Source organism: Erinaceus europaeus, chromosome 3 (genome assembly GCF_950295315.1).
Source record: "Erinaceus europaeus chromosome 3, mEriEur2.1, whole genome shotgun sequence".
Classification (NCBI taxonomy): domain Eukaryota; kingdom Metazoa; phylum Chordata; class Mammalia; order Eulipotyphla; family Erinaceidae; genus Erinaceus; species Erinaceus europaeus.
Window position 1 is genome coordinate 54,850,438 of NC_080164.1, and position 60,948 is coordinate 54,911,385.

General features: G+C 40.0%; 1 long non-coding RNA gene and 1 other non-coding gene across 2 annotated transcripts; one reads left to right on the forward strand and one right to left on the reverse strand.

Annotated features, from left to right (window-relative positions):
* Window positions 1–11,163: 11,163 nt before the first annotated feature.
* Window positions 11,164–60,209, forward strand: LOC132537665 (uncharacterized). The gene is made up of 3 exons (XR_009549129.1): window positions 11,164–11,691; window positions 17,675–17,725; window positions 59,511–60,209. It is a non-coding gene; the product is annotated as an uncharacterized LOC132537665 (long non-coding RNA).
* On the reverse strand, window positions 22,137–22,243 carry LOC132537820 (U6 spliceosomal RNA). Its single transcript, XR_009549246.1, has one exon. It is a non-coding gene; the product is annotated as a U6 spliceosomal RNA (small nuclear RNA).
* Window positions 60,210–60,948: the final 739 nt, after the last annotated feature.

Consider the following 60,948-nt stretch of genomic DNA (forward strand, 5'->3'; position numbering starts at 1 on the left):
CTTGTGAAACTTTCCCTCTGCAGGTGGGGACCAGGGATTGAACCTGGGTCCTTGTGCATTATAGTGTGTGCACTCAACCAGGTGTGCCATCACCTGGCCCCAGATAAGCCATTTGTAAAGTGCTTTAAAATTGTCACATTTATCAAGAGTGATCTAGTCCCTTCCCTAATTTCCCCCCTTACTTTCTCATCACTTGGCATTCAACTGCTGATGGTCCAGACTATTCTTGTCCAACTGAACACTTATATTATCTTGTGTTATATCCAAATTAACATGCCATTCAAGACCCTACAAAACTTAGGCACAGCCTACTTTTTAATTTTATCTCTGGAAGTTTCCTTTATACATTTGGCAGCTGAACTTTTCATCATTTCCAGTTGGGCTTCTTCTGCAGGCATGCCCTCTCCTTCTCCTTCCCTGTGCCTTTGTTCAGATGGTTTTCTCATCATCAGAAAGGTTCCTCTTCTCACTTTTTCATTCATTAAGACCATTTCAAATTGTTGTTTCTCCAAGAAGATTCCCTTGATCTTTCCAACCACAAACATCCCCTTTCTCCTCTGCAGAAAACATAGTACTTTGTTGACTTTACTGGTCTTTCCATTCTACACATTATTGTATTGATACACACTTAATTTTTTATTATATCTTTATTTATTTATTGGATAGAGACAGAAATCAAGAGGGGAGAGGAAGAGAGGCAGAGAGACACCTGTAGCATTACTTCACCACTTGCCAAGTTTTTGCCCTGAAGATGGGGACTGGGGGCTCAAACCTGGGTCACTGTGCATTGTAACATATGCACTCAACCAGGTGTGCCACCACCCAGCCCCTGATACACGCTTAAAAAATTATTTATTTATTCCCTTCTGTTGCCCTTTTTTATTGTTGTAGTTATTATTGTTGTTGATGATGATATTGTTGTTGGATAGGACAGAGAGAAATGGAGAGAGGAGGGGAAGACAGAAAAGAGGAGAAAAAGATAGACATCTGAAGACCTGCTTCACCACTTTGCAAGCGACCTCCTGCTGGTGGGGAGCCGGGGGTTGGAACCGGGATCCTTGAGTCAGTCAGTCGTTGCACTTCGCCACGTGCGCGTAACCAGCTGCACTACCGCCCGAATCCCCATACACACTTTTGTACCTCTCTCAACACCCTAGTGGCATCTTGCTCATACTAAGTCCTCAAACTTTTCAGAATACATTTACCTAAATCATTAAGATTTAATTTTGCTCTCACTAAAAAGTAAATTAAAATTCTTGTAATCTCCAATTCTACTGGACTAATATACTGAGTTAAATAAAATAACAGAATGGTCTTTGCTAAAGAAAAATACCATTTTCTTTTCTATTATTTGAACAGTTTCAATGGAGTGACTCAAATCACAATTATCTCCAAAAAGGTTTGCTTCTGAAATGTGTTTGCATACAGTATTTTTGTAATTCTTGGTCAACATGAAAATTTCCATGGAAACAGATCACATACACTGGAGAAGAAAGGAACTGAACTGTGTGTGAGCTGCATTTTGTCATCTCCATGGAGCTATCTGCGTTAAGTATTTGAGTGCACAAGGAGATTATAATTTAAAATCACCAAAGTCAAGACACATTATTTGATATCTATTTAAAATAAAAATACTGCTATTAGCTATTAAAAGTTTAGTAATAGGTAGAGAGAATATAACAAGAAGCTGGACTCTTTCTTAAGTCAGACATTATCAACAAATAAAATATCCTTTTGCTTTTTTACTAATACAGAAATGAAAAAGAAAGTAAATGCTTATAAAAAATGCTTATCATGAAACACATAGTGTTGCTGGTTTTGTTTTGTGGATAAGACAATTTCTTCTGTATATCATTCAGCTTTACAAAAAAGCTTCTAGTCTAGATTTGTTGTTTAGCAATGAGCTATCTAACAGTTCTTATTCCAAATATGACTAATCAAATAGGAACCGTTTACTTAAACTACACGTGTAGAAACTAAAAAATGAAAAAAAAACTTTTTTGCTCACAAAATAATAATATAAGCCTTTGGGATCTATGAAATGTTTTCTTTCCTAAACACAGTAAAAAAACTTACCCAGGAAATTAAAATCACTTTAAATAATGTATCTTGAAGATTTTCTTCTTCAAGTCAGTTTTTAAAAATATTGTTATTATTTTTTAAAATTATCTTTCTTTATTGGGTAGACACAGCCAGAAATCGAGGGGAAAGGGGATACAGAGAGCGAGACACCTGAAGCACTGCTTCACCACTTGCGGAGCTTTCCCCCAGTAGGTGGAGACTGGGAGCTGGAACCTGGATCTCTGCACATTGTAATGTGAATGCTCAGCCAGGTGCACCACCACCCGGCCCCTTGAAGTCAGTTTTTAGAATATTAACCTATGTTTGTGAATTAAATTCTTTTTTTAGCATTAACCTGGATGTTTTATTAGTGATTTAATATTAATTTACAAGATTACAAGATAATAAGGGTATAATTTCACACCGTTCTTACCATCAGAGTTCTATGTCAAAATTCTTAGCCATCTAGTAGTCAAACAACTCAAAACATTCAAGAGGCATCAGAAACACCTCAAGATTTTCTTTAAACTCTCATCTACTGTGCAGTGATTACTGACTTCTGTTTTCACACTTCGACAAATATAATCAGGGAAAATAGATAATAATTATGAAAGTTATAACTTCTATTTATTAGAAGTGGAAAATGTGCAGGGCAGGGTAACAGATCACCTGGTAAAGTGAGTACACAACTCTGCACAAGGACCCCCTCCCCACTTGCAAAGGAAAAACTTCTCTCTGTCTCTCTCTCTGTCTCTGTTTCTCAAAGAAACAAAAAGGAAAACATAATGGCCTCCAGGACCAGTGGAGTATATGCCAGCACCAGTCCTAGCGATAACCCTGGTGGAAATAAAGAAATGTGGGCAGTGTGCACATTGGCTATTTATCATATGAAGAAGTTACATCATATTTATTTTGCTCCAATAATACAACTGTTGGTTTTTAGAAGTTAATGGTGATTCAAATGTATCATGACACATTTAGTTTATTTTTTACACCAACACTTTACTATTATTATTATTGGGCAGAATATTGCTCAGCTCTGGCTTATTATGGTAGTGGCAGGGACTGAACCTACACCAACTCTTTTTTGTGTTTGTTTGTTTTATTAACTTTTTTGAAATTCTTTGTATTTATTATTGGAGAGAGACAGAGAAATTGAGAGGGGTGGGGGAGATAGAGGAGAGAGACAGACACTTGCAGCCCTGCGTTACCATTGGTGAACCTTTTCCCCTGGGGACCAGGGGCTTGAACCTAGGTCTTTGCACACTGTAATGCACAACCAGGTGTGCAACCGCCTGTCCTCAAAACCTCTTTTATATAAACATTTTCATTTCTTTTATTATTTTTCAGTTTGTAGGATAGAGAGAAATTGAGAGGGAAGGGGGAGATAGAGGAGGAGAGAGACAGATAGACATCTGTTTCACCACTAATGAAGTTCTCCCCCTGCAGGTGAGAACTGGGGGCTTGAAGCTGCGTCCTTGTGCATAGCAACATGTGTACCCAACTGGGTGTACCACTGCCAGGCCCCAAGCCCTAAAATTTAAATTAATTAATGTAAATTTAAATTACATTAAAAATCTTGCAAAATGGACCATATCTCTCACTCTACCAAACTGTTAAAAAGCTAGAAGGTAAATGTAAAAAATGTAATAGGTGGTCGAGGAGATGGTGCAGTGGAAAGAGCATTGGAGTCTCAACCATGAGGTCCCGAGTTCAATCCCCACTAGTACATGTACCAGAATGATATCTGGTTCTTTCTCTTTCTCTCTTCCTATCTTTCTCATGAATAAATAAATAAATTATTTTTAAAAAATGTAACAGAAGGCTGCCAGTACAGTATCTTTTCTATGTGTCCAGTACTGGTTACTTTCTGATAGCCATGTTCCAAAGGAAATTTGACTGAACTCTCTTCTTAGTTAAACAAAGCAAAACTAAGTGATAATAACCCCTCAGACAGGTGGATTTGCATGTTCTGTCACGTTCCTCAGTTATGGGGAGGCAGGCTCTTAAAACTATGCCTCTCTGTTTCCTCATAGGCTTTATAGAAAGGCCTATGCCTTTATCTAATTCTTAGCTAAAACTAAAGGAATAAGAGTTACAGTTATGAATGTTGTCTCACTTCATAGGAACCATTCAATAGCTTTCTTTTTTTGGGGGGAGAAAAAATAATTTATTATAATTTAAAAGCACTTTACAATAGATACTTATCAAGCCACATAATAAAACATAATCAGTAGAAGTCTTTTTAGAAGCTAATGCCAAATATTAACAACAACAACAACAACAAAAATCCTCATACCATTTAATGATTGTGTCTTTTACTCAGTTAACCATTGCCACTCTGAGTGGTACCAGAAATTCTAAGTCCATGACATTTTTTTTTTTTGTAAGTTCGTTCCTTTAAGTTGTCTTTACCATACACATAATGCGGACTAGTGTGAAGAGTTCTCTTCTTTTCTTTTTTTTTTTAAATTATATTTATTTTCTAGGGAAGCTCAGAGTTTCAGAGATGACCCTTTCTTCCATAGGGTATGTGTGTTTAATAGACAGAGGTCCCAGAAAAAGGCAAACCTATAAAGTCCAAAATGTGATGACTATGGCAAAAAACAGACAAACAAAAACTCAGGTCTTGAGAGTGACACTTGACTAAATTTAATCAGAACCTACAGACTATAAATAATCTATTTTTCTCCTTATTTTCACTACCTCTAGTCACCATTACCTTACTCTGTGTCCTGAGAAACGGACATATATGGATTGCTTCACTTCACTCTTTTATCTTCTGGCTTCTAGTTGGGTTTGGAAAATGTGAAGGAAGATATATTACTGGTAGAAAATTAGTAATAGAGAGAGGAGGGGAATATATTTCCCTAACTCCCTCCCTGCCATTTAGCAACTTAGTTTGTTCTGTCAGGAATGGTTACTACACCCTTGAAATAGAACTATGTTGTGAGGTTTCCCTGATAAGAGTTTATTTCAAGGGTGTCGTAACCATTCCTTCTAAGCTTAAAGGTGATTAACAACTCAAGAATGTCTACATCATTCTTACTTTTTCCTAAACATTGCCTATTAGTAACCTCTTTACTAAATTTACGTTAATTACCCAGTTTGAAGATGCCATCTGTTCCCTGGATCCTGACTTATACAGACGGTATTGATTTTCAACAAGAAATCCCAGAAATATAATTCGACATCACAATTTGACTGTACAATAACATTCATATTTCCAGGCATTTCTTTATTTACAGCATATTTTGTGACTAAAACTTCCCCAACCCCTAAGCTAATCCTAGAGGTGAACTGCTATCTCTGCCTTAGAGAAGGTAGAAGCCTAATCATTCTAGATGAACTGCAAAGTAATGTTTTGGGATTTAAAAGCCTAAAAGCCTAGCTCTTGAAAAAGAGTGGCTAATCAGTTTCACAGGGCAGAGGGGCAAGGGACACAGACCTCTGGTAGTGGGAATGGTGGTAATATACACACCTATTAACTTAGTCTCATAAATAACTATTTAATTAATATGAGAGGGGAAAATGGATTGAATGTCTCAAACTAAAAAAAAAAAATTCTTTCTATTCTACTACTTCTATGCCTTGTAATCATAACCACAGATTCTCCTGGAATTTTTTATTTTAACTGATAACTCCTCCTTAAATATATACTTTTATTTTTATTAGTGATTTAATAATGATTAACAAGACTATAAGATAACAAGGATACAATTCCACACAGTTCCCAACATCAGAGTTCTGTGTCCCATGTATTCTATTGGAACCTTCCTTTATCCCTCTCCGGGAGCATAGACCAAAATTCCTTATGGGGTGCAGAAGGTGGAAGGTCTGTCTCCTATAATTGCTTCTCCGCTGGAGGACATGGATGTTGGCAGGTCAATCCATACCCCCATCCTGTTTCTATTTTTTCCCAGTGGGGTAGGGCCCTGGAGAGGTGTGGTTTCAGGACACATTAGTAAGGTCATCTGTCCAAGGAGGTCAGGATGGCATCAGGCAAACGCTAGAAGAAGAAGGATGGCATCATGGGAGCATCTGCAACTTGGTGGCTGAAAGGTGGTACAAATTATTCAATAAACAGGCATCCAAAGATGATAATGGGGCAAATGAAACTAGGGGTCTTCATGTGGGAGGAAGCTGGAAAGTCTTTTTTAGGTATATTCCATGTGGCCCCTGACTTTAGTAATTTTTGCCTGAGCCTGATAGCTAGCATGTGGGTAGACTAAAAGGAGTCTGAGAAGGTGGTGTCAGAGTTGAGAATAGGACTAGAAAGCTGGATTAGGACAGAGAGTAGCTGCCAAATATGAGAATAATATACAAATACCATTAACTATTAACCCTATCAATCTCACCTAGGGCCCATGTCTATTCATATTTAGCACAGGAGCCTCTGTAACCTCTATCAGTCTAGGCTCACATTCCATGGTCACGGCTAGGCTGCACTCATCTCAGGACCAGTCTTCCTTGAGTAGCATAGTAGATTGACTCAGCCTTCCTACAGAGATGGGCCAGTCCCTACAATTGGCCGCTCTACAGTGAGGGCAAGATCCTAGAGAGGCCCCCACTAGAGGGCTTATGATGACATTCCTGATGGAAGTAACCAGTGATGGTGGAGAGGAGAATATATTAGAGGTCTAGGCCCATAATATCTATGTGGGAATCCAAGGATTTAGGGCCCCAGCCGATAGGGTGGCTTGGAATTGACCAAAAAAGTTAAACTGTGTTGTTAAAATTCGTAGGCTCTTGCTGGGCGGCTAGCTTCACGGGCGGGTAACAGAGACGGCTGGGCAGGGAAGCTGTATTTCTTTATTCAGGAACAGCGATTCATAAACTAAGACAAACTAATCACCAAACAGAACTCTGCTGTCTCTTTTCGGCGGCGCAAGCACTCTCTCTTACTCTCCGGAACTCTGCAACTCTTCAACTCTGGAACTCTGGAACTCTGGCCGGGTTCCTTGGGGCGGGGCCAAGCAGGCCCGCGAAATTAACAGGACTGATCTAATTCTCTTGGCGGGGGAGAACTAGAACCCAATGTAAAGCATACAACAAAACTGTACCAGTCTCTTGCCCTTATCCAGTTTTTGTAGTCCTTACTTTGTCTGACAAGCTTAGATTTTAAGTGATTGAGGGACATGAAGTAGGGGGTAGGAGAAGAGGGTTTCTAGGCCCAGGTAGTAAATATTTGATTAGGTACTTAATGGTGTCTTCTTTAGGTCTTTCTACTTGCTTGCTGAACTTATTGAGTCTAAATCTACTTATAGCAGATGTACTTTCACTTTGGGTTACATACTTTGACCCTATTTTGTGGGTACATGTGCACATGCACCCTGTCCCTTAGGCCCTGTTCTATATCTAGAATCTATAACTTTGTTAGGGAATGCACCATTTGAAAATGGGACTAAGCTAGGAAAGATCTCACCAGATTACTGGAGTTGGAGGGATGACATTTCAGGTTCAGCATCTCCGGATATGGTCCAAAGCAAAACATGGTGTGAAGGCACTGGCTAGATTGGTTTAGTTGCTCCCCCTTAAATATTGCATCTACGGGATCATTTATTCCCTTATTCCCATCTTCCTACATGGGCTACTGGCAAAAGGATTCTGGAATACTTAATAGACAAAGATATATTATGATCAATGTAAACAGAAGGGTGGTAAATGATAAAGTCTTTATAAAATAGAGAAATAAAAGCATGAATCCTTGAAAGTATTTCAAGTAAAATATTAAGGATAAAACATTCTAAATAACCAGTATAAGCACTGCTCAGTTTGTTAATGATTTACATTTTGATTTATAAATCAGCATTTATCAATTCCCTAAAGCATAATCACTCTAGATGAACTTCAAAATAATGCTTTGAGATTTAAAAGCCAGAAAACCTAGCTCTTGAAAAAGGGAGTGACAATTCTTGAACTCTAGCATAAAGACTCTGCCAAGAAATTATCTTAAATGTCCAAAAATATGATAAAAGTTAAAATTGTGGTACTAATAACATCTGCTTTATAGGCACCTACCAGATAGTTCACATATATCACTTTACTTAACTCTAGAACTCCTGAAAATGTGCTACTCTAATATGACTGAGATTGAATAAGGTTAACTTGCTCTAGTGACACTACTTGCACATGGGGTATTTGAATTCAGCCTTGTGAAACAGTTCACATTTGGGGGCCGGAAGATGGCTCATACAGCTCTACAGAGTACAGAGTAGTGCTGTGATGGCTCTTCCTGTCTTGCTCTTTTTCTTCCTATATTGGCCTCACTATGAAGTTAAAAAGAAAGATCAGGGGAGTTGGACAGTAGCGCAGTGGGTTAAGCGCAGGTAGCACAAAGCGCAAGGACCGGTGTAAGAACTCCGGCTCAAGCCCCAAGCTCCCCACCTGCAGGGGAGTCGCTTCGCAGGTGGTGAAGCAGTTCTGCAGGTGTCTGTCTTTCTCCCTCTCTGTCTTCCCCTCCCTCTCTCCATTTCTCTGTCCTATCCAACAACAACAATAATAGTAACAACAATAAAACAACAAGGTCAACAAAAGGGAATAAATAAAAAATATTAAAAAATAAATCTTAAAAAAAAAAAAAGAAAGAAAGATCAGGTGGTCAGGCAGAAGCACAAGGACTGTGCAAAGATCCCAGTTCTATTCCCCAGCTCCCCACCTGTGGGAGGAGCAGTGGATTCATAGTGCAGGCACCAAACTCCATTCATAACCCTGGAGGCATGAGAATGTAGCAACAACAAATGCTGGAGAGGTGTGGGGACAAAGGAACCCTCCTACACTGTTGGTGGGAATGTCAATTAGTCCAACCCCTGTGGAAAGCAGAGTGGAGAACTCTCTGAAGGCTAGAAGTGGACCTTCCTATGACCCTGCAATTCCTCTCCTGGGAATATATCCTAAGGAACCCAACACACCCATCCAAAAAGATTTGTGTACACAAATGTTCTTAGCACAATTTGTAATAGCCAAAGCCTAGAAGCAACCCAGGTGTCCAACAACAGATGAGTGGCTGAGCAAGTTGTGGTATATATATATATACACACAGTGGAATACTACTCAGCTATTTAAAACAATGACTATATGGGAAACTGGGGAAGGTTAAGCATGTACAAACTATTGTATTTACTGTTGAATGTAAAACATTAATTCCCCAATTAAAAAAAATGGAAAAAAAAAAACCAGTGACTTCACCATTTTCAGCCCATCTTGGATGGAGCTTGAAGAAATCATGTTAAGTGAAATAAGTCAGAAACAGAAGGATGAAAATGGGATGATCTCACCCTCAGGCAGAAGTTGAAAAACAAGATCAGAAGAGAAAACACAAGTAGAACCTGAGCTGGAATTGGCATGTTGCACCAAAGTAAGAGACTCTAGGGTGGGTAGGGGGGGAAAGAATACAGGTCCAAAAAGGATGACAGAGGACCTTGTGGGGGTTGTGTTGTTATATGGAAAACTGAGAAATGTTATGCATGTACAGACTATTACTGCTGAATGTAAAACATTTATTCCCAAATAAATAAATAAGTAATAACAGCAGGGGACCTGGCTGAGCGTACACAGTTCCACACACAAGGACCCCTGTTCAAGTCCCCAGTTCCCACCTGCATGGTGGAAGCTTCACAAGCGGTAGAGCACGGCTATAGGTGTCTCTCTCTTTATCCCCTCTTCCATCTCAATTTCTGCCTCTACCCAAAATAAACGAATAAAATAAAAACAAATAAAAAAAACTGTGGCATATATCTCTCAGCCATTAAATGGAATATTTCTCAGCTGATAAAAATGAGGTCATCGCCTTTGTGACATCTTGAATGGAACTAAAGGACATCATGTGAAGTGAGTGAGATAAGCCAAAAAGAGGACAAATAACAAATGATCTCACTTACAAGCAGGACTTGATATAGGGACAGAGAGGGAGAACAAGAAATGAAACACAGACTGGGCATGGAGTCAAAGCAAAGGGCTTGGGAGAGATAGGGAGAGGGAGGGGTGGAAGAGAACTGTAGGCTCCTTGTACACAATGAAACTATACTCATATCAATGACTGTGCCGTAATACATTAATCCTCTCAATTATAAAAAAATGACTTTTATAGCAAGGCTAGTAATCTCCACAGAATTAGGCAAAGAGAACAGAACGAATCTTACAATATTCTTTAATGATTGTTTTTAATACTCTAAAATTAGACATCGTGAACCCACTTTTACAAGTAATTCACAAAGACAAAATTCCTCGCATAATTATCTACCCCACCATCAGGGTTTTTCCTCTCACCTTACACCTCCACAATGACACCAATTCAACTCTTTTTCCAGATATAGGAGAAGCGACAGAAAGAAGAGATCATAGCCCAGCACCACTGCTCCTGAAGCTGCCCCTTTGCGGGTGCTCCCACGTGGCGGTGCGCCCAGGGTCCTGGTGCAAAGCACAGCTGCCTCTTCTGGTGGGCTGTCTCCTGCCCTCCACTATTAACATTTCCACCCAAATGTCCTCCTGGAATCCCCACCCAACGACCAGTTTATTTTGGATGATAATCATTCAAAAATGTGCTATCAACCTCCACCCCACCACAACTTTAGGCTCCCCCCAAACTTGAAGGGTGCTCTTCTCCCAGGCCTCTCCCCCGCCTCAGTTCAAGGCTTTTCTGTCCTGAGAGTTAAGCCGCGGGCAAACGGTCTCTCCCTTCCCCTTTCCCTCCCTCCCACCTCCATAGACCTTCCTCCCACCTTCGCTAACCCGATCTTTCCAAAACCTGGGCCTCGCCCATCCCAACTCCTCAACAGTCCCACGCTTGTAGAAGGGGCAGCGCCAGAGGAAATATTGTTCTGACAGCTGCAGCTGGTTAATTGTGGGTGCTCAGATTAACCAGTTGCCTCGACGAAGCCACACATCAATCACTGTTTACCCCGCCCACTTCCGGGACCTACGCTGGCGCGGAGGCCCGAGGGCCGTGAGCCAATCAGAAAGCCCCTTGCTTCTACGCCCCGGGTTCTGCCGCGCACCCGCTCGGTTTCTGGGCAGCCATCATAACACTGCAGCAGGCTGGTGCTTCTCGCCCCGTGTTCTTGCTAGTCGTCACCCATGGAAACGGCCAGGCCCCAAGTGGAAGCGGGTGGGGCCGGGGACCTTCGTTTTCAAGAAGAAAGTTCTTCACCCTCCCACCTTCCCGACACGCATTTCAGGAGAGAAATGTCCTTAGACTGAGCTTAGGTTGATAAGAGATGTGTTGATGGGGAAAAGGGACACCTTTTTCTCTTAAAAGGTGATAGTTGACCTCGTGAGGTAGTGCGGTGCGCGCGGTTACCCAGAATTCCGAGGGCCTCGGCGGCGCGTTTCCGGGCGCCCTGCTCCTCGCCCAGCTGCGGGACCTCCCTCCCGCCCGACTTGGCTCGGCAGTCGCCTGCTTCGCGCTCTTCCCACCCTCCTCCAATTTATAGTACAATTTATGGTTACGAGAGCACTGCGTTTTACTCTGTTTCTCAGGATTTCTGCTGAGACTTGGCATCTGCAGATAACACCATTCGACTTTGTTTTTTAATGTAAAGGGAGAGGGACAGAGCGGCTCCACCTGAAGCTTCCCCTCATGTGCGGTCGCGCGTGTGGTGGCAGAGGCTGGAACCCGGATCCTCCAGCAAGGTGAAATGTCTGCCCTACGCTTGGTGACCCAAGAATACTGCTTTTTGGTGGTTTTTCTTCCTAAGCTTTGCCCCCTTTAAAATTGTCCAAAAACTTAATGTCAAACTCCTTCACAGTATTTAATGGGTGTGTGGGCGAGGAGGAGGGGAACAGCATAATACTTATGCAAAAACACTTTGACGTGGTCCGGGAGGTGGCGCAGTGGATAAGGCATTGGACTCTGAAGCATGAGGTCTCCAGTTCATTCCCCTGCAGCACATGTACCAGTGATGTCTGGTTCTTTCTCTCTGTCTCCTATCATTTCTCATGAATCAACAAATAAAAATTAAAAAAAAAAAAAAAAGACTGATGACCGAGGCACCACAGGTCCCTGGTTCAGCCCAGCACCACCATAAACCATAGCTAAGCAGTGCTCTGGGAGATAGTACATACATGCTATCTGGACTGGAAGTCTTTTCATATATCCACATAAACTTGTTTTTTTTTAATTATTTCTTATTTATATGATAAAAAATATCGTCATGACAGAGGACCTAGTGGGGTTGCATTGTTATATAGAAAACTGAGAAATGTTTTGCATGTACAAACTTATATTTACTGTTGACTGTAAAACATTAATTACCCAATAAAGAAGTTAAAATATATATATATATATATATCTACAAGACCGTAGGATAAAAGGGGTACAATTCCACATAATTCCCATTACCAGTTTTTTTTAAATCTTTTTTTTTGTTATTTAAGAAAGGATTAATTAACAAAACCATAGGGTAGGAGGGGTACAACTCCACACAATTCCCACCACCCAATCTCCATATCCCACCCCCTCCCCCGATAGTTTTCCCATTCTCTATCCCTCTGGGAGCATGGACCCAGGGTCATTGTGGGTTGCAGAAGGTGGAAGGTCTGGCATCTGTAATTGCTTCCCGGCTGAACATGGGCGTTGACTGGTCGGTCCATACTCCCAGTCTGCCTCTCTCTTTCCCTAGTAGGGTGGGTCTCTGGGGAAGCTGAGCTCCAGGACACATTGGTGGTGTCTTCAATCCAGGGAAGCCTGGCCAGCATCCTGATGGCATCTGGAACCTGGTGACTGAAAAGAAAGTTAACATACGAAGCCAAACAAATTGTTGAGCGATCATGGACCCAAAGCTTGGAATAGTGGAGAGGAAGTGTTAGGGAGGTACTCACTGCAAACTCTAGTGTACTTCTGCTTTCAGGTATATATTTTGCAGTAGTTTATGGATATGTGTGAACATAAGCTCTCTCTCACAGAAACTGGTGTATATCTAGGTTATGGGACTTTGTTAGAAAGTGAACCACCTGAGATGAAATTAGAGTATACTGTGAAAGGAAAGGTCTCACCCGAGTAATGAAGCTGAAGGGTTGTCATTCCACACTTGAAGTCTCTGGACACAGTCTGAAGTGAAGCATGGTTGCGTTGGCTAGGTTGTGATCGGCAGATGCAATATTATTTGATATGGATTGGGAGAGGCATACGGGAAAGTGGGCCCTATCCAAGGGTTCCAGGACTGGGGGAAGTAGAGGCTCTATAGTGGAGATGTGAGGTTCAGTTTTTTTTTTTTTAATAGAGAAATATGAGCCTGTTATGTTTGGCTAGTAATGCCTCTTTTCTTTCTCTATGGCATTTAGTGGATATAGTATTTTCAGCCCCTAAACTGTTGACTTTTTAAGGGGAGGGGAGCTTACAGTTTTCATTTGTACAAACAAAACTAAATGAATATTCCATATATATCTATTCATACCCATGGTTACTATAATTTCAAAGAAGTATAAAAACTATCAAAGAAATGCATAGTTGCCAAGTTTATGTAATATTACAATATTTTTTCTCTCAATTTGTTTTTTGATTAGTTATTTTTAATTTGAAGCTTCCTCTCTGCAGGTGAGGTCCAGATGCGTGGTAATGTGTGGTCAACTAGGTACATCACCACCTGTTGCCTAATTTATTTACTATCTATAAATGAGAGGGCAGGGCGGAAGGGTAGCTATCATAATGGTTATGCATAGAGACTCTCATGCCTGAGGCTTTAAAGTCACAGGTTCAATCCCCTGCACATCATAATCCAGAAGTGAGCAAAGCTCTGGTTAAAAAATAAATAATGTGAATGGAAGGGTAGGATAGGGGAGACAGCAAAAGACTTTCATGTCTCAGGCTTGGAGGTCACAGGTTCAATCACCATTATCACCATATGCCAGAGCTGAGAAGAGCTCTAGTAAAAAAAAAAAAAACATCTTGTGATCTAATTCTATTGTGGCTCTATTTTTGTGACTTGCTAGTGCCAGTTCATAATTCCTGCCTAGTTTAACACATATATATGCATTGCTTAAATTACCAGTGCTGTGTATATTAGTGATATTAACCTTTTGACTATAGTTACAAGTATTTTCCCACTTTTAATTCATCATTTAGTGTGGCCTGTGATATTAATTTCCTTTTCTCTCTTTTTAAAAAATTTTATTCATTTTATTGTTGGATAGAGACAGAAATTGCGAGGTAAGGGGGAGTGGGAGAGAGGGAGGGGAAGGAGAAGAGGGAAGAAGAGAGAAGAGGGAGAGAGACACCTGCAGAGCTGCTCTACCACTTGTGAAGCTTCTCCCCGTGTAGACCAGAGGCTTGAATCCAGGTCCTTGCATGCTATAACATGCACAGTATACTCTGTGTGCTACCACCTGGCCTTTCTTTTCTTTCCTTCTTCCTTCGTTCGTTCCTTCCTTCCTCTTTTCCTTCCTCCCTTCCTCTCTTTCTGTTTTAGAGGTTGAGAAACAGAGGGAGAGACACAGAGAAAAGGAGAGATACTAGAGGATCCCTCAACTGCTTGCAACCCCCCCACCCCACACACACACCCCAGCTCCCATGTGATGACTAGGGCTCAAACCCAGATCTTCATACATGGAAAATGTGCATTTACCAGGTGAGCTATTGCTTGACCCTATGGTCATTTCTTCTTTCTTTCTTTCTTTCTTTCTTTCTTTTTTTTTTTTTTTTTTAAGTTTTTATAAAATGGAAACACTGACAAGACCATAGGATAAGAGGGGTGCAAATCCACACAATTCCCACCACTGAAACTCCATATCCCATTCCCTCCCTTGATAGCTTTCCTGTTCTTTATCCCTCTGGGAGCGTGGACCCAGGATCATCATGGGGTGCAGAAGGTGGAAGGTCTGGCTTCTGCAATTGCTTCCCAGCTGAACATGGGTGTCAGCAGGTTGATCCATACTCCCAGCCTGACTCTCTCTTTCCCTAGTTCTGCAGGGATCTGGGGAGGTGGGGCTCCAGGAGACATGGTGATATTGTCTGTCCTGGGAAGTTGGCATTATGGTAGCATCTGGAACCTGGTGGCTGAAAAAGAGTTAAGATAGAAAGCAGAGCAAATTGTTGACCAGTCATGAGCCTAAAGGCAAGAGTACTGCGGAAGGAGATTGGGGTCTCCATTTTGGAAAAAGCTAGTAGGTCTGTTTTAGGTATATCCCCAGGAGCCCATGACCCAACTAGTTTTTGCCTGTGCCTGACATCTAATATGCAGGTGACCTAAGTTATTGTCTGGAGGGATAGTGTCACAGTTGGAAAAAGGACCAGAAAGGTAGATTAGGGAAGAGAGTAGCTCCCAGATATGGGAAAAGTATAAATATTGTTAGCTGTAAAACCCATAGATCTGATCTGGGGCCCATAGCTATCACAGGAGTCTATGTAACCTCTGCATCCCTGTAGGTCTGAGCTCACAATTTCTTAAAAGATGTTTTTCTGGGAGTCGGGCTGTAGCGCAGCGGGTTAAGTGCTGGTGGCGCAAAGCACAAGGACCGGCATAGGGATCCCGGTTCGAACCCCGGCTCCCCACCTGCAGGGGAGTCGCTTCACAAGCGGTGAAGCAGGTCTGCAGGTGTCTATCTTTCTCTCCTCCTCTCTGTCTTCCCCTCCTCTCTCCATTTCTCTCTGTCCTATCCAACAACAACAACAACAATAATAACTACAACAATAAAACAACAAGGGCAACAAAAGGGAATAAATAAAATTAAATAAAAAAAAAGATGTTTTTCTTTTTCTTTCTGTTTTGATTTCCACCCAATAAAACTTTTACTGGAGGAGAGAAAGGAGAGTCTAACAAAAAGGAAGGCCATGATGCCAGATGGACTAAAGTAGCATAGAATACAATTCATCTTGAAGTCATTTATATATTACCAGTTCCAACTATAAGATAAAAATGACACTTCATAAATCTCGAGAAATTTATAGTAAAATTCACCTGAGAAAAAGTAAATAGTGATAGCTTTCAAAGATACTCATTTAGAAAGTTGAGAGGGACCATGTTAAGTGAGGTAAGTCAGAAACAAAAGGATGAACATGGGATGATCTTACTCACAGACAGAAGTTGAAAAACAAGATCAGAAGGGAAAACTCTAAACAGAACTTAGACTGGAGTTGGTGTATTGCACCAAAGTAAACGGCTCTTTTTTCAGCCACCAGGTTCCAGATGCTACCATGATGCCAACCTGACTTCCCTGGGCAGACCACCCCACCAATGTGTCCTGGAGCCCCGCCTCCCCAGATTCCTGCCCCACTAGGGAAAGGGATAGGTTGGGAGTATGGAGCAACCTGCTAAAGCCCATGTTCAGTGGGGAAGCAATTACAGAAGCCAGAACTTCTACTTTCTGTACCCCATAATGACCCTGAGTCCATACTCCCAGAGGGATAAAGAATAGGAAAGCTATCAGGGGAGGGAATGGGATATGAGTTCTGGTGGTGTGGAACTGTACCCCTCTTAGCCTATGGTCTTGTGATTATTTCCATTTTATAAATAAGAATTAAAAAAAGAAAGTGGAGAGGACAGCAGAGTGTGAGTATGAACTACCTTCACAGATACATAGCTAAATAGACAGTAATGAGTATCTAACATGTAAATATATGCCATTAGCTTATATATGTACTACTTTTTATTTATTAAAAGTTTGATGTAAAATTAATCAGAATTATAACCCATAAATAAGTGCATATAAGTAGAAGTTTAATGTGATGAGGTTGTGAAATCTTTATTTTTATATAGGCATGCCCATTAGACATTTCTGTTGTATTTCCATTATTGCTGTTGTACTCACCTGTATCTATTTTCTTCTAGAATTATAGATACCTTATTAAAATATTTCAATATACAGTCTAGCAGAAATTCATTTATAAGGAGGAAACAAAGAGTCTAGCGTTTTTGTATTTCTTGCAAGTTCATGCTTCAATTATTTGTATTCCACAAGTGAGCAAAATCATCCCATAGTTGTCTTTCATCTCTTTACTTAGTTCATTCACTAAGCTAGATTCTTTAAAAAATACTAATTATTTAATAATGGTCTATAAGATGATTAGATTACAGGATTTACTTCTACACTATGCCCACCATCAAAGTGTCCTCCTCCCCAGATCACCTCCATAATTCTCAGTCTTAAGAGACAATTTGGCTATTCCCTTTTATACTATATATATGTATACATATATTTTTATTTTTTATTATTTTTTTTACAAATTTATGTGTTTCAGTTATCTGTATTCCACAAGTGTAGCCTCAGAAGAGAGTGATATGACAATTGCCTAAGGTTTTTATGCTTTCCAGGTCCTGGTGTATCCCTACTAAAATCCTATTGTCCTTCTTGCTTTTGGGGGATTTCCATAAAGTATTATATTTTCTTTCAAATAAACTCTTTCAATTTAAGCTTACCTGAGTAACATCTCTTCCTTTTGAAACCAAATAATGCCATCTAAAGTCATATGACCTTCTATCTACCCAAGTTTTCTAGTAGCTTTTTCTCTACATAGAGAGTATACTTTTTGTTCATTTCATCTGTAAATATAGTTTAGGGGTTTTTTTTTCTGCTTTACAATGAAAATATTTACTGTTGTCCTTTTACATCTTTGCCTTTTCAGAGAGACCAAAGCACTGTTTTGCCACTTATGATCTTTCACCCTTTTATTTTTCTGCAGTGCAAGTGATCAAACTCAGGACCTCATGAATGCTAGGCATATACTCTACTGGTGAGTCGCCTCCTTAACCCTTCACGTGATATATGAATTTCTTTATTGGGAAATTAATGTTTTACATTCAACAGTAAATACAATAGTTTGTACATGCATAACATTTCCCAGTTTTCCATATAACAATACAATCTGCTTTATATTTTAAGGTACAGAAATTTTCCTTGCATCTGTGGAGACTGCCAAGCATCAGTGGCTTGTAAATGTGATATTGGTTTCTCAAATGTGTTTCAAAATAATGTTACCAACTAGATATATATTTTTTAGTTCTGTGCTTTCAATTCTGGTAGTGATTCATGTGAGCATGATAGTGATTCATCTGATGGAAATGAGCCACAGTAGTTGCAAAGAAGTACAGAGTTTCCTATAACCTAATTTTAAAAGTCTCATATGTAAATAGGAATATGAATTTCCAGCAATATTTAACTTATATTTAAATACAAAAAATGAGGAAAGATATTAACAATAAAATTAATTTTCAAACATAAAACAATAGAAGGCATTGCTTGAATTTATATTTAAATACAATAAACAAAAATAGAAATTAAGATACATTTTATATCTCATACCTTATATAGACACATAGTCCTTTACTCAAACTTTCTGAGCTTGATGTGTTACAGAACTCAGAATTATTTGGATTTTAGATAAAAATATAATGCATATATCATGTATTCTGTAACACCTCAGTAGGGTCTAAAGTAGCATTTTAAAGTCAGACAGTAATATTTATGCAACAAAATACAACCCTGGGAGTAGGGAGGGTAGCACAGTGGGTTAAGCACATGTGGTACAAAGCGCAAGGATAGGCGTAAGAATCCTGGTTCGAGCCCCCGGCTCTCCACCTGCAGGGGAGTTGCTTCACAGCAGGTGAAGCAGGTCTGAAGGTGTCTATCTTTCTCTCACCCTCTCTGTCTTCCCCTCCTCTCTCCTTTTCTCTCTGTCCTATCCAACGACAACATCAATAACAACAACAACAATAATAACTACAACAACAATAAAAAACAACAAGGGCAACAAAAGAGAAAATAAATATAAAATATTTTTTAAAATACAATCCAGAGGGTTGGGCGGTGGCGCAGTGGGTTAAGCATATGTGGCGCAAAGTGCAAGGGCGGGCCTAAGGATCCCGGTTCGAGCCCCCAGCTCCCCACCTGCAGGGGAGTCGCTACACAGGCGGTGAAGCAGGTCTGCAGGTGTCTTTCTCTCCCCCTCTCTGTCTTCCTCTCCTCTCTCCATTTCTCTCTGGCCTATCCAACAACGAACAACGTCAACAATGGCAATAATAATAACCATAACGAGGCTACAACAACAAGGGCAACAAAAGGGGAAAAAAATGGCCTCCAGTAGGGGTGGATTCATGGTGCAGGCACCAAGCCCAGCAATAACCCTGGAGGAAAAAAAAAAATCCTAACCAGTATAAATAAATGCTATGTAACCAATAGAATAACTTTGACATCTAATCAGGTTAGATTGTGCTATCAAATGAGTTTGCTGCAAGTTTATGTTAAACTTTAGGTTTCTACAAACTTTTTGAATTTGAGAGTTAGAGATAATAGTTTATAGACCTAGGCAAGCATGTTCAGGTTTCAACATCTGACCAGCTATGGAAGTCAATTAAAGAGTTCTTTCAGGTCCCAGCTGTGTTAGGTAGTCTTGTGGTTTGGGGTGTTTAGTCTGAAAACCTAAGAGTACACTTTTAGAAGAACAAAGTACAGAGTTGGAGGTAATTATTGAAAAAGTATTGGTTAAAGTATCTGAACTTGAATTCTTGACCTTTGTCGCTAGCCATTACTGTAGTGTTTGGTATTTTGGTTAAAAAATTACAAAAGGGAAGAGGAGATAGCTCAACAGGTAAAGTACATGTCTTACCCTATGTGAAACTCTGGGTTGTTCATTCTCTAGCATCTCATTTAAAATAGGAGAAAAAAATCCAGTAAACACATTTTTTTGTAAATTTTTATTTATTTTCCCTTCTGTTGCCTTTGTTGTCTTTTTATTGTTGTTGTTATTGATATTGTCGTTGTTGGATAGGACAGAGAGAAATGGAGAGAGGAAGGGAAGACAGGGGGAAAGAAAGATAGACACCTGCAGACCTGCTTCACCACCTGTGAAGCAACTCCCCTGCAGGTGGGGAGCCGGGGATGGAACCGGGATCCTTACACTGGCCCTTGTGCTTTGCGCCACATGTGCTTAACCCGCTGCGCTACTGCCCGACTCCCCACACTTTCTATAAAACATAAAAATTGCCACATTTTACCTGAAACTTATCAATAAAGAGATTTTGCCTTGATGTTTTGTAAATATGCCATGTAAATCATTACCTCAGTGAAAATTAAGTTAAAAATGAATAAATGCCCTATGACTATTTGCAATGTTTTGATTGAATCTCTTATAGTGTCAGAATTAACAACCCATTTAGTCATCATATAAATGTTTACTTTGTGGCAAACTGTGCTTGATGATGAGGAGATAGTTTAGTGAGAGAAACACACATAAATAGGACAATACTATATAATAACTGATCTGATCAGATATGCACTGTGCCATGGAACACCATGTTCTGGAGTGAGGGAAGGACCTGAAGATTATAAGAAATAAGCTGGTCAAAGGAGAAGTAAAGGAAAGTGTTCTAACATTGTTTTTCAATGTATCAAACAGCACTATTGGTGTTACCTGTAAACTTGCCAGGAATGCGTATTCTCAGGCTCTACCCCAGATCTACTGAATCATAAACTCTGGGTGAAGCCTAGCACTCTTGTCTTAGTAAGGCACAACCATCCAGGTGATTCTGGTGCATATTGAAGTTTGGGAATTGCTGTTTTAAACATCAGACCTGGAAAAAATCAGGTAAGCATTAAGAAATGAGATCAAAGGCCTGGGAAGCGGTATAGTGGATGGGGTAATGAACTCTGAAACATGAGTTCTTGAGTTTAGTCCCTAGCATCACATGTCAGAATGATGATCTGATTCTCTTCCAGCCCCATAAATAAATATTTTTATTTATTATTATTTAATTTTTGATAGAGACAGAAGTTGAGGAGAGAGAGACCTGCAGTACTATTTCACCTCTTATGAAGCTTCCCAGCTGCAGTGGAGACCAGCAGTCTGAACCCATGTAGTTGTGCACTGTAATCTGTGCACTCAACCAGGTGCACCACCACCCGGCCCCAACAAATATTTTTTCTTTTCTTTTTTTAATATTTATTTATTTATTTTCCTTTTTTTGCCCTTGTTTTTTATTGTTGTAGTTATTGTTGTTATTGCTGTCGTCATTGTTAGATAGGACAGAAAGAAATGGAGAGAGGAGGGGAAGACAGAGAGGGAGAAAGAAAGATAGACACCTGCAGACCTGTTTCACCGCCTGTGAAGTGAGTCCTTCGAAGGTGGGGAGATGGGGACTGGAACCGGATCCTTATGCCAGCCCTTGGGCTTTGCGCCATGTACACTTAAACTGCTGCGCTACCACCCAACTCCCAAAATCTTTTTACAAAGGAAAGAAACGAGATAAAAAAAGTTTTTGAAGAGGGTTAAGATATAGGCAATTCATATACTTATAGATTACAATAGAGGTCTTTTTATTTCATTCTGAATAACATGGAGACCCATACAAGAGTTTTCAGCAGACAAGTAACATAGTATAATTTATGTTTTAAAGGCATCATTTCATTGTATAACAAACTGACTGAATGCAGGAGGCATAAGGTGATGGTAGTTTGAACTAAGGTAGCAGAGAGAGAGTTAATGAGAAGTAGTATACTTGTGAATATATTTCGTAGGTATTGCTAACTGAATTTTCCAGGGAAATGGAAGTACAGTGTGAGAAGAGTAAAAAAGTATTCTGAGATTTAGACTGAAAATTGGAAGGATAAATTTACTATTTTTATGAAATAAAAGAAAATGGAGAAAAATCAGTATTGGGTAGAAAATCAACAATCCAGTTTTGTACTTCTTGAGAAAACCGTGGACATCCAGATGGTGATGTCAAATGATTTGTTAGGTATGTGTACATTTCTGAGATTTGAGTAGGCATCTGATGAGATATATCAGTTGGGAGGCAATAGTATATAGACTTTTAAAAAATATTTATTCCCTTTTGTTGCACTAGTTTTGCTGTTGTAGTTATTATTGTTATTATTGATGTTGTTTTCCGATAGGACAGAAATAAATGGAGAGAGGAGGGGAAGACAGAGAGGGAGAAAGACAGTCACCTGCAGACCTGCTTCACCGCTTGTGATGCGACTCCCCTGCAGGTGGGGAGCTGGGGGCTTGAACCGGGATCCCTATGCCGGTTCTTGCGCTTTGCACCACATGCGCTTAACCCGCTGCACTACCGCCCAACTCCCTAGACTTTTTTCTAAAAGATTTTATTTATTTATTAATGAGAAAGATAGAAGAGAGAAAGAACCAGAAAAATATGGAACACTTCACAAATTTGCGTTTCATCCTTGCGCAGGGGCCATGCTAATATTCTCTGTATCGTTCCAATTTTAGTATATGTGGCGTTGAAGCGAGCACAGTATATAGACTTTTTAAACCTTCTGTGTTGTGCTTATTTGGAGTGTATGCATTTTATACATACAAGGCAGTAATTACAAATTAAATTGCATGGAGTTAGTTTAGGATACAAATGCCATCCACAGCTATCAGGCAGCTGTGTCCTCCATTCAGTGCAATATTAATAATATAGTCATGGACCAGGTGAGCATTCCAATGAGTTAGTGTGTGTAGATAGAGAAGAGGTCTGTGAAAGGAAACCTGAGCCCTCCAAGTTTTAGAGATTGGGAAGATAAAAGGAGAACCCGGGAGTCCGGCTGTAGTGCAGTGGGTTAAGTGCAGGTGGCGCCAAGCACAAGAACCACTTAAGGATCCGAATTCGAGCCACCGACTCCCCACCTGTAAGGGAGTCGCTTCACAGGCGGTGAACAGGTCTGCAGGTGTCGATCTTTCTCTCCCCTCTGTCTTCCCCTCCTCTTTCCATTTCCCTCTGTCGTATCTAACAATCACATCAATAACAGCAACAATAATAACTACAACAGCAATAAAAAACAAGGGCAACAAAAGGGAAAATAAATATTTTTAAAAAATAAGAAAAATTTTAAAAAGGGTAACCCAACAAGGATTACAGAGAAGGAATGGCCACTGAGGTAAGGGGAGAATCAAGGAGGAGAGTTATTTGGAGACTAAGTGAAGAAAGTAGTTCTGGAAGAAGTTGGTCAGTCAATTATAGGGGCCAGGTGGTGGCACACCTGGCTAAGCACACACATTATAGTGCACAAGGACCTGGGTTCAAGCCTCTGGTCCCCACCTGTAGGAAGGAAGCTTCACAAGTGCTGAAGCAGTGCTGCAGGTGTCTCTCTGTCTCTTAACCCTCTCTATCTCTCCCACCTCTCAATTTCTGTCTCTCTATCCAATAAGAAATTAAAAAAAAAATCAATTACTACTATTAGGTGGTAGATTGAGAGTTGGAATCTGATTGCATGGAAGTCACTGGTGATTTTGATAAATGAAGTTTTTTTGTTTTGTCTCATTTAAAAAAAATTATTTATACAAAGGAAACACTGAGAAACACCATAGGTTAAGAGGGGTACAACTCCATACAATTCCCACCACCAGAACTGTGTATCCCATCCCCACCCCTGATAGCTTTCCTTGAGAGTCTAGTGCCTTAGCCACTGCGCCACCTCCTGGACCACCCTTGATAGCTTTCCTATTCTTTATCCCTCTGGGAGTATGGACCCAAGGTCATTATGGGATGCAGAAGTTAGTTCTATTTCAAAGGGCCCATGACTATACTAGTTTTTTTTTTTTTTTCCTGAGCCTGACATCTGATATGCAGGTGGACCCAAGTTATTGTCTAGGGAGATGATGTCATGGTTGGAAGAAGGGCTAGAAAGCTAGATCAGGGAATAGAGTAGCTCCCAAGTATGGGAAAGGTGTATAATTATTGTAGACTATAAACCCCATCGATTTGATCTGGGGCCCATATTCAGCTTAGGAGCCTTTGTAACCCCTGAATCCCTGTAATTCTGAGCTCATGTTCGGTGGTCATGAGTAGGAACATTCCAAACCGCCCCAATTTCAGGATCCATCTTCCTCAGGTGGAACACAGAATATGTTGTCCAGCCTCCCTTCAGAGGATGGAACATTCTCTACCATTGTTGATCCATGTTGAGGGTAAGGTCCTATGGGGACCCAAAAAGGGGTCTATTGTGTTGTTCCTGATAGAGATGACCAATAACAATGGAGAGAGGGATCCATTCGAGGTCTAGGCCTGTTATGTCTGTTTGGGAATCTCGGGACTCCCCAAATAGGCCCCTAGCTGATGGGGTGGCCTGGTAGTGACTAAAGAGTTATCTTTAAAGTATGCCAGTCTCTTGCCCTTATTCAGCCTTTGCAGTCCTTGCTTTTAATAAGGTTAGCTTTGGAGTGAGTGAGGGAAGTGTAATAGGAAGTGATGAGGGTATCTAAGTCTAAGTGGACACTATTTCATCAGGAACTTTATGATGTCTTTTTAGGTCTTTCTACTTGCTTGCTGCATATATTGACTCACTGTAGACTATTTACTTTCAGATATATATTTTGCCCTAATTTATGGATGCATGTGAATGTGTGCCCTATCTCATGGGACCTAGTCTATATCTAGGTTTTGGGACTTTGTTAGGAAGTGAACCACCTGAAATAGAGAATCCTATGCGAGTAATGAGGCTGAAGGGTTGACATTCCACGCCTGATGTCTCTGGACAGTCTGAACTGAAGCATGCTGAGGTGGTACTCATTGTGTTGATTAGGTTGGGCTCAGTAGATGCAATATCATTTGGTATGAATTGAGAGAAGCATGCAGGAAAGTGCGCCCAACCCTAGAGGTTCCAGGACTGGGGGAAATATAGGCTCTATAGAAGAAGTGGGAGGTTCCTGCTGTCTTAGGGTTTAAGAAGGCAATAGATAGCTATTGCTGTAATCAAATTATTTGGCAATTGGGTTAACTTTGAATATCCCTTTGTTAGGATTTGTTGTATCATACATAACATCACCATAATTTATGTCCTTTGACATTATTAGTATATAGCTGTGTCGATAAATGAAGTTTTGGGATGGGACACAGTGGGAGAAGATCTGTTAGGAGTGGGATCAAGAAAGATAAGAGGTAGTGGAAACTAAGTATAGACAATTATTTAAAAGAACCTTGATCAGCATAGAGGATGTACAAAGAGAAAAGTCTGTAGCTTTACCCCTAAAAATGATGGAGCAGTCAATGAAGAACTCTTGGTGACTATTCTTTCAAGGATAGTTTGCAATACTTAATATGATAGCTTTGTTAATGTATCTTTATTTATTGTTACATGTCAGAAAACAGTGGTTAACTTAACTAAAGTCTTAATTTTATGTGCTAGGAGACAGTGCCATTGAAAATGAATAATTCACTACTTTAAAGATATTGGATGCCAGTTTTTATTGTTTAATATTTTCTTTATTTACATCTGTGTATATGTAGTATGTATAAAAATCTTAATGTAGTTTTACCTTAAAATACTCCTTAATTTCAAAAAGGAGCACAGAAATGAAATCAGTTTTATTAATCCATTTCCAAATTAGATAATATTTTCACAGGAATTCATTTTTATTTTATTTTTATTATTTTAAAATATATATTTTGAGATGGGGAGATAGCATAATAGTTATGCAAAAGTATTCTCCTGCCTGAGACTATGAGTTCCCAGGTTCAGTCCTATGCACCATAAGCCAGAGCTGAGCAGTGCTCTGGTTAAAATATATTTATTTTATTTTATTTTTTATTAGTGATCTAATATTTATTTATAAAATTATGAGACAACAGGGTATAACTTCATACCATTCCCACCGCCAGAGTTCTCTGTCCCCATCCCTTCAATGGAAGCAACAATAGTTCTCCCAAGGTCACATATATGACCTTGACTATTATATAATAATAATATTGACTATTATTTCTTTTTATTTTATTTATTTTATTATTTATTTATTTTTATTTAAGAAAGGAGACATTAACAAAACCGTAGCATAGGAGGGGTACAACTCCACACAATTCCCACCCCCTGATCTCCATATCCCATCCCCTCTCCTGATAGCTTTCCCATTCTCTATCCCTTTGGGAGTATGGATCCAGGGTCGTTGTGGGTTGCAGAAGGTGGAAGGTCTGGCTTCTGTAATTGCTTCCCCACAGAACATGGGCGTTGACTGATCGATCCATACTCCCAGTCTGCCTCTCTCTTTCCCTAGTAGGGTGGGGCTCTGGGGAAGTGGAGCTCCAGGACACACTGGTGGAGTCATCAGTCCAGGGAAGTCTGGTTGGCATCATGCTGGCATCTGGAATTTGGTGGCTGAAAAGAGAGTTAACATACAAAGCCAAACAAATTATTAAACAATCATGGACCTAAAGGCTAGAATAGTGCAGATGAAGTGTTGGGGGGTACTCACTGCAGACTCTTGTGTACTTCTGCTTTCAGGTATATATTTTTCCCTGGTTTGTGGACACGTGTGAACATATGCTCTATCTCAGGGGACCTGGACTATATCTAGGTTTGAGGACTTTATTGGGGAGTGGACCACCTGGAATGGAATTAGAGAATACTATGAAAGGAAAGGTCTCACCTGAGTGATGAAGCTGATAAACAGATAGAAATTGAGAGGGGAAAGAGAGACACTTACAGCACTGTTTCACTACTCCTGAATCTTCTCTTCCTGCAGGTAGGAACCTGGGGCTTGAACCTGGGTCCTTGTGCATGGTAACATGTGTACTCAACCAAGTGAGTCACTGCCTGGCCCTGCAATATATATATATATATATATTTTTTTTTTTTTTTTTCTCTCCAGGTTTATTGCTGGGGCTTGGTGCCTGCAATATGAATCCACTGCGCCTTTGGCAATTCTTTATTTTTTATTTTTCTATGACAGAGAGAAATTGAGAGGGGAGGGGAAGATAAAGAGGAGAGAGAAAGAGAGACACCTGCTGACCTGTTTCACCACTCGTGAAGCTTTCCCCCTGCAGGTGGGGAGCCCAGGGCTTATCCTTATGCTTTGTACTATGTGTGCTTACCCTGGGTGTGCCACCACCTGGCTCCTGCAACAAGTATTTTTTAAAAGAGCTACATATTTTGTTGCTTATTTTATTTGTTTTTTGTGATCTTCAGGGCTTCAATCCAGATTAACTTTTGCAGATAGAGCAAGAGAGATGCAGAGAGGGAAAGAAACCATAGCATTGAAGTTTCCTTCAATGCAATGGGAGCCAGGCTTCAGATATACAGTTCTGTGCTATACTACTGAGCTATCTCCCTGGCTCTTGATTTTTATCTCATTTAAGTTAAAAATCATGAGTGTTTTCAGCAAGTGAAATATTTTTCTCTAATAAACTCATACATTTACTTTCTATGTATTTTCTTTAAACAATTTTTTTTTAACCTTTATTGGGTGTCTGGCGGTAGCGCAGTGGATTAAGCACATGTGGCACGAAGAACAAGGACTGGCGTAATGATCCTGGTTCCAGCCCCCAGCTCCTCACCTGTAGGGAAGTTGTTTCACAGGCGGTGAAGTAGGTCTACAGGTGTCTATCTTTCTGTCTTCCTCTCCTCTCTCCATTTTTCTCTGTCCTACCCAACAATGATGACATCAACAACCACAACAATAATAACTAGGGGGAAAAAAGGGAATAAATAAATAAATTTTTAAAAATTATCTTTATTCATTATTGGATAGACAGCCAGAAATTCAGGGGGGAGGGGGAGATAAAGAAGAAGAGACAGAGAGACACCTGCAGCCCTGCTTCACCACCTGTGAAGCTTTCACCCTGCAGGTGGGGACCAGGGGCTTGAACCTGGGCCCTTGCACATTGTAACATGTGTGCTCAACCAGGTGTGCCACCACCTGGCCCCTTCTATGTATTTTCTTTTATTTTTCTTTTTTTTATTTTTTTAAATTTTTTATTTAAGAAAGGATTAGTGAACAAAAGCATAAGGTAGGAGGGGTACAACTCCACACAATTCCCACCACTCAATCCCCATAGCCCACCCCCTCCCATGGTAGCTTTCCCATTCTCTATCCCTCTGGGAGCATGGACCCAGGGTCGTTGAGGGTTGCAGAAGGTAGAAGGTCTAAAAAAAAAAAGGTCTAAAAAAAAAAAAAAGATTTTGTGGAAAACTGGGAAGTATCATGCATGTACAAACTATTGTTTTTTGCTGTTGAGTGTAAAACATTAATACCCCAATAAAAATAAATTAAAAATTATTTTGGGGACAGGGAGATAGCATAATGGTTATGCAAAAGTAGTTACCTATATGAATTTCTGAGGTCCCAAGTTAAATCTCTAGCACCACCATAAGCCATAGCTGAGCAGTGCTCTGGTCTCTGTATTTTTCTTTCATTAAAATAAAATATATTTCAGAGTTGGGCAGTAGCGCAGTGGGATAAGCACAGGTGGCACAAAGCGCAAGAACCATCGTAAGGATACCAGTTTGAGCCCCCGGTTCCCCACCTGCAGGGGAGTCACTTCACAGTCAGTGAAGCAGGTCTGCAGGTGTCCCTCTTTCTCTCCCCCTTTGTCTTCCCCTCCTTTCTCCATTTCTCTCTGTCCTATCCAACAACGATGACATCAATAATAACAATAACTACAACAATAAAACAAGGGCAACAAAAGGGAATAAATATTTTAAAAATAAAATAAAATATATTTCTTAATATTTTTTATTAATTCATTTATTGTTGGATAGAGACAGAGAGAAACTGGGAGGGAAGGGGAAAATAGAAAGGGAGAGAGACAGAGAGATACCTGCTGCCCTGCTTCACTACTTGTGAAACTTTCCTCCTGCAGGTGGGGACCAGGAGCTTGAACCTGAGTCCTTGTGTACTCTATTGTTTGTGCTTAACTAGGTGTGCCACCACCTGGCCTGCAAATAAAATATTTTAAAAGGATTATTTATATTTATTTCATAATAGATAATTTCACATTGAAAGAGAAAAAGCGCGAGGACCAGGGTAAGGATCCCAGTTCAAGCCCTTGGCTCCCTACCTGCACAAGCGGTGAAGCAGGTCTGCAGGTGTCTATCTTTCTCTCTTCCTCTCTGTCTTCTCATCCTCCCTCCATTTCTCTCTTTCCTATAAAACAACAATGACATCAATAACAAAAACAACAATAACCACCACAACAATAAAAAAAACAAGGGCAACAAAAGGAGGAAAAAATAACCTCCAGGAGCAGTGGATTCGTAGTGCAGGCACCGAGCCCCAGCAATAACCCTAAAGGCAAAAAATAAAAAATAAAAATAAATAAAAATATTATACATATAATAAATCTTATAAGTTCTGCAAAACTGTAATATAGTATACTTATATTAGTGGATTCTCCTTTATTTAAGTAATATTGAAAATATTTACAAAAAAGGAAAATATAAAAAAAGGAAAATATTTACATAGTTATAAACTTCAATATTGGAAGAAAACTCATGTTGATCCCTAAATTATTATCTCCTTTAATCCTCACAATAGTTGAAAGAGGTATTATTATCCTCATTTTACTGCTACAGGAACTGCGGATCTAGGAAGCTGAATAAATTGCTTCAGGATAAATAGTAGTTAGTAGGGAAGTAGTTAGTAGCGGAAGCGCAGCGGGTTAAGCGTAGGTGGTGCAAGGCGCAAGGATCAGAGGAAGAATCCCCGTTTGAGCCCCTGACACCCCACCTGCAGGGGAGTCGCTTTTCAGGCGGAGAAGCAGGTCTACAGGTGTCTTTCTCTCCCTCTCTCCATTTCTCTCTGTCCTATCCAACAACGACAACAATAATAACTACAACAATAAAAAAGGGCAACAAAAGGGAGTAAATAAATAAATAAACAATAATAGTTAGTGGAACAAGGATTCAAATCCAAATCTCTGGATTCCTTTCTGTTTCTCATGCTTACCAAGTTGCAGGCATTAGAAATAGAAAGATGAGTAAGGCATAATCTCTGCCTTCTAGAAGCTTAGAAATCAGTCAGAAATGGAAACATATAATTGAAATACGTTCTAGATAATTTAGTTAATTTCCTATGAGGATCTGCATAAGTGGACATATTTATATCTCAGCTCAGTATTAAATTTTATTATCCAGGTTCCATTGTAATAATCATGATGTTTAAGTTCTTTATAAATATTAACTCATTTGATTCTCACTTAATAACTCTAGGAGGTAGTTACCATGACTCCCTATTTTACAAATGAAAAAGTGGAGTACCGGTAGTTAAATAATGTACTGAAAAGATAGCTATGCTAGGATTCAAATCCATGCAGTCTGGTTAGAGTTTATATTTCAGTCTTTAGATTATGTTGCCTGTAATCCTTTCTAGGCTCAGAAAATGCAGTGTTATAGTCCACAAAATGTGATTCTAAGTCATTGATCCATTAAATGACAACTTGCTGCTTAACAACAATTTATCTATCAAGTGGACTGGAAATACTTGTTCATTTGTTAATCTCTTTCTAGGCATTTCTACCTAAGAAGGCAAATTATCAGAGGTTTCTTGGTGTTCTTGGAATTGGATCAAAGAGAATTGGATGGCTAATCTTAAGGACCTGGTGATTCTGTTTCCATTATAGTGTTCTATCTGTAGCAGTCATTTTCCTGGACAATAATGAAGGCACACTGTTTTTCAGATTCGTTTTTCTAAGCTTTCCATGCTGACTCATTAAGATGAAAATATTTTTTCTTTAGATATTGTATTATGTAGGACTCCTGTTGTGAGAGCCCCTACTTAAACTTAAACACAAAACAGAATTTTTTCACCCATGTCCCTGAAAAGTTAAGAGGTACATGTGGCTTCTTTAATCTTGGTTTAAAGAAATATCTTGCAGATTTCTCTTTTCTTATTTACCTCTCTCAGTGAATCTTTATCATTATGTGTTGGTCTCATTGATTCCTAAAAAAAAAAAGTACTAGTTGGGCTATACTGGGCTACCTATCCTGTTTTGGTTCAATAAATATGATTGAATGAACGACATACTATTGTTTAGTTTTATTTAGGTCATTTATGTATTTTTGTCCCTTTGGACTGAGTTTGCTTGTTAACTCTAACAGAAACACATATAGGGAGAAAAAAGTACATTCTTCAAAGGAAATAGAAAAAGTGTACCAGTAAAAGCAACAGGGTCAGTCAGCCATAGTGTACTCTGAAGTCAAAGAAAAAAACCAATAGAACCAATTCTATCATTGTTTAAAATCTTGATGTTCATCATGGATTTTTGCATTTTTTTAAATTTATGTATTTATTCATGAGAAACATAGGAGGAGAGAAAGAACCAGCCATCACTCTGGTACATGTGCTGTCAGGGATCGAACTCAGGACCTCATGCTTGAGAGTTTAGTGCCTTAGCCACTGCTCCACCTCCCGGACCACAGATTTTTGCATTAATTTTTATTTAAAATATGATCTTAAATACAATTTACCTTGATTATTGAATTATTTTTATGATTTATTTATTGATTAATAAAAGAGAGAGAGAGAGGGAACAACGTTACTCTGGTATATGTAGGATCAAGAATCAAATTTAGGGGACTCAGTGGTGTTGCACTTGGTTGAATGCACATGTTAGAGTGCACAAGAACCTGGCTTCAAGCCCCTGGTCCCCACCTGCAGGGAGAAAGCTCCATGAGCAGTAAAGCAGTGCTACAAGTATCTCTCTCTCCCTCTCTAACTTTGCCTTCCCCCTCAATTTCTATCTCTATCAAAAAAACAAATAAATAAACTATTAAAAAATAGACTCAAGTTCAGGATTTCATGCTTTCAGGTCCATCATTTTATTTACAACACCCATCTACCAGGTTACTAGTTGTTGAATTTTTTAGTGTCCTTTAACTTTTGCACTAGGGGCATATGTCTATGTTTCACTTACCTGACTTCCTCATCTTAATCCTAGTCCTGCCATGAGGAATTAATTCACTTGGTATCTTCAGAGATTAGCATGTTGTCTGGATCAAAGTAAGTGCTCAGTTTGAAAAATAAATAGATATATGAATAAGTTGGATAAGACATTCAGTCACTAAGACAATAAAGCTTTCAGTTCTGTGTTCTTCATTATATATTAGAACACGACAAATTACTCATAAGAAACTGAATGATAAATCAGAATGTTAGATGAAAATGTGAGACATTAAACTTGGAGAGAAAGGTAAAGAAGTGTGAAGGTTAATGTTTATTGAGGCCTTTTACTTTTTTATTTGGATATTTGCTATCCACTATGTGAGAACTCCATACATATCATTTAATACAAGCCTATGAGATTAGTATTTTATATGTTTTAAATAGTAAAAGTGATACTTAAACTAAATTGCCCAGTAACTAGTGGCAGAGGATTTTAATCCATACTTTGGATTTCAGTGGCCTTATTTTGGCCATTAAATATTTTGAAGGCAAGATAGGCTAGAGGAGAAAATTATACTGAAGAAAACATGGTTGTATTTACCCATAATGCCAAGCCTAAGTCTTATACATAAGTATTCAAAATGATTATGAAGTGAATGTATAATAAACAAAATATAATTTCCAATTGAACTTCAAATTGAGTGTGGCATATTTTCTCAATATGAACATGTTTTTCTCCATTTAAACAAACAACATAAAAAACTTCTTATAGAGAGAGGCAGGGACTGGGAGTATGGACCGACCAGTCAACGTCCATGTTCAGCAGGGAAGCAATTACAGAAGCCAGACCTTCCACCTTCTGCAACCCACAACGACCCTGGGTCCATGCTCCCAGAGGGATAGAGAATGGGAAAGCTATCAGGGGAGGGGATGGGATATGGAGATTGGGTGGTGGGAATTGTGTACCCCTCCTACCCTATGGTTTTGTTAATTTATCCTTTCTTAAATAAAAAATAAATTTAAAAAACTTCTTATACTTCTAACAACTTGGAAAACCAAATAAGAGCTTTATCACACATGTTGAGAAGTTTCTGAAGATGTCAGCATCAGATATTTGTAGGAACAAAACTTTGAGAATAGCCCAAAAAAACTTGCAAAAGAGAGTTTCATGTCAAACCAATACCACAATAAGTAAAACAAGTGAAAGGAACAAGTCCTAAGTGTTTTTTCCCCCACCTGAGTTTTGTACCTGCATGACCATTCCCGCAGATTTCCCCACCCCCATCACTCCCCAGTCAGATTTTGAGAGACAGAAAGATAAGGAGAATCATCATGTCATCTCTCATGAAGCTTCCCCCATGCTGGATCCTTGTGCTTCATAAAATGTTACTCTACCAGATGTGTCATCTCTCAGCCTCCTAACACTGAGTGATCAATCAATTATTTGATGGATTATAGAAGAAGTAACTTGGCTGTTGCCACCAGCGTATCCCCCGCTCCTCCACTAAACAGTAGTAGTGCAAAATTTATCATAAGCTTAAGAAAGAAAACTGGATACCGAATCCCAATATATACAGAGAGAGGACCATACCAATTCAGCAAGCTCCTGCCAACCAGGCAGCAACAGGAAACATCCAGACATGGTAAAAAATTAGAACACTAGGTACAAAGATAAAATCCCAAAACTTTTGAAGAGATAAGCATGTGAGGTTCAAATAAATGGCAGTTTGTGGCACTGGATTTCTTGCTGGCTACACTGCTAGAAAACAATTGACCAATATCATTGAGGAGCTGAGGAAAATTATACTGAGAAAAATTAGCTTTCAGATGAGGATACAAAATATCACTTTTGGGGTCAGGTGGTAGCACACCTGGTTGAGTGCACATGTTACAATGTGCAAAGACCCAGGTTCGAGCCCCCAGTCTCCACCTGTAGGGGAAAGCTTCACAAGTGGTGAAGCAGTGCTGCAGGTGTATCTCTATCTCTCTCCCTCTCTATTACCTCCTTCCCTCTCAATTTCTGCCTGTGTCTGTCCAGTAAATAAATATATTTTTTTAAAAAAATTATCACTTTTGCATATCCAAAGATTCAGAAATTTTATCATTTAATATTTGAGGTAACTGGGTAGGGGTAGATAGCATAATGGTATGCAAAGAGATTCTCATGCCTGAGACTCCACAAAGTCTTAGGTTCAATCCCCCACACTACCATAAACCAGAGCTGAGCAGTACTCTGGTAAAAAGAAAAAAAAAAGTTGAAATGACTAACTTGGGAGGTATGTTAGCAAAGTGAGTGATGAATACAAGGTGGGAAAAGAGATACATGTTTCAGAACTAATGCCAGTGAGACATACGGTAGACTTAAAATACATTGTATTGGGCAGGGAAGATAGCATAATGATTAAGCCTGAGGCTCTGAAGTCCCAGGTTCAGTTCCCTGCACAGTGTTCTGGTAAAGCAAAGAAAAGCAAAACAAAACAAACATATAGTGTATTTGGATTACTACTAATTACCTATATCCATGTCCAACAACAGATGAGTGGCTGAGCAAGTTGTGGTATATATACACAATGGAATACTACTCAGCTGTAAAAAATGGTGACTTCACCATTTTCAGCCAATCTTGGATGGACCTTGAAAAAACCATGTTGGGTGAAATAAGTCAGAAACTGAAGGATGAATATGGGATGATCTCACTCTCAGGCAGAAGTTGAAAACAAGATTAGAAAAGAAAACACAAGTCGAACCTGAAATGGAATTGGAGTATTACACCAAATGTCGTTTTCGACAGGTTAGGTTGTTTTCGCCAGGCTGGCTTCACGGGCAGGTAACAGACGACCAGGGACTCATGGCTGGGTTGTAGGCAGTATCTCTTTATTCATGCAGGACGCAGCACAATCTAAGCCGAGCTAAGCTAAACTCAAGGTAAAGTACAGTACTACTCACAATGTTGTCTTTATATATACTTGCCAAGTAAGGTGGAAACAGGATGTGACATAGAGAGGGTGGAGAGAAAAGTGACTGGTGAAAATCAGAGTGTGACTAAGAAGGGATCAGGGTGTGACAAGGAGGGGGTGGAGCAGGCGAGAATCCTATCACTGAACCACAAATGCCCTGGAGGGAGGTGGAACTTGTTAACAGTGGTTATGTAAATAGAATAGTGTTAAGCAGGGGGGATTTAAACCAAATGAAACAGAAGGGGTCTCATGCATACCAACAACCAAAGTAAAAGACTCTGGGGTGGGTGGGTTGGTGGGGAGAATACAGGTCCATGAAAGATGATGAATGACGTAGTGGGGGTTGTATTGTTAAATGGGAATCTGGGGAATGTTATGCATGTACAAACTATTGTATTTACTGTTGAATGTAAAGCATTAATTCCCCAATAAATAAATTATTTTAAAAAAAATTATAGTCAGGGGAGCCGGGTGGTAGCACAGCGGGTTAAGTGCAGGTGGCGCAAAGCACAATGACCGGCATAAGGATCCTGGTTCAAGCCCCTGGCTCCCCACCTGCAGGGGAGTCGCTTCACAATCGGTGAAGCAGGTCTGCTGGTGTCTTTCTCTCTCCCTCTCTGTCTTCCCCTCCTCTCTCCATTTCTCTGTGTCCTATTCAACAATGACAATGTCAATAACAACAACAATAACTACAACAATAAAACAACAAGGGCAACAAAAGGGAATAAATAAATAAATAAATAATTTTTAAAATTAGAAAAAATTAAAATTAAATTTAAATTTAAAAAATTATACTCAGGTTATCTTACAGTCTTGTAACCCAAGTAATCACAAGTGAAAAGAAAAAACTATACTCAGTTATCACATCTAGAGATTTTATTCCTATCAGACCCAGATTGGTATATTTTAAAAGCTTCTCAAATGATTCTAATGCCTTTATGAGGTTGGGAAAATCTGACAACTATATATGTGACTGGACAAAATAAGAACCAAATAAATAGTAATTTCAAAAACTTGTGGGGGGAATTTTTAAGAGAAAACTTCCAAAAGAAAAAGAGAGAGAGAGAGAACTTCCAGATAGAAGTAGACTTTTTTGTTTGTTTGTTTGAAGTAGACTTTACTTAAATAAATGAGGAGTTATTGTTTTTTTTATTTGCTTTGCGTTTCTACTTCTTTTTTTTTTTACATGCATAACATTCCCCAGATTCCCATTTAACAATAAATAATAAATAAATGAGTAGTTATTTTTTTAAGATCCTCACCAGCACAGGCTTCTAAGGCTCACTGAGGTTTCTTGGGCATGGGGGGAGAATGTCTATAGTCCCAGCCCAGTAAGGGTCACTTACCAATACTAATTCTCTTCCCTGTCTTATGTTTCTTTTTCTTCCAACTGCAAAAATGATTCTAGATTAAAGAAGAGACTAGCCAAGTTTCAGAACAAGGATACATTTTTATTTTCCTGAAAAAAGCTCAGTATAAGCCACATATAGGTAGTTTTATTATTTTATTTTACTAGCATTGAAATCAATACCTGCCTCAAAAAAAAAAAATCAGCATTAGAGTAATTACATACTTTTGTGCTGAGTGATCATGTGTAAACTCCAGAGGATGGTGCTACTCACCTTTCAGAAATTGCCCCATTCCTGTGTAATTGATATGTCTCCAAGTCTTACTGACCTAAGAATAAGGCCATGCAGCTTAATATCGAAACCACAGCTCTGTGCCCATAGAGACAGACTGTCCATACTCTGTTGGATCTACATACTTATCTGTGCTTCCCACATATTCAAGGAATATTTAGGTGTTGCTTATCATCTCTGTAAGTACTTTATTCATAAGACCATCCCCGAGGCACAGGAACATGTTCATGTGTGTATGTTGGGGGAATTTCATAAATATTTTCATTACTGGTCACTTAAGACCTCTGTTTCTTTATACTACTACTTATACGTTCCACTCTTCCTATCTGACATGGTAGGTTTAAAAAAAAAGTAAATACACATCTAGTATCAGAGGTAAAGGACAGAGTAGAAGAGAAACACAGGCAGTATTTTCTTCTACAGAGTGCTGGCCCAGTGCTGTATGAACTATACTGCAGGGTGAATGCAGGATGTCCCGCATGTGGCATTATTCATTTAGCAATCACATTTACCACAAACTTGCAAAGTTTATACATTTCAAGCCCTTCCAAAGCCTTGGAAGTGGGGGATTTCCAATGATGTGTGGTTATCTATCAGTCTTTGCAAAATTAAGTCTGTTAAGACTGCTGTGTCCTCAATCCAACTCTTCCTCTAACACACATTTATATCATGGGACATTGGAGTGACAGTGAACATTTTTGGGCTTATGCTGAATTGGAGACTTAAGGATACATTTAATTTGGGTTGTGTATGATATTTTACATACTTCATAATCACTTTTGTCTACAGGTAAGCTATTGTTATCTGTCTTGGTGTAGGGTTGATCTTGGTAATACTCCTACCATTGAACCAACTCACCTCGTATTGTGATAGTTAAAAACTGAATGTTCCAAGTCTCTGATTGTCAGAGAAATGCAAATAAAGACAACAATGAGATATCACTTCACTCCTGTGAGAATGTCATACATCAGAAAAGGTAACAGCAGCAAATGCTGGAGAGGGTGTGGGGTCAAAGGAACCCTCCTGCACTGCTGGTGGGAATGTCAATTGGTCCAGCCTCTGTGGAGAACAGTCTGGAGAACTCTCACAAGGCTAGAAATGGACCTACCCTATGACCCTGCAATTCCTCTCCTGGGGATAGATCCTAAGGAACCCAACACATTCATCCAAAAAGATCTGTGTACACATATGTTCTTGGCAGCACAATTTGTAATAGCCAAAACCTGGAAGCAACCCAGGTGTCCAACAACAGATGAGTGGCTGAGCAAGTTGTGGTATATATACACAATGGAATACTACTCAGCTGTAAAAAATGGTGACTTCACCATTTTCAGCCGATCTTGGATGGACCTTGAAAAAATCATGTTGAGTGAAATAAGTCAGAAACAGAAGGATGAATATGGGATGATCTCACTCTCAGGCAGAAGTTGAAAAACAAGATCAGAAAAGAAAACACAAGTAGAACCTGAAATGGAATTGGCATATTGCACCAAAGTAAAGGACTCTGGGGTGGGTGGGTGGGGAGAATACAGGTCCATGAAAGAGGATAAATGACATAGTGGGGGTTGTATTGTTAAATGGGAAACTGGGGAATGTTATGCATGTACAAACTATTGTATTTACTGTTGAATGTAAAACATTAATTCCCCAATAAAGAAATAAATTTTTTAAAAAAGAAGCAGAATTTAGAAGCAGACCAACATAAATAAAGTCAGGGCCAAAGGAAAAAAAAAAATGGACCAAAAAAACAAAGACATGGATATAGATAGATATAAAGTCAACCCATATCTGTGACCTGAGGAAAACTATTTCAGTTTCCACTGGAGGGGATTGGGGACACAGAAATTTGGTGGTGGGAACAGTGTGGAATTATACACTTATTATGTTATAATTTTGTAAATCACTAATAAAAGTAAATGAAATTTTTAAAAGAAAGGAAGTGCTCCCAATGGTCATCAACTAAGGGATAGGGAGAGAAGCAAGATAAGAAAACAGAACTCAAACACAAAGTTCAGGCAAAGTCACCAGTGGGCAGCCTCAGCAGGACCCTGCAGGGAACATCAAAGTGTAGCCTACATCCCAGAACTTGCCGTAATCCAAGGCAAGGTTGCTGGACTTTAGGACTGACCAGGTGCCAGTCAACCACTGACTAAAGTCCACTCTGGTTGCATGTAAATTCCCAGACATTTCTCCTTGAATAGGCAAAGCAGTTCCAATATCCAAGGACAGACATCCAAAGAGGATCACAGGGGTGAAAAAAAAAAAAAGAAAAGAAGTTTAAAAGTAGCATTAATAATAGCCAGTGACCTCTTAAGAGGTCTCTCTGTTGCAGAATTCACCCCCAAACACGAGACCAGAGCTGGATATGGTGGAAAAGAGAGGAGTTTACTTCAATGGTGGGCAAGAGAACTGGATAACTCCAGAAGTTCTCTGCACCAGACAAAGGAACAGCACGGGCTTATATGGAGTTTTATATCTCGGTTACAAAGGGAATGCAGACATTGACACAGTGCAGGCACATCATCTTTGGCCCTAGTGCTTCTTAGTTACAGGCATCTTCTTCTTCTTCTAGCGTTTGCCCTTCTTCCGTAGCCAGTCAACAGCATCAGGTGCAGCCTGATGTATAGTTTCGAGACCTCCTTTGAATCTGGAGAGGTGGCAGTCGTTGACTATGTGGGTCATAGTCTGTCTGTAGCCGCAGGGGCAGTTCAGGTCATCTCTGGCTCCCCAGTGATGGAACATAGCGGCGCACCATGGCCTGTTCAATAACGATTGAGGAGGGCCCAATCATAACGAGCTAGGTCAAAGCCGGGTTGACGCTTGCAAGGGTTTGTGATGAGGTGTTTGTTCTTTACCTCAGCTGACTGCCAACTCTGTTTCCAAGAGTCTGGAACAGAGAAGATTAGTGTAGGCGTAGGAGACCAGATTGGATGATGAGACGTCAAGCGTTGGACAGGGTGGGCAAAGATATCCGCGTATATTGGCAGGTCCGTTCGAGCATAGACGTGGGAAATGAACTTAGATGATGCCGCATCCCAACGAATATCTGGCGGGGTGATGTTGCTAAGAACTGGCAGCCATGGAACTGGGGTGGAATGGATGGTTCCAGAAATTATCTTCATGGAGGAGTATAATTTGGAATCGACCAAGTGGACATGGGGGCTTTGGAACCATACTGGGGCACAGTATTCTGCAGTGGAATAGCATAATGCCAGAGATAATGATCGTAGTGTGGAAGCGCTCCCGCCCCATGAGGAGCTGGCCAGTCTTGCAATGATGTTGTTCCTCGTGCCCACCTTTGCTGCAGTTTTTATGAGATGTTCGTGAAATGACAGAGTGCGATCTAGAGTAACGTCAAGATAGACTGGCTGGGCTTCATGTCGGATTCTCGTATCGTCAAGCTGCACATTAAGCTCACGCGAGGCCGAGGCATGGAATAGGTGGAAAACAGATGATACCGTTTTTTGCAGTGCTAGGGATTAGTCGCCATTTTTTACAGTAATCAGATATCAGAGACATGTCTTTCATGAGTGTTTCCTCGAGGATGTCAAACTTGGATGCCTGAGTTGCACAGCAGATGTCGTCGGCGTAGATGAACTTCCTTGAAGAAGTTTCTGGGTGGTCGGGCGTCTCATCTCTTCTGGCTAGGCTGGATTCCTCCCTAGCTATCCTGCTTAGAAATGTGGAGGGAGGATGTATGGTAGGCACATCAGGCTCAAGGGAAGCATAAGGTTATATTCATCTATTTTCTACTTCATCTCTACTGCTCTATCCTATGAATTCTGTGTCATTGAGGTACCAGAGATGCTCAATGAGGTTAACAAGAAGAGCCACACGTATAACCATATGCAAGGATCTGCGTTCAAGCCCTCAGTTCTCGCCTGCAAGGGGGAAAGTTTCACAGGTGGTGAAGCAGTGGTGCAGGTGTTTCTTTTTACCTTTTCCCTTCTATCCCCCCTCCCTCTCAATTTCTCTCTGTCCTATCAAATAAGAGAAGGAAGGAGGGAGGGAAGGAGGAAGAAAAGGAAGGAAGGAAGGAGTCGCTTAAACAGTTATAATTGTCCTGAGAATGCTGCTGGCATTGTGGCCAGCTTATCTGGATCCCATCCACCTTCAAGGTTAAGCACTTTTTTTTCATGACACATTGCTGAGTGAAAACTGTGCTAACTCAACTTATGTTTGTTAAGTGTGTGTGTGTGTGTGTGTGTGTGTGTGTGTGTGTGTGTCCCTTCTCTTCAGTCAGCCTATGAAAAACGGAACACACATCTTAAACATTGTTATGTCTTCTAGACCTAGGACAAAATCTTTTAGTTAAAGCGTTTTGGTGCTTGTTTTCATTTTTGCTAATAAAATTTATCAAGCATTACTAATGTAGCAGGGACAGTTTTACGTTCACTAAGTACTATTATTGTTCTTTTTTTAGCTGATAATAGTTTAAATAACTTACCCAAATCTCATCATTAGTGAGCAGTGGCTCCAAGGGTCAAATTCACCTGTTAGATTCTAGAGCTTGTGCTCTTCACCACTAAGTTAGCCTACATCCTATGACATTCCTACTGACTAAACTACAGCCAGGTTGCACTTGCTCCTGACTAATTTTGAATGTATTGAGTAACCAGTTTTGCCCACAACTAACTCGGATTGTTTTTTTTTTTTTTTTTTTTTTTTCTTCCTCCAGGGTTATTGCTGGGCTCGGTGCCTGCACCATGAATCCACCGCGCCTGGAGGCCATTTTTCCCCCCTTTTGTTGCCCTTGTTGTAGCTTCGTTGTGGCTATTATTATTGCCCTTGTTGACGCAATTCGTTGTTGGATAGGACAGAGAGAAATGGAGAGAGGAGGGGAAGACAGAGAAGGGGAGAGAAAGATAGACACCTGCAGACCTGCTTCACCGCCTGTGAAGCGACTCCCTTGCAGGTGGGGAGCCGGGGGCTCGAACCGGGATCCTTACGCCGGTCCCTGCGCTTTGCGCCACATGCGCTTAACCCACTGCGCCACCGCCCGACCCCCCGGATTGTTTTAAAGTGAAGTTGTAAGACTGAAAATAATTAAAAAGAAACCACTTGGAAACAGCAGGAAGGGGTGATATATAGAAGCCTATTTTGACATTTTGATGTGCATTTAAGCACACAACTCCGAGCTATAAAAAGCCACTATACTAAGATTTCAAAAGCATTCAAAATCAAATTGCCTTATTAATTTTTCAGAGAACTGTAAATGACATTCTATCATCTCCAGGGAAATCTTTTCTTAAAGCCGCAAGTCCCCTAGTGACTGGGATGAATAAATAGGCCTCCTTCCTTTGCCTTACTCCACTCTGCCCAAAAGAAAGCCATCTCATTTTAAGATTTCAACTTTATTTATTGAAGTTTTAACTATTTAAACTGAAAGCAAGAAAAGCTATTTTATGTTAGTGTGGTAGTAGAAACCTACGTTCTTGCCAAATGGTGGAAGATTGGACAAGGTTGTTATTAAGTTTGAATCTCCTCATTTAATTAATAATGTCCACTACCACCCTCCTTTTTCTCCTATGAGGAAAAAGAAAAGCTATATGAAATCTTGACTGTTGATTATTTATTTATTTTCCCTTTTGTTGCTCTTGTTGTCTTTTTATTGTTGTTGTAGTTATTATTGTTGTTATTGATGTTGTCGTTGTTGGATAGGACAGAGAGAAATGGAGAGAGGAGCGAAGACAGAGAGGGGGAAAGAGAAAGACAGACACCTGCAGACCTGCTTCACCGCCTGTGAAGTGACTCCCTTGCAGGTGGGGAGCCGAGAGCTTGAACCGAGATCCTTATGCCAGTCCTTGTGCTTTGCGCCACGTGCGCTTAACCCGCTGTGCTACTGCCTGGCTCCCCTCGACTGTTGATTTTTTAACCAGCTCACCCTTTGTGTATTGAGTGAAAGGCTCTATATCATGAACCACTGGGTTTCTTCAAAGACTTCAGAGGAAAAGTCAGTTGTTTTGGGGTCTAGAATTAGGCTGGTAGACATTAAGTAATTTGCTTGCAAGTTCTCTGAAGGGAGTGATCATACTGTAACCATGTTGCTTTTCATAAGGCAAAACTTTGCAAACAAGTTCCTAGGACCTTGTAAACTATTTGAACCTCAATACAAGTATAAAAATACTAGCACATCATTATGTCCCAGCTACCAAAAAATAATAGTAATAAGTAAGTTTAGCTACCCACTGAATGTGGAAACTCCAATAATAGTTATGACTTACTTGAGCATAGAATTTTCATTTTGAAAAATGAAAGGCCTCCAAGAAGTATTTATCCAAAATTAGCATCCAATAACAACACCTTAGGAAATTTCTATTTGGGCAGCATTTGTAGCTGGATCTGGTTACAGTTAATAAATCTAATGCTAGAGCTGTTGACCTCAGGAAGACAAGTGTTCGTTCATATTCTGGCATATAAGAAATATGCTGGATTAAATTGCTTTGAGACTTACTCTGTTTGCTTGGGTTTCTGGCCAGCATTTCTCATAATGAATTAATGGTATTTTCTGGGACAGAATGATAATTTGGTGAAAGGTGAAATATACTGGAACTTTTCTTGGGGAAATGGGGAAATATACCCTTGTGACAATAACAATCATATAAATCAACATTAATTCAATAAAGATACACAGAAAATTAAAAAGAACTACTCAGCTGAGCCCAAATTAAACTGCTGGTACACAAAATTATAAACAAATATAATGGTCATTGTTATAACCCCCAAAAAACAGAATTAATGGATTCATAGCATTTTCATTTCTTCTCCAAATAAGTTTCTCTGTTATTTTTACAATTCCCAAAATAAATGCCCATTTGTGCATATTGTCTACTAATTAGCCCTATATTAATCGAACTCATATGTTAAATGGACACTGTGTTCCAGAAATCTAGTAGGTCATGGAGATACAAAAATGACACCGATAAATCAACTCTGTAGCCCAAAAATCGTTTGAAGGATACAGAAGAGATCTTTTGTCCTCAAAACACATATCAGATCTTATCTCCTTAATCTTTTATTTGGGAAACTTTTATTGTGTTTCCAAAATTGTTAGGTACTAGAATGATAAAAATGAGAATACAATCTCCACAACCAAAAGCTTTCACCCTTACAGGAAAATTAGTGGGGGGGGGGGGGGGAGACAGGGTGGTTGCACAGCAGGTTAAATGCACATGGTGCAAAGTGCAAGGACCGGCTCAAGGAACCCAATTTTAGCCCCCCCCCCCATTCCTCACCTGCAGGGAGGGTCGCTTCGCAAGCAGTGAAGCAGGTCTGCAGGTGTCTATCTTTCTCTCTTCCTCTCTGTCTTCCCTTCCTCTCTCGATTTCTCTCTCTCAACAACAGCGACAGCAATAACAACAACAATAAACAACAAGGGCAACAGAAAGGGAAAAATAGCCTTCAGGAGCAGTGGATTTGAGTGCAGGCACTGAGCCCCAGCAATAACCCTGGAAGCAAAAAAAAAAAAAAATTAGTGAGGTAGACAGGAACAGATTTTAGAAGACACTGTAAATCAAGCTAAGCAAGGGGTATGGGTTTCATCTGACAGTAGTGAGGAGTTAGTAGATCATTAGAAAATAATAATAATAAAAAAAATTTTGCATTGACCTTTATTTTTTCCCAGAGTACTGCTCAGCTTTGGTTTATGGTGGTACAGGGGATTGAATCTGGGACTTTGGAACCTCAGACATGAGAGTCTCTTTGCATAACCATTATGCTATCTACCCCTGCCCAGTTAGTAAATCATTTTAAGGAAGAGAGAAACATGATTAAATTTTCATTTTAGAAAAATCCATTTGACAAAGGTAAGGAAGATGGATAGTAAGAAGGAACAACCGGAGGCAAGGAAACCAGAAAGGAAGAAACATTTAATTCTAAAGCAATTGAATAAATTGAAATAAGAAGATTTACTAACAAATTGAATATGAGCACTAAAGCAAGAGATGAAGTCTAGGATGAAATCTGATTCTGGCATGGAATAAGCTCCCAGAAAAGAGGAACAGTTAATGGGGAAAATGAGCTTAATTTTAAATCTATTTTGCTATGGGTGCTTTCAGGAAATCAGGTATCAACATTGAATTTATTATTGTAAATGTTTGTCTGAAAATGTGTAAAAGAGATCAGGGAAGATTATCAGGATTCAGCAGTCATCACCTTATAAATTATAACAGGAACATGATTGTGAATGATATTGTCAGTTCTGTAGGCCTTCCATACTACTTCCTAATACCAAATTTCTAGTATTAATGCTACATTTATTTATAAAATATTATTCATTAATCAGTGCCTTCATTTGGCTCACTAATTCATATGAAACTTTATGTGAAACTCTGATATCATCTTCCAGGTGATTTGAAAGTCTCCACTAAAGGATGTTGTTGATAAACTGTCTGATTCTCTAATTCTGTATTTACCTAATGCTTATGTTTCTTTTCTTCCTCCTCTTCTTCTTCCTCTCCCCCTCGTCTTCCCCTTCCTTCCCCTTCCCCTTCTCCTCCTTCCCCTCTTCTTCCTCCTTCCCTTCCCCTTCCCCTCCTCCTCTTCCCCCACCAGAGTTACTGCTTGTACTTGGTACCTGGACTACCAACTCACTGCTCCTGATGGCAATCCCCTCTCCCATTTTAAAATTAAGATAGAGACAGAGAGAAATAGAGAGAGGAGAGGGAGAGGAGAGGAGAAGAGAGGAGAGGAGAGGAGAGGAGAGGAGAGGAGAGGAGAGGAGAGGAGAGGAGAGGAGAGAGAGACCCATCTGAAGCCTACACCACTCACTCTTTGTGGTGACCAGACTCAAGCCTGTGTCCTCACACATGGTAACTTGTGTACTTTACTGATTGTGCCACCACTTGGACACTCTAATTCTTGTGTTTTGAAGAGGATAAACTCCTAAAAGTAAAAGACACTATATTAGACTCCTTTTTAACCATCGTCATGAAAGGGCTGAAGAGTTGATTCAGCAGTTGAAACACATGCCTTCCAATGCAGTAAAATACATTTGAGCACCAAAGATAGCTCAAATGGAACTTCATGGATAGTGGAGCAGTGCTTTGCTGTCTCTCTATTTCTCTCATAAAAATGTAAAATAAAAAAATTGGGTCAGGTAGATACTTCAGTAATAGAGCACATATATAAGATCTATATATAAGAATGTTCAATCCCTGGTACCTGTAAAGAAAAATTCCCATAGATAGCAGTGAGGGGAGATAGCATAATAGTTATACAAAAAGACTGTCATGTCTGAGGCTATGAGGTCTCAGGTTCAATTCCCTACTCCACCATAAGACAGAGCTGAGCAGTGCTCTGGTAAAAAAGCAAAACAAAACAAAATCATAGACCTATTATAAAATTCTACTCAGTTATTAAAAATAATGAATTCACCTTCTTTCCCAGCCAATTTTTTAAAGGCTTTCTCCTTAATATTGATAAATTGAACAAGAAGAGGAAGGAGAAAAAGGAGGAGGAAAAGGAAGAAAGGAAGGGAGGGAGGGAGGAAGGTAAGAAGGAAAGAAGGAAGAAAGGAAGTTTTAAAAGCCTTACAAAGAAAAACATGCAAATGATTCAGAAAGCATGGTTCAAAAATGGTTCTACTGGACCACCCTTCTTTGAATTACTTTGAACTGTTCCTGTGTTGTAGTAATCTCCATTTCACTAATTAACCTTCTAATAGGACTAATCTTGATTTACCAGCTTGCATAGAGCCCTAGCTTCACAAAAAAATTAAAAATAAAATAATTTTTATTTGATTAAAAAAGACCAGTACATCATCACTAGTCTAGTGCAACAGTCATAAGAAAAGGTATACGTCATTTTAAAGGACTTTCTTTGTATCTTTTATTTAATGAAATTAAATAGTGGGATAGTTTAGTTGGCAGCTGCTTTACCCTCCTGTGATGTGAGTCCTTGGGGGGAATTGATATGCCTGGCATCAGGCACTAACTACAGAGAGCATGTGAAGCATGTACCTCTGTGCCACAGAAGTTCTGACACTGAGCAAGATTATTTTTAGTGGTGACCTTCTAGGTTCCAAGGAAAAGTAAACAGATGCACATGATTGCCTTTGAGAGACTCAAAGTAAACAAATTGGCGTGCATGCACTCTATTCTCCCATATGCTCAACTCAGGTCTCTTAAAAAGCAAATTCAGATGAAAATTTTAATTGAAAAACTTAAAAACCTATCAGGATCAAGAGAGGGGTATTTGAGTGAAAGTTCACAGCTTCTATCTACTGAATCAGAAAATCACAAATGAAACCACTACTTACTCCAAATTATTGGAAAACATGCTGTTTTAATAAAATTCAATACTAAATTCCTGAAAACAATGCTAAAACTTTAATTTCTTGCCTTTTATTTTGCATTATTCTATTTGTTTTTTATTTTTCCTGTGTAGTGTGTTTATTATTTTAAGTGAACATTATGTAGACATTCTCAATATTCTTGCTTCCTTTTAGATTTGTTTTAAATCCTTTAGGTATTTTTACACTTACACTATATCAAGGAAAAATATTGTCTTCTTTCTTTTGCCATCTAGCACTATATCTTGGGCATCTTTTCATGTTGATGTATATATCATTCAACTGATGAGCATTTAGATCATTTTCAATGTTTTTAATTGCATACAGTGTATAAATAAGTATCTTTTAACAGATAACTAAGCACATGTATAAAGGTTTCTATTGAACAGCTTCTGGGAAGAACTTCTAGACTAAAGTATGCATATTTTAAATGTTTTACGTTATTGACAAATAGTTTTAACCTGTTTCTTGAAAGTTTAGAAAATGGTTTCTCATCAGGTCTGGGTGGTGGCACACCTGCTTGCGCATACATGTTACAATGTGCAAGGACCCAGGTTCAAGCTCCCAGTCCCCACCTGCAAGGGAGAAGCTTCGGGAGTGATGAAGCAGAGCTACAGGTTCTCTCCATACCTCTCCTTCTCTATATCCCCCTTTCTCTTGATTTCTGGCTGTCTCTATCAAATAAAGGTAATAAAAAATTAACAAAGGAAAATAATTTCTCATGAAAACATAGTACCTAGCACAGTTCCGGTATATAGTAGTTGTTAAATAATTGTTAGAATACAATATCATAAATATTTATTGTTCTAGCTATGAAAAATTGGTGCCTTTAGCAGCATTGAAATGTAACACTGTGTCTGCCTCATTCTTTTTTTTTAAATATTTATTTATTTACTTTTTGTTGCCCTTGTTGTTTTTATTGTTGTTGATGTCATCGTTGTTGGGTAGGGCAGAGAAAAATGGAGAGAGGAGGGGAAGACAGAGAGGGAGAGAGAAAGAGAGACACCTGCTGACCTGCAAACCGCGTGTGAAGCGACTCCTCTACAGGTGGGGAGCTGGGGGCTCAAACCAGGATCCTTAGGCGGGTCCTTGTGCTTGGCACCATGTGCGCTTAACCCTCTGTGCTACCGCCTGACTCTCCTGCCTCATTCTTAATTTTCCCAGATAAAGTATTTGTGTTAATAAAATGCTACGTTTATATTAGTAGTAGCTGTAAATATAATTTTTTTATCTTTTTTTTTTTTTTTGCCTTCAGGGTTATTGCTAGGTGCCTGCTCTACAAATCCACTGTTCCTGGCGGCCATTTTTCCCCTTTTGTTGCCCTTGTTGTTTATCTTTGTTGTTGTTGTTGCTATTGCTATAGCTGCTGTTGGATAGGACAGACAGAAATCAAGAGAGGAGGGGAAGACAGAGAGGGGGAGAGAAAGACACCTGCAGACCTGCTTCACCACCTGTGAAGTGACTCCCCTGCAGGTGGGGAGTCAGGTGCTGGAACCGGGATCCTTCCGCCTGTCCTTGCGCTTTGCGCCACATGAGCTTAACCCGCTGCCTACCACCAGACTCCCTGTAAATATAATTTAAAAAACAGTACATTCCAGAACACATAGTGCGTCTGTCTCCCTGGAGACAGACTATTGTTTTCACCTGAAATCAGAGAATTCTAGATTGTATAGGCACCTAGACATCAAGAAGTTCGTGTCTCGCTTTTTTATATGAAGTGAAAGCCCAGAGAGATATTTTTCCAAAGGTTTGAAAATGAATAGATACTACTTAAGCCACCTCTTACAAGATTCTGGCAAGATGATGGAGGAGTAAAGAACCCCCAGACTCTCCTCATTCCAACATTTTCACTAACAGTGAATTATATAGGCCCTGAAAAAGAGCCAGACAGCTGAAAGAGCAACATCCTCACAAGTAGAGGAAGTGGGAGATATTAAAGAACATGAGAATAACTGTAAATAAGATCACTCAGTGTGCCTCCAGAACACACTGATTTGCCAGAGGAAGACTATGAATCAAGAGAGCAGCCAAGAACAAAATGGAGAGGTTTCTTCTATAAAGCAATGAAATACTGGTGGGGATAGACAACATAATGGTTCTGCAAAGAGACTCACATGCCTGAGGCTCTGAAGTCCCAGGTTCAGTCCCCCACACCACCATAAAACAGCTGATTAGTGAGTGCTCTGTTAAAAAATAAATAAATGACTGGAATTGGCGTATTGCACCAAAGTAAAGGATTCAGGGGGTGGGTGGGTGGGGAGAATACAGGTCCAAAAAGAATGACAGAGGACCAGTGGGGGTTGTATTGTTATATGGAAAACTGGGAAATGTTATGTATGTACAAACTATTGCACTTACTGTTGGATGTAAAACATTAATTCCCCAATAAAGAAAAATTTTAAAAAGTAATGAAATACTGGGGAGCACTACTACAGAACTGAGTAGTAGGGGAGAAGATAGACACCAGCAACTGTGTAAGCCAAACACCAAGAAACCAGGACTTACGAGGGAGATACTTCGCACTCCTTCTGATAAAGAATGCCCAAGTCACCAACAATGCCAGTACCTGCCAGCTCAGCTTATGTCTAAGGGGTGGGGGGGACTGACAAATTATTCTGTGCTCCCCTGTCAGGTACAAGCAACTGGATACTAGGGGTTAGAGGGTGGAGTGGGTGTCTGGTTCCCAGTTGTGGAACTCATAAGAACATTCCTCCCTCTAACTGGGCTTGTGTTATGAAAAGTACCTGTTTTGTGCACACCTAGGGCCATTGCTAGAATTGTAGTCCTCTAGACTGCCTCCAGAGTCTAGAGCATACAAATTGAAGGCATTTTGTAAAGGGAGGCAAGTTTTTTTTTCCCCCAATGTACCTATAGACTTTGAGAATCACCCTTACTTTATTTGCCTGTGACATTATTGAAACTGTGACCTGACTGCCGTTCAGACCCACAGCTCAGAGACCAGTGCTTCTCCGATTTACTCATCTGTGAAACATTTGCGAGGTAGGACCTACAGATCTGATGTAGACCACAGTACTGAGGAGATAGTACAAAAGACTTGCATGCCTAAAGCTCTACAGTCTTAGCTTCAAATCCTAGCACCATCATAAAGAGAGCTGAGCAGAGCTCTTGTGGAAAAAACAAGGTGTGTGTGGTGGTGGTGGTGGGGGGATCTGACCTAGAACACAGCTGAGGGATAACTGATAACATAAAGCAAGTTATGAAAGCTCAGAGTATAGTACCAGCCTAAAGGAGATGGAGATTGTCAACCTCACCCCACCCATCAGCACAGGTACTATTAATAGCAGCCCATAAGGAGGTTTGAATTTGTGGTACTCTCTAACAGGAGCAGGTCTGCTCTCTGCCCTCAGCTTGTACCCCATATTGGTAGTAGACCTTCAATCACCTAAACAGATGCAGAAGTGTCAATGTATAAACAATAAACTTAACAGCATCCTGGATAAACATCCTAGGATTATATCCCACAGCCTCATTCTTTCTCTCTTTTTTTTTAGTTACATTTTCTTTTTTAAAATATTTTTATTTATTATTGGATAGAGACAGAGAAATTGAGAGGAGAGGGGGAGGTGAAGAGGGGGGAGAGACAGAGAAACACCTGCAGCCCTGCTTCACCTCTTGTGAAGCTTCCCCCCCCCCCCCCCGCAGGTGGGGACCAGGGACTTGAACCTGCATCCTTGCATACTGAGCGCTTAACCAGGTGTGCCACCGCCTGGCCCCCATGCAGCCTCATTCTGAGGAGATCTACACAGAAAGCTGAGTAAGCACAGCTCCTCAACTGAGGACATAATAATATATACAATATTTCTTAAATCAGGGAACACTAAAATTTGCCACAGATTACAAAGCAAAACAAGTGAAAAATTAAAATGTAATGGAACTAACAACAGTTATGGGCCAATGAAATAGCTCAGTTGGATTATGTGCTAGTTTGCCAGGTTTGAGCCTAGGTTTGAGCCCAGTCCCCACCACATTGAAAGAAGCTCTGGTATTGTGATCCCTTTCATTCTCTCTACCTCTATATAAACTAGATAGATAGATAGATAGATAGATAGATAGATAGATAGATATAAAATAAAGCAATAGCTTTAGCAATATTAAGTGCAGTAAGAAAAGCTGAGTAAAGTGAAGATAGAACAATGACAGAGAAACTATTAATTTTCAAACAAGACTGAGGAAGTTGCTCAGCAATAGAGCACAGGTCATGCAAGCCTGAATCTTCCCAGGTTTAATCTCAGCACTACATATACCAAAGCTGAGCAGTGTTCTGATCTCTCTCTCTCAAATAAATAAATCATTTTCTACAGTTTCAAACAAACAATGGACTTTTAAAAATACAATATTTGAGTTAGAGAATGTAATAGATAGGATAGGGGTAGATGGCATAATGGTTATGTAAAGAGACACTCATGCCCAAGGCTCCAAAGTCCCAGGTTCAATCCCCCATACCACCATAAGCCAGAACTGAGCAGTACTCTGGTAATAAATAAATAAATATTTTAAAAAATGTAATAGATGGACTTAATAGAAACAAGAAGAAACAGTTAATAAACTTGATGAATCAGAAAGCTTTCATACTATATAGAACAGAGCTGAGTTTAAACAAACACTTAGGGACTGGGAGATGGTTCACCTGGTAAAGCAGAAGTGAGGACCCAAGTCTGAGTCCCTGGCCACCACATGGGAGCACCATGAAAGGGGGAGTTTCTTGCACAAAGCACATTTTGCCTTGCACAAGGACCCAAATTCAAGCTCCTGGCTACCACATAGAAGTATCGTGTAAAGGGAAAGCTTCATGGGTATAGAGCAGTGTTGTGGTATCTCTCCTTTTCTTTCTCTCCCTGTCTCTATTGCTCACCCCTCTATCTTGGGGTTGGGGGGAGAGTTCACCAGAAGTGGTAATAATTATACAGGTATGAAGTCCCAGAAAACCTCTAGAGGAAAAAACTAGATTATCATCCAGTTTCTCCATAGAAACTATAAAGACCAGAAAAAACTGGCAGGACATATTGAATATATTTATTTAAATTTTTGAATGGAAAAGACCTCCACCCAAGAATACTGTATCTTGCTAGGTTATCATTTCATACTTGAAAGAGTGATGAACAGCTTTTCAGACAGACAACAGTTAAAGGCATTCACTACCACCCAGCCAGTCCTACAAGAAATATTAAAGGAATATACATAAAAAGAAATACTAAGTGACCTTACTCATTTGGGGTAAATAAGCAAAGCAAGGGAACAAGCAAAGCCAAATAAAGACAAGCCCTTGAACTCGGACTTCAGAACCAAGGTTACTAACGGAGATGGAGTTTGGGTGGGAGTGTATTACCAGGGTAGAGGGGTCCAATAGACTTTGGTGGAAGGATATTGGTACTTTGGTGGTAGGTGTGGTATGGTTACACATTCTGAAGAGGTGTGAAATTGTACTTCTAAAATAGTCACAGTCTTGAAGGGACTGGGTGGTGGCACATTGGTTGAACACCCATGTTACACTGAGCAAGGACCCAGGTTCAAGCCCTTGTTCCCCACCTGCAGGGGGAAAGCTTTGTAAGTGGTGAAACAGTGCTGCAGGTCTCTCTCTCTCTCTCCCTCTCTAGATCTCCCTTCCCTCTCAATTTCTGGCTCTCTATCCAATAAATAAATAAAGATAATAAATGTAATGAAATAAAATGGTCATAGTTTTGTAAACTCTAAGGCTACCAAAAAAAAAAAAAAAAGGGAGTCGGGCTGTAGCGCAGTGGGTTAAATGCACATGGAGCAAAGCTCAAGGACCAGCATAAGGATCCCGGTTCGAGCCCCTGGCTCCCCACCTGCAGGGGAGTCGCATCACAGGCAATGAAGCAGGTCTACAGATATCTTTCTTTCCCCCTCTCTATCTTCCCCTCCTCTCTCCATTTCTCTCTGTCCTATCTAACAACGACATCAATAACAACAGTAATAACTACAACAACAATAAAAAACAAGGGCAACAAAAGGGAAAATTAAAAAAAAAATTAAGTGGCTCAAGAGCTGACACAGTGGGTAGAGTGCTGGACTTACAAGCATGAGGTCCTAAGTCCAAGTGCTAACATCATATGTCAGAGTGTTATTCTGGTTCTCTCTCCCCTTCTCATTAATAAATATTTTTAAATAATAGAATTTTTCTTCCTTTTTTAATTTTAATTTTTTATTGCCATCAGGGTTATTATTGAGGCTTGGTGCCAGCACTATGAATCCACCACTTCTGGCAGCAATTTTTTTCTTCCACCTTTCTATTTTATTTGATTGGCTAGAGAGAAATTGAGAGGGGAGAGGTAGATAGAGAGGGAGGGTGAAAGATAGACACATGAAGACCTGTTTAACTTCTTGTGAAGCTTCTCTCCTGCAGATGAGGAGCAAGGTCTTGAACACCTGTCTTTGCGCATGGTGATGTGTATGTACCATTGCCTGGCTCCCTAGAATTATTATTCTTTTTTAAAATTTTTATTTATTTATTTATTATTTTTTAACCAGAGCACTGTTCAGCTCTGGCTTATGGTGGTGCAGGGGATTGAACCTGGGACTTTGGAGCCTCAGGCATGAGAGTCTGTTTGCATAACCATTATGCTACCTACCCTCTGCCCTAGAATTATTATTTTTTTAATTTATTCTCTTTTGTTTCCCATGTTGTCTTATTTTTGTAATTATTATTGATGTCATTGGTGTTGGATAGGACAGAGAGAAATGGAGAGAGGAGGGGAAGACAAAGAGGGGGAGAGAAAGATAGACACCTGTAGACCTGCTTCACCGCTTGTGAAGCAACGCCTCTGCAGGTGGGGAGCCGGGGGCTCAAACAGGGATCCTTACTCTGGTCCTTGCGCTTTGCGCCACTTGCGCTTAACCCATTGCACTACCGCCCGACTCCCAGAGTTATTATTATTATTAAAGGACATCTTTTTACTTCATGCATTCCTTTCATAACTGAATGAAATGAACAGATTTCACACAAACATAACTAAACAGATTTAGCACAACTTTATTTTATTTCACTATATTATATAACCAAGGCACATCTTAACTGAGATGTTTCCTCAAGTCTGCTTAGTTCTATCCATTTACCAATCTAAATATTTCTTATTCTTTTAATTTTCTTTTTTAAATGTTTGTTTATTTATTTATTTATCTATTTATGAGAGGGATAAGAGTAGAGAGAAAGGACCAAACATCACTCTGGTACATGTGCTTCTGGGGATTGAACTCAGGACCCCATGCTTGAAAGTCCAACCCTTTATCCACTGTGCCACTTCCCGGACCACCTAATTTTCTACTTTACGTTAACTAAGAATTAAAAACAAGATATACTTATTAGAACTATATATCAAATGATATGATCTAAATGAGAGTTTAACATTTTTCCTAAAAGAAGTATATGAGCCTTAATATCTTTGTATTATCTCTTTTGGTTACTGAGGAGTTTGTATGCAGGCACATGGATTTCCTAAGTGTTAAAAGCATGTCTTATCCTAGATAGATGGCATAATATCTGTATGTTCATATGTATACCTTGTTTTGTTGTGCTTTACTCTGTTGTATGTTGTAGATATTGCATTATGTCTATACAATGTAATATTGTCTATACAATAATAGATATCTATACATAATGATATTGCATACTCCATTATAGCAGCCTGGGAGGTGGTGCAGTGCATATTGTTGGACCCTAAGGCATAAAGTCCTGATTCTATCCTTGGCAATACATGGGGCAGAGTGATACTCTGGTTGCCTTTCTCTCATAAATAAGTAAATGACTCTTTAAAATACTACAGTAGGGAGTCCGACGGTAGCACAGAGGGTTAAGTGCACGTGGCACAAAGTGCAAGGACCTGGGAAAGGATCCCAGTTCCAGCCCCTGGCACCCCATGTGCAGGGGAGTCGCTTCACAAGCGGTGAAGCAGGTCTGCAGGTGTCTGTCTTTCCCCCTCTCTGTCTTCCCCTCCTCTCTCAATTTCTCTCTGTCTTATCTAACAACAACAACATCAATAACAACAGACTTGCTTTATTTTTACATAGAATTGATAGGTTTATAAATGAATTTGAGATTTGTGTTTAAATACTTAATAACAACTAGGCTGGGAGTCCGGCGGTAGTGCAGTGGGTTAAGCGCATGTGGCGGGAAGTGCAAGGACCGGCATAAGGATCCTGGTTGGATCCCCTGGCTCCCCACCTGCAGGGGAATCACTTCACAGTTGGTGAAGCAGGTCTGTAGGTGTCTATCTCTCCCCCTCTCTGTCTTCCCCTCCTCTTTCCATTTCTCTCTGTCCTATCCAAGAACAAGGACATCAATAATAACTGCAACAATAAAACAACAAGGGCAACAAAAGGGAATGAATAAATCTTAAAAAAAAAAAAAAACTAGGCTTAAAATTTATAACCATTGGGAGCTGGGCGGTAGCACAGCGGGTTAAGCGCACATGGCACAAAGCCCAAGGGTTGGCGAAGGATCTTGGCTCAAGCCCCCAGCTCCCCACCTGCAGGAAGTCACTTCGCAAGCATGAAGCAGATCTGCAGGTGTCTTTCCTCCTGTCTTTCCCTTCTCTCTCGATTTCTCTCTGTCCTATCCAACAACAACAGCTATGACAACAATAACTACAATAAGCGCAACAAGGGCAACAAAATGGAGAAAATGGCCTCCAGGAGCAGTGGATTCATAGTGCAGGCACTGAGCCCCAGCAATAAATCCTGGAGGCAAAAAAAAAAAATTTCAACCATAGTAAATTAAATATTAATTAAAATGCAAGTAGTGTAATAAGCTCCTTCCCATGCACAAAAGTCCTCTCTGTCATTTAAAATCTCAACTGGCAATTGCTATAGCTATAGCCTTATTTTTGCAGAGAGGAAACTATCGTCTCAAAGTGGTGGGTACTGTCATATATATATATATATATATATATATATATATATAATTGTTATTTTTTATATTTCTTTTTTTTCTTTTTTATTTATTTATTACTGGATAGAGACAGAAAGAAATTGAGAGGAGAAGGGAGATAGGGAGGGAGACAGAGAGACACCTGCAGCCCTGCTTCACCACTTGTGAAGCTTCCCCTCTGCAGGTACAGACCAGGAGCTTGAACCTGGGTCCTTGTGCACTGTAGTGTGTGCACTTAATCAGGTGAGCCATTGACAGACCCCAATACTGTTTTCCAGTACAAAAGACACCTAACTACAGAGGCCAGCACACTCCTCCATTTTTCTTTCTTCCTTTCTTTTTTTTTTTTTTTTTTTTTTTTTACCAGAGCACTGCTCAGCTCTGGCTTATGGTGGTACAGGGAATTGAGAATTGAACCTGGAGCTTTAAAGCCTCAGGCATAAAAGTCTTTTTGCATAGCCATTATGCTATCTACTCCTGCCCCCTCCATTTTTCCTTATCTCTGTATAGACATCCATTTCCACCGAAAATAATAAGTTATGAATACACAAGCTAGAGGCATATACACCAGTATAGCAACACCAATCTTTTCTGGAGTGAGAATTATGGAAATCTGTTGTCTTATTGCTGTAATATTTAAGCTTTGAGTAAAAGGAGTTCTCTATACCTTAACTTCATCTTTCAACTAATCTCTCCTGAAAATTAAGAATTAGGAGAATTCTGTGCCTCTTTACATTTTAATTCCTTTTGTGTTATTAATTAGCAGTTTGTTGTTAATTTAATCATTCATTTATATCTACATTTTTTTTTAATTCCTGGTTAGCTTAAAATACCCCCTTAGATGGGCAGCTTTACTAGGTGAAAATCTTACTAATGCCCTCTTCACATAGCCCATAGAGTTACAGTACTATTGTACTTTTTGTGCAAGCTTGTTTTGTTAAACATATTAACGCTGAATCATAATTGTTTTCTATTTATCCATCTTCCCTATTAATATGTCTTTTCTTAGGGTCTAGCATAAAACTTGGTTAATTAAACCACAGTTAGCAGTTATGGAAACTGAAATGTGCTTTGCATAGGCAGTTAGATAAGTTTTTATCTTTCTGTAAGCCTTTTCTTTTTCGTTTCTTAACTGTTTGGCCTAATACACACTCAAGACTTGAAATGAGTTAAAAGTGAAGTGAAAAGCCTGTCATAAACCTGAAAAATTGACTTCTCTGAAACTCATTCACAAAGAGCAGCTGAGAATGGAGAGGAGAATCTAGTCTTTGCTTCTATGCAAGTGCAGTTGCTCTCAGACTATGCTGGACACCACATCTGATCTGTATTTCTCAGGGTCGACATTCTACTTAAAAAGAAGAAAAAGACAATGAACCTTTTGTTAAAACTATTATTTTTAGACAGTTGGAGGCCAGCAATAGTTCGGATATTTATCATAAATCTAGTATATTTGTATTGTAGTGTATGCTGAACAGTTTCAATGGCGGAAATCTCGAGGTAGAAGTAAAGTGTAGCATATGGTGCAACCCTGCAGACCTCCTACTCTCCCCGCCTCACCCCCACTTTCTCCCCTTCGAGGCAGTTCCCAGGGTGGAGAAGTGAAAAAAAAAACAACACAAACTCTCTTAAATGCTTTTTCATGGACTGGCAATCCACACTGGTCACTTAAGCAGTGTGAAACGAAGAGCGAAAAGCTGCGAGTCTGCCTGGTGATGCTCTTGAGAAAGGTCTACATCTCGTTCTGGGAGTGTAGCTTCTTTTGCCAAGGTGGGTTGGCAACACCATCTCGCGGCCCATTTAGGGAGGTCCTGCTGCCCCACGCTCTAATCTCGCCCCAGGTATCTTCACACCTCTATGAGACTCTTTGCGGTTCCTGAGTCTTCCCCCACCCGCTGCTTCCACTTCTAAAGCCACGCCTCCTCGGGGGTACCCAGAGTCCCCGAGACCCCACCCGTGCAGTGTGGACCCTAGACCAGGGCTTTTTTATTTCTCATCTTTGAGTCCCTCAGCATTGATTTTCCTTTTTCTTTGCTCTCTGTTCCTTTCCTTTTTTCTTTTTTCCTCTCCTTTTCTTTCTTCCTTTTTTCCTTTCTCTCTCCATTTCTTGCCGTCTTTCCCTTTTTTTTTTAATTAAAAAAAATTGAGGGGTCAGGTGGTGGTGTACCCAGTTGAGCGCACATATTACAATGCTCAAGGACCCAGGTTCAAGACCCCAGCCCCCATATGCAGGGGTAAGGCTTTGGTGAAGCACTGATTGCTACAGGTGTCTCTCCATTTCTCTCCCTAACTCCCCTTCCCTCTCCATTTCTGGCTACTCTATTCAATAAATAAATTAAAATAACAACATTTTTTTCTTAATCTGTATTATTTCTTGGGTAGAGACAGCCAGACATGGAGAAGGAAGGGGATAATAGAGGGAGTGGGGAGACAGAGAGGCACCTGCAACAATGCTTTACCATTCACAAATCTTCCCCCTGTAGATGGGGACTGGGGCCTCCAAGCCAGGCCCTTGAGCATTGTAACATGTGTGCTCAACCAGATGCACCACCACTTAGTTCTCTCTCTCTCTCTCTCTCTTCCTTTCTCTTGTATTTGTTTGTCTGTTTATTTATTTTAATGAGAAAGATACAAAGACCAGATACTGCTTAGCTCAGCTCTGGCTTGTGGTGGTACTGGGGATTGAACCTGGGATCTTCCAACCTCAGACATGAAAGTCTTCATAACCATTATGCTGCCTCCCCAGTCTAACCCCTGCTTTCTCTGCTCTACTGCAAATAGATCTAGTGGAGACAGGGTGTGGGTGAACACAAGATGTTTTTCCACTTGGTCCCTATCTAAGTCTGGAGGGGTCTGCAGGCTGCAGGTGTCTTGCTAGTAGAGCAGCATCTGAAGAGTATCTCTGTACTGAGAGCCTGAAGGGGAGGGGGAATCCTAATGATGCCTTTGGGTATTTGTTCTAGCTTCTTACTGTGTGCCCCACTAAAATAGAAATGATGAGAAAGTGGGCTGATAGGTAAATAGGCTGTTGAAAGAGAAATATAGCAGAGTTGGGAAATGCCAAGCCAAAGAAAAATCAAGGAGCAAGGACATGGGAGGAGTATATTTTTTTGAGGAGAATCCAGTGTCAAAAATACAAATGGCTAGAATCACCATCAAAGTATCACTAATTTCAAGCTGCCTTTTAATTAGTTACAGTTCACAGGATACCTGTTATAGTAGACATCTGACACCATGCAGATTGAATTCAGTTAGCAACATTTAGAGAAATGCAAATGTGAAATAGAGACATAAGGGAATGGGGAGATAGCATAAGGCTGTAAGGCCCCAGATTCAACCCCCAGATTCAACCCCCAGCACCACCACAAATCAGAGGTGAGCAGTGCTTTGGTCTCTATCTTTATCTCTGTACCTCTCTCATTAAATAAACACATAAATAAAAAATTAAAATTTTACCCAAAAAGAAGTTAGAAAATTAGGTTATTGGCATCTTCAAAGTAACCTCCAGGTACCTGCAAGATAGCAGGAGGGAAATCTCCAATAAACATTTATCCCAGACATAGATGAAGTCATTGCCATTTGACTTTCCCTATCTGGTATCTGATTGTACTCACAGTAAATTACACCTCCCTTATGATTTAACACATACAGTTGTTTGCCTGTATTCTCAGATGCTGAAAACACTACCTTCACACTTGTACAGAATTAAAATGGGGGGGTGCATATCTTCTTCAAGTGTTTGGCATTGTACTCAATTATAGAAGCTACCCTTTAGTTTCTGTGAATTTTTGCTTAAGGAAGTATGCAGTTGTAAAACTTCATAACTGTCTATTCCTAGTGAAACTTTGTCCTTTAGGAATTTATTTGTGTCAAACAATTCTTTATTGAAGCATCATCCTTTGAAATAATTAACTGGGCTTTCCATAGCACCAGTGTTGATATCATCTATAATATCATGCATGGTGTCCATCAGCATTGCAACTCACAGACTGATTTGTCCCCAGAATCTCTTTGATGGTTACTGAGAATTCTCTAGCTAAAGAGTGGTGCTTTATTTGTTGAGCAATTTGACAGTCTGATCAAAAATGCTATGTCCACTGTACTTAATGTTTTCCTGTTTCTTTCTGTCTCTTAGTGATTCCTTGAAGGCTTTGACAATGAGGGAAGGAGCCAAAGGGACCACCTCAATCAGTCTGTCTATTCTGCATGGCCAGTTTTACTGTAATCCTCAGATCCCTTCAATCACCAGTTGCCTTGACAATGTCATCACTAAGGTTTTTGTTTGTTTGTTTTTGTTTTTTGAGACAAAGTGAGAGGACCAATCTTGGAGGTCAGGGCAGTTGTGGTGCTGATTTCCCTACAAGTGTACCTTGGTGGCATGATGGAGGCAGCTGGTAGCAGATGAGCCTGATTTGGGGAAAACTGAAGAAATTTACTGTGAGGAAACTTCCAGGAAAGATATCTCAGCATGCCAGGCTTGTGCTTGCCACAGGCTTGTACAACCCATGGCCTAATTTCTCTGCATGACAGAAAAGATCTATTTTTTTTTTCTTTTCCCTCCAGGGTTATTGCTGGGCTCGGTGCCTGCACCATGAATCTACCGCTCCTGGAGGCCATTTTCCCCCTTTTTTGTTGCCCTTGTTGTAGCCTCGTTGTGGTTATTATTATTGCCATTGTTGATGTTGTTCGTTGTTGGATAGGACAGAGAGAAATGGAGAGAGGAGGGGAAGACAGGGGGGGAGAGAAAGACAGACACCTGCAGACCTGCTTCACTGCCTGTGAAGCGACTCCCCTGCAGGTGGGGAGCCAGGGGCTCGAACCGGGATCCTTACGCCGGTCCCTGCTCTTTGCGCCACATGCGCTTAACCCGCTGCGCCACCGCCCGACCCCCAGAAAAGATCTATTAACTCTTCTCTTCCCCCTCTCAATCTCCCCCTCCCCTCTCAAATCCCCTCTACCCTATGAAGTACAAAGGAAAGGGAAGAGAAAGGAAGAGGAGGGGAGGGGATAAAAGGGAAAGTGGCAGATGGCTACTGGGAGCAGTGGATTCTGAAGATGGCAATAAAAAAAAAATAATAAAGTTAGGTGCCAGGTGGTTGCACACCAGGTTAAGTACACATAGTGCAAAGTGCAAGGACAGGCTCAAGGATCCTGGTTTGAGCCCCAGTCTCCCCACCTGAAGGGTGGGGCCTCTTCACAAGTAGTATAGCATGTCTGCCGGTGTCCATCTTTCCATCTTCTCTCTAGATTTCTCACTGTCCTATCCAACAACAGCAGGAGAAAAACAACAACAATAACAGTAACAACCATGGAAAAAAGATGGCTTCCAGGAGCAGTGGATTCATGGTACAGGCACTGAGGCAAAAAAAAAAAAAAGTTAGATACTTTCCATACCAAATACCAATAAACTCATCTGTTTTCTCTCCCAAATGGAAATTGAAATGAGGCAACACAAATATAATTTTACTCAGAGCAAAGCTATTCTTTGTACTTAAGCAAAGGGAGTAGCCATGAAACTCAAGCAGGTGTCCTGGCCGTTCCTGGAGGGTTGGAGTTTCACTTTTAAGCAAAGT